Consider the following 72,089-nt stretch of genomic DNA (forward strand, 5'->3'; position numbering starts at 1 on the left):
TCTTGTTCACTGCTGTCCATAGTGTCACAGTGTACTCATTTGAACTCCAATGTTCCCTTCTTTCCTCTGTCAATATTTATTTCAGCAGTGTGCCTATCTTCACTTTCTTGTTCACTGCTGTCCATAGTGTCACAGTGTGCCCATTTGAACTCCAATGTTCCCTTCTTTCCTCTGTCAATGTTTATTTCAGCAGTGTGCCTATCTTCACTTTCTTGTTCACTGCTGTCCATAGTGTCACAGTGTGCCCATTTGAACTCCAATGTTCCCTTCTTTCCTCTGTCAATGTTTATTTCAGCAGTGTGCCTATCTTCACTTTCTTGTTCACTGCTGTCCATAGTGTCACAGTGTGCCCATTTGAACTCCAATGTTCCCTTCTTTCCTCTGTCAATGTTTATTTCAGCAGTGTGCCTATCTGCACTTTCATGTTCACTGCTGTCCATAGTATACCTATATGCACTCCTGTGTTCACTTCTCTCCGCTACCATTTCTTGTTCCTGCAGTGTGTCTATCTGAACTCTCATGTTCATTGCTGTCTATAGTATACCTATCTCCACTCCTTTGTTTTCGTCTCTCAAGTACCAATGTTCATTTCCACAGTGTGTTCATTTCCCTCCTCTCTATCAATGTTTGTTTCCACTTAGTTCCTATCTAGACTCTCGTGTTTACTGCTGTCCATAGTGTGCCTGTCTGCACAACTGTGATCATTTGTCTCCTCTATCCTTGTTCGTTTCCACTGTGTGCCTATCTGTACTCCCATGTTGAATTCTCTCCTGTAATAATGTTAAGTTCATCAGTGTGCCTATCTGCACTCCTGTGTTCACTTGTCTCCTGTACCAGTATTCGTTTCCGCAATGTGCCTATCTGCACTTTCTTGTTCACTGCTGTCCAAAGTGTACCTATCTGCACTCTCGGGTTCACTTCTCTCCACCATCAATGTTAGCTTCTGCAGTGTACCTATTGCACTGTTGTGTTCACTTTTTTCCCTTACCAATGTTCGTTTCCACAGTGTGCATATCTGCTCTCTCGTTTTCACTGCTGTCCATAGTGTACCTATCTGCACTCCGGTGTTCACGTGTCTCCTCTGCCAATGTTAATTTTCATAGTGTCCCTACCTGCACTACCATATTCACCTCTGTCCTGTACCAATGTCCATTTTCACAGTGTGTCTATCTGAACTCCTAGGATCACTGCTGTCCATAGTGCACCTATCTACATTCCGTGTTCACTTCTCTCCACTGTCCATGTTAATTTCCAGTGTTCATATCTGCACTCCTGTGTTTACTAGTCTCCTGTACCAATGTTCATTTCCATAGTGTTCCTAGCTGCACTCTCTTGTTCACTGCTGTCCATAGTGTCCAATGTTCCTTTCTATAGTGTACTTAAGGTCACTCCTGTCTTGTACACTTGGACCCCCCCCCCCCCCCCCCCCTCCCCCCTGCTGTGCTCCCCAGCTCTCATCCGTCCTGTTCCATGTTGGCGCTGATGAAATGGAGGAGGAGGCGAGGCTGAAGGAACACCCCATCCCTCTCTCCCGCTCAGGCTTTCATTTGTTTTAACAAATGAAAAATTCGCTGCTGCCTCGCCATTTGTTAAAGTGATGCAGAGAAAGCGGCGCCGGCCAGCGAATGCTTCATCAGGAACCCTCATCCCGAGTGATGAATGTGGCGAACCACACATTTGTTCGTAAAACTTGCAGAGTGGATGAGCATCATTAGGTGTGAAGAATCGACGCTGCATGCTGAGAGGCGAGCCCGCAAACAGATGTTGTGAGTTTGTGCCGGCAGCCCTGTCCATCATTAATATCTCGGAAGGTGATCCTCTCTTGCGGTATCTAATAGGCTCCTGAATGAAGCGCGCGCCAACGGAGGATGCTGAGTGGGCACTTTTCAGGAAGGGCGTTGGCCGTAGGTGGGGCTTCCGGATGTGACGTTCCAAAACTTACTCAATGATAGGGCAGCCTGGCATTTACTTAAAAGGTGTAGCCAAAGTGATTTATATTGAACGTTTCAGGTAACATTTTTATTCTGTTCATGAGGTAGACTGAAGTAACCGAAAGTAGACATAAAACTTAACACCCAATAAATAAATAAATGGGGGGGGGGGGTTATTACCACTCAAGTCAGTTTTCAGTTTTTACTCATTTTAGCGAATTGTAAAACATGGAAGGCTGACGCGGACTCCAACCAATCGCACTGCCCTGAGATTGAACCCTGTGGCCTCTGAACACACATCCTGCCCACTGAGCTATTTTACCAGCTGGCCCATTCTCTTCTCTTCTGCTCTTGTGTTTTCTTGATAATAGTTATGATAACTATTGATCGTTGCATTTCAGAAGCTTTTTAATACTCGAGCAGTTTTTTTATGAATGGTGAAATAATAAAAAAGGGAAGAAAAAGAGACCTGTCAGGATTACCACATCATCAAAGTTAGAATCTCTTTGGATATGTAGCATCCAACAGCAAAATGAAGTCTGTAGACTGGAACTTTTATGTAGGTAGGGTAATCCTTGCTAGCATTTCCCAGAAGTAAGTTTATTGTTGAAGCAACAAGTTCCTCACTCATACCTAACCAGGAGCAAATGTTGTCCCTTGCTTAGCCCAGCAAAGTCTTGTGGGCGTACTGACCATGGTGAGATTCTACCTTCCCATTTTCCAGCAGTGGCATCACACGCATTCCAGTGGCTATGCATACCATGGGCAGGAGTACCCCAGAACACAGGGCAGGGCACAACTGGTACTTTAAACACTTTACGGCCCCAAGACTTGTGAATGGAAAACACATGATGGGTGATCAGAGGAACGGTAGCGGCCCTACTATGATGGAAGCAACGTGGGATTTACTTTGTCACTCTCAGCATCTCCATCATAGGAGGGTCACCTTGACTTTAACGCCTTCGCTGCTGATGACGAGCTCAGCTCGTCATCAGCCACGGGTGGCGTGTGCTGATGACGAGCTGAGCTCGTCCTGTAACGCGGTATTTTTAAAAATGCCGCACAGCGCAAAAATCACCGCAGCAGCGATGCGGTTAAGAATAGCTCTGTATAGTCTTGACAGAAAAAGCATCATGAGGAAAGATGGCGCAGAAAATTGTGAAATTTCAACAGTACAAGACCGACAGTCCGACATTGTTGTTACTCAGATATCTTATTTCACCCCATAATTGGCTTCAGATGGAAGAGGCCTAAGGGAGTTTTGCTTCAGTGACTTGAAGCAATAACTCAAGGGGCAGGAGGGGCACCCTAATTAGGACAAAAGCACTTTTAGAAATGATAAAGATGGTCATGTAATGCTAAACAACCTGAAGGGAAAATATTATTGTATGTTCTAAAGCAGTGGTGTAACACAAAATGATGGGGCCCCCTGCAAAATGTGAAGAGGTCCATCTGATATTCTGATATCTTACAGATATTCATTGGCCTTGGGCTGAATGCGACCTCATTCAATATTGGGCGGATCCTGAAAGGTTGGGGGCCCCACTGCGCGGCAGGGGCTGCAGAGCCTGTTTTACACCCCTGCGCTACAGTATTGTTTTGGGACAATATATACAGAAGTTAATAATAATGGATGAAAACTCCATTGGGATTCAGAAGAAATCCATAACATCACCGGAGAAGCAAATTGTGGTAACATTGAAAAAGCTTCAAGCATGATCAGTGATTGTGGAAAAAAGTAAGAAACGCTGACATTTCAGTTGTGTATCTACGGTTGGGCCTTTTAGGAAGACTAAAATAAATGTTTCCAAATGGAGGGCTTTTCATCATTTTTTGAAGCTATTAATGGAATTATTATATTTAAATGATGGAACCGGATTCCTGGGGTTTGCTAAAGAGACCCAGATATCTGTGACACACAAAAAGTGTACATTTTCCAGGGAGCCCATCAAGTTGGCAAGTCATTTCAAAAAGTGTAGAAGAAACTGAAAGAGAATTGACTAACTTAATCTTTTTGGTTGTCACCAAATGGTCTCCTAATATAATGATTCTGTTGACGTGTTAAACTAGCAAGACTTTGAGGGTACACCAGAGAAACTTGGAGGATTGGAGACTGGTAGTGAAATCCCTCAATAAAAGATATTGTAAGAGAAAAGTTTTACTGATAGAAATCGTTGCTTCTTGCAAAGGTCAGCAAGTGGAAGCTCAGTGTAGGCAGAGTTCATGCAGATTACTAGTGGTGTAACCATGTTATTCACACACAATCTGCCAATGTTTTGTCAATCTACATTAATGGAAACATTTGATAAATGTACCAGGAGGAAGCATGTTATTTGGGGAGAGTTACTGTTTTAACATCCTCTGTGCACCTTCAGTGTGGAGTATAGCAGTAAAGGATGGGATGAAGCTGCTGACCTTTTAAATATGGAGGGAGGGCGGTCCTGCGAGTGGAAGGCTAAGTACCTTCATTCAGTCCCATTGTAACCCTTCTTCATTCAGATTTGCATGGTTTTGAAAATAATCAGATGACTCCAGATCATCCAAAATCATGCATCCCCGAAGTTGCCAGAATAAAAGACATCTCTCCTACGAGGCTGTTGCTTTGAGTAGCCATTGAAGATAGAATTTAAAGATACTATCCCAATACACAAAATTATCCATAAGAAAAGTAAAAACCTTAAAGATACAGGGGCAGACTTACAATAACTGGCGCATCCCTGCGTATCAGCAGGGATGCGCCAATTATTGTGCGCCCCATATCCGTCACCCTGGATGCGCCACATTTAAAATGTGGCGCACCAGGGGGTTAAAGACGGTACAGATGCGTCACACATCTATGCCATAAAATCGTCGCATTGCTGGAGTTGCGTCGCAAGCGCGACGCAGCTCCAGCAATGCTCTGGGGGGCTCTATCTCCACAATGCTGCGTCAATCCTTACGCCTGCTTTACAAGAAGGCGCAGGGTTTTGACGCAGCATGGGCCCAAAAGTGACTGAGTGAAATCTTGTAGATTTCACTCAACCACTTTTGGGAGGCGTTCCTGCACCGGAACGTCCCCCCCCTGTGATGGAACGCCTCCTTCTGGCGCAGGGCTTTACAACGTGACGCATCTGGGAGATGCGCCACGTTGTAAATACCCCGCACCATGGCTCATCTTTTGAGCCGCCGCTGCGTCACAAAAGTGACGCAACAGCGCCGTAAAAGAGGGGCAAGGGGCTTCTAAATCTGCCCCACAGAGTTTATCAGCTTGGCCTAGCTCTCAGATATGCATAGATCACTGATGCACAGGGCTCTAGAATTTGAAGTGCTCTGCCTATCAAATTTTGGGGGACAATGTATGTCGCTCTTTTTGAAGCGATTTATTTCATGTCTTTTTTTGAGTTAGTTAGCCCCTCAGATATCTACTTTTTAAGCATGTGGATAATGAAACTGTCCACTAAGACAGCATGGGCATCTTTTTCGTGTGCTGGTCAAGAAGAGGCAGATATGCAAAGGGAAGTCCACATCATATATAAAAGGGAATGTGGTGCTGCGAGGAAACAGTAGAGGATTAAAAAGCATCAGGCAGCGGGGCAGAAGCTCATAAGAGAAAAAACAGGGGGCGCTCATGCCGAACAAAGCACAAAAAAACTGAGGGGGTCGCAAGGGCCATTGAGAGAGTCATGCAACCGATTGAACACTGGAAACGGGAAATATGACCTTTTCTATCCCCAACTTTTGTAATACAACGTTATTCTTCTCTAATAGAATCCACATATTGGTGATGGAACCTCATGGCACATACAACTTACAGCTTCCTTTGTGCTTGGATGGCTGCTCCTGATTCCTAAATCAGCAGATTTTTCTTTGGCTCTTTTCACTGAGAGCTGATGGTTGTGGGCAGCGCAGATCCACCAGGGCAGCGTCTGATGCCACCTTATTGGCTGTAAAGCTTCAAACGACAGAATTGCAGCTGCAGAGCTGTCTCCCTAAAGAGCAGCGAAGGTAGCAATATGGCAGCTGGTGGACGCAAGTGGTGTCGAGGGCCCCTGCTATGTATATGAGAGGTGGGTGGGACAGGTCTTGTGTGCTGACCTCTCATTGGTATCTGAGGCACTACTTGCGATGGTTGGCATGTGCTGGCTAAACTGGGGCAAGTGTAGGTCTTTGCAGGCTAGTTGTACCCAGGGGCTGGACCAGGATGTCCGTCACAAGACTCAGCCAGAAAGAAGCACAGCAATTAGTGCTCCCAGGGAGACCAGGCTACAGTGTGAAGGTCTAAAACACTGTCAGATACAATTCTGAGACAATATAATAAGGACTTTTACAACAGCACCTGGGAAAAAGGCCTGAAGAACAGGACGATAAAGTGTGGGCAGAGCTGACAACACTTGTGAAGGTATGAGGCCAAAAATTCAATCAATGGAGTTCAGTTAGCTCAGGTGGGAAAGAGCAATAGGGTCCCAGACAGACTTCCAGGGTAGGGTGTCATGGACAGCACTGTTGTTGGATAGCAAGAATGAAGCACTAGAGTACATTAAGTCCGTTGTGCACATCAGGTGCTGGAGATCCCCAACACATCTACTGGTGTTTCCATGATGTAGGTAATTGAATTCATTTTCTCTGAGCCGCTTACAACCCCTTGACATTCTGAAGGTCATTTAGGGAAGCAGTGGCGCAGAATGCCTTTCAGGTCCCAATATGGTGGTGGTACCCTCTTGGTGTTCTTCAAGGACACATAGTTAATTCAGCCCATTCTGAAGAAGGGATCAGCGCCGAAACATGACCTGCAGATGAGCACCAGGAGATGCTCTTGTTCCCGGATCTCAGCTCGGTGACTCGAGTGAAGAGGGTGGAGCTCCAGGCAATACAGACTGAGCTGACAAAACCTCAGGATTACTGCGCCCTTGAAAGGTCCATGCCAGTGATTAGACATGAGTTGTCCAATCACTCGTGGAGGATGTCCAGAAGGCTACCGGGCGAATGACAACAAAAATGCCGTTAGTGGAAGTTTTTTACGTACTTTAACTGCTCAAAAATTCATGTAGACATATGAAGCCTTGATGGGGATTCAGAGGACTTGTATCTGAGAATTGAAAGTGACTTTAGCATACACTTGGTTGTCCAGGACATTGCTACCCCCATTCCCCCAGTTGACAGAACACTTTTCTGACGCCTTCTTTAATAAGTGGCCCTTTCCGTCCCGTTCCTGTTCTTTGACCTGCCAGTTTTTATCTTTGTTTGTGTATGGAGGAGTGCAAGAACAGCTGTTTGGGAAATAAGTAACGTATCATACTGGCTCCATGGTTAGCTACATTTTACAACATTCATTTGAGGTCCTTGACTGATTTGTGGTGATATTTGTCGAACTAATTGTCTGGCGCTTGGTCTGGTTTGGGGAAATCGAGGTTTGCCTGGTGTATTCGGGCTGACCCGAGGTTGGTGTTCACCAGGATGCTGATTTTCCCAACAATTGGAAATAGTCAGTCAGTGCACACAAAAGACCACATGAAAATTGTAGAAATACACTTTTATTTTACTATAATTAACTAATCTGTTACTGAAATTAGCCTAGGATCCGATGTTCTGATTACACAATTTTTGAAACAAAGTTTAAAATAATTGAAATTACATAAATACGTACTGTGCACTGAGAAGAAAAAGCAGTAAATATAGTATTCCATAATATATGGGATTCTGTAATCCCTGTGTAAACTCTCTAGTTACTTTATAATCGGAGACTTGTGACGCACCCAGTCGCTGTGAGAACTCGACTAATATAAATTATTACAGTCCATGAGATCACAATGTCTGCTGCCAGAGCAAGTAGCTGAGGTGAAAAGCAGGTTAGGTCAAGGAGCAGCTGTTTAAAGCAATGAAAATGAAATGTTGCTTTTCTTTTTTCTGCTCTGTTTTAATACCCTATATTGACAAGCAGAGAGGGCATGTGTTTTTGTTGCTCTTCTTAACCCCTTCTGTGCTGCGCGGATTTTCCCCCGGTGCTGAACGTTCCATTGGGTATATGGAACCATGACGGAACGGTTCCGTCATAAGCACAGGCCACCTTATGCTCATGACGGAACCGTTCCGTCATGAGCATGGAAGGGATTAAATAAAGTAAAGATAGAATCTTTCCAAATGTTGCCACACATTCTAGTGTACTGTATTTTTGTATTGTTCTTTTAGACTGACTTGTATTAAACTGTTCATAATATCTATTTGCAACAAATATCTAAATGGTTTTTGATGTGCTTAATTTTTTAGTTGAAGTTTTATTTTTATTCTTCATGTTTTCAAACATGCTCGCTCTTTCATGTGAAAGAGCTACAAACCAAGGTATTAAGTTGTTTGTGGAAAAGGTGATGGTGTGACCATGTATTATATGGGATAAAGTACCCCCTGGCATACATGATAAGGATATTGCAAGTCACCACAAAGTTCCATAGCCTTATAAAGGCACTCTGCCTTCAACCTCGTTCCTCTATATGGATATGGAACTCCTCTGTGACTTGCAATATCATTATGAAGTATGGCAGAGGGGGCTTTATCCATTATATAAAATAAAAGTGTAAGACTAAGAATAGGACTATGAACAAGTTGATTATAGTTTAAAGCTTAGTTTACAGAATTGGTTTAGTAAATGTGTTGAGTTTTAAACAGCAACTCTTGAACTTTGGCTCTCCAAATGCCTCATAGTTATATATGGGATTTACTCCTAAAATGTAAGGGTATCTGTAATCAATTTGAGCTGTCAGCTGTTATATTCTAGACTTTGATTAAACAAAAATGACAGAGAGAAGCCAGTTTGATTAGGCTATCTTTTGAGTCCCATGTTAGTGTATCCTACCTAGACTCACTGACAGCTATACATCTCGTCCATGATAGGGGTCATGGCCTGTTGCTGGGGGCACAAAACCGCTTACTGGAGTGCCAAGTTGCTTTTTATGGTTAACCAATTGGTGGGTTTAGTACTTTCAGGTCCAGGAGGTAAAAGTATCCAAAAAAACTTTAACAAATTTCCACTGACGATATCAGATTAAAAACAGTAGCAGAGAAAAATGCAGTAAAGAGTGGTATCTCCACAGTCCCAATTTGATCTCCTAATTATTTCTGCTCAGAATAGTGCTTAGAGTACACATTTAAATCATCAATCTTCCACCCAGGAGCTACCTATTCTTCAAAGAGAGTTCTGCTGTTTCTTTCCTCAGCCTTTTCTAGAGTAAGGTATTAAATTATTCTGTTGTGTGAGGGAGTTCTGTTGTAGGCAAAAGTTCCTATTGAGGATCGTAATTCTTTTTTTGTGCGGCAGAGATTTGGAGCATGAAAAGAATGGAGGTGCATCAGAGTCAATTAAATAGTTGCCTTTGGTCCCACTATTTCTGTGCTTTAACATTCCTTTTGCACAGGAACCAACTAAGCATGGGCGAATTTTGCGAATCTCGCGTTCGCGAATTTTGCGGATTTGCGAACTCGCAATCCGCAAAATCCGCGAATTCTCGCGAATTTGCGGATTTTTTTTTTGTGTTTGCGCGGGTTTCTGCTAGTTCGCGAGGGTTTTGTACAATGTCGCAAATTGCGAACTTACCTGTCGGGTCGCAAGTTTCGCGAACTTGCTGTTTCTACGTGTCCAGCCTGTTTGGGACACTCTTCTTCATCACTGCCACTCTCTGTCACCACTGCCACTCTCTGACTACTCATGCCACCCTCTGGCCCACCCATGCCACCCTCTGTTTCATCACAGCACCCTCTGGTTGTCCAGTCAGTGTACATTATTGTGGCAACGCAAGCACACCTTCCCTGCCTCAAGTGACCTGAATTAATTTGGGGCTGATTAATGTGTCACAGAATATTTTTTTAGCTGGCACCTGCTTCCTTAGTGCTTCCTGATTAGTGATCTTTTGCACTTGCTAAGTGCTTTCATTGTTGCAAAATTAGTTACAACACCTGCCCTGCCCCAACTGACAATAATGAATTAGGGGCTGATTAATGGATTTGAACTTCCAGCCTGGCTCCTGCTTGTCTCCCTTAGCTGTAATTCAGGACCTTTGTGGCATATGTGTAACTATTCTGAGGTTCAGAGCAGGGTCACATAATAGTTGCAACTGGCAACTGAACTCTGGAGGGGCCCCTCAGGAAGCACTACAGGAAATGGCTACTAATGATGAGCCTGAACTTTTGAACCTGGTAAGTAGTTTCAGTTTTGCTCGTATTTCTGCAATTTTGCACTTATTCGCGGGGCGCGAAGTTGTACTGGGAAGCCGCGAACTCACGCGAACAGTGCGAGCAAAATCCGCTGCTCGCGGATTTGCGGATTTTGCGGGAGATTCGCAAATCTCGCGGATTGCGAATTTACCGAAAATCCGCAAAATCCGCGAGCGAAACGGATTTTCCGCCCATGCTTAGAACCAACCCCTTGAATGGGTTAGACATTTAGCAACTCTGGTTCAACATAAAAGTATATGCTGGCTTGCCATTGTATGCTGAGAGCATGAAAATGAATTTTAGTCTATTTTGAACTCCACCTCCCACACTCCCTTTATGCAAAATGGATGGTAACCTTTTCAAGCTAACTTCTGCATGGGCTTTCTTGTCACCTTGTTTAATTTGTATTTTGAGAGGCGGCTTCTAAAAATTCACAATGCCTATTCATTTTATTTGGGATAATCTTAATTTTGTAATGCGCTTTACTGCATAGTTTTTCACTTCTAACACTCTATTGGCAGAAATTAATATCTCAGGATATTACCATGAAACGAAGGCCTATGACCTTTTTTAATGGGAGTTGGCGAATAATATCACATTAATATAGAGCGAGTTAAGACTTTTATATACCTGGGGGTCACGTTGACTGAGCACTTTGCATGGGACCACCAAGTTTCTAAATCTTCCCTGAGACTTGCGCAGATTATGGGAGGCATAGGCAGATTTCACAGAGCCTCAACTTTTAAACCAGTTACCCCTGCCCTTGAGATATATAAAACACAGGTCAGGTCTGCAGCTATGTACGCTGCAGAACTTTGGGGACACACGAACGTATGCAACTTACTGTAGGTTTCAACATGCCTTCATTCGGCATATGGTTGCCCTCCCCCAAAGCACGCCCCTCATACCACTACGCTTGGATCTGGGCCTGGAACCCATTAATGAATTGGCAGCTGCACGACCTCTGCTCTACTGGAGAAGGCTCTGGTCTGTGCCGGAGCTCGTATCCTTTAGAGAAGAGTTCATTGCAATTTGGGGGCAGCTAAAGAACAAGAACATACCCTGGTTGGCTCATGTAAAGGCTCTCCTCTACCAAATTGGTCTCTATGGGACACACCAGAGGACAGCTGCACGAGGATGCAAAGGTCTGTATTAGTGGCGGCTGTAAGGTCATATAACCTCAAAATACTATATTGCTCGACTTCCTTGGGCAGGCTGTCTACTGAGTTCCTACTGATGAAAGCCAAATCCAGGACGGAGGTGTTCTTGGACTTAGTGCAGCCTCCACTTGCAAGAAAACTATACATCCAACTGAGGCATGGCTCTATACCGATTGGTGCATTGACATCCAGATGGGCAAAATCGATGGAGGCCAACTGCCCTGCCTGTAATTACTGTAGGGAAGACATTGTACATATCTTCTTTTTCTGCCCGGCATACAGCGAAATTCGGAAATGCTGGATTATGCCATTGTGTAAAAACCTGGGTTTCAGACAATGTGTACAAGCTTGCAGAGTTTTGACCTACGATACCGCCCCTCCCATTGTTTTTGCTGTCTCCCGATTTTTACATGGCATGTGGCGGAGAAGAACTGTTTTTATTAACAAGAAATAATGGTCCATTGCTTTTCATTTTATCTCATCTTTGATAACTAACGTTTAATAACTATTTAAATTCTCTGTATTTATGGTTTTATTTCTGTGCCTGTACATATCTTATTGCACTTTCATGGTCATTGACCGAAATAAAGTTATCAAATGAAAAATATTGGGCTATTATGACAATGAACCTTGTAGGTACTTATTAGCTCATTTGGATCCTACACACACTGAGTTTTTTAGTAGAAAAGAGATTTCACCTCTTCGGACATTTGGTCAAAAAGTCCTGAAGCTTTGTTATGTTATGTTATGTTACAGTGCATTTTTATAGCGCACGGCTACTCTAAAAGAGTGTCCCGGCGCTTTCCACAGGCAACTTACAGTGTCAAATCAACATAACAAGTGAGACAGAACCCCAAAAAAAAGAGAAAGAAAGAAAAACCCACCTAACCAGAATGATTAAAAAGCCAAGTCTTCAAATTCTTCCTGAATTGGAGCAGGTTGGGAGTGCTGCGGAGTGCCAATGGAAGCGCATTCCACAGCTGGGAAGCCTTGAGGCTAAAAGAACGCCCCCCAATACGGGCCTTCCTCACGCGTGGGACCACCGCAGTGAACAGGGATTCTGAACGCAATGAGCGAGCTGGGCGATAAAAAGCTAGTCTTTTCTTCAGGTATCCTGCGCCTGAGCCAAACAGAGCCTTGTGCACCAGCGTCAAGGATTTAAAGACAATCCGTTTCCGGATAGGAAGCCAATGGAGCGACTGCAGCAACACCGAAGCTCGTGCTCGTCTATGCAGCCCAAAGATTGCCCGGGCTGCCGAGTTCTGTGCCACCTGCAGACGCTGAACCAAGTAATCCGGGAGGCCTAAGAAAAGGGCGTTAGCGTAATCTAGCCTGGATCCGATGAGCGCCTGCACCGTAATCCGTCTGTGCTCCGCAGACAAAAGAGGTAGAAACTTGCGGAGCATTCTGAGGATGCCGAAACAGGTGCCGGACAGGCCAAGGATGTACGTTTTCAGAGAGAGTTTATTGTCAAGCTTAACACCCAAGTTCTTGGCAACCAAGGATGATTGTGCCGGAGGACACATGGCGGCCGGCCACCACTGCCGCCACTCGGGATCTAAGGCACAGCCGAAGAAAAGAACCTCCGACTTGCTGGAATTGGCCTTCAGACAGTTTTGCTGGAACCAGCTGAAGACCCTGCCCAGGCAGTCCCGGATTCTCTCCCCGTCAAATGTCTGATCTTTTTCACATGTGAAGAGGAGTTGTGTGTCATCGGCGTAGGACACGATCTGGGCTCCGTAAGCCTCAACCTCAGCCGCCAGAGGGGACATAAAGATGTTAAATAATGTCGGGCTCAAGACCGAGCCCTGTGGAACCCCAACACCCAATGGCGGCATCTCGGCGGAGCTCTGGGAAACCCAGACCGTCTGGCGGCGGCCCTCCAGGAAAGATGTAAACCATCTGAGCACCGTCCCCCTTAGGCCGAAGTCATAGAGCCTGGCAAGCAACGCCTTGTGGGGAACGGTGTCGAAAGCCGCCGACAGGTCCAACATGAATAGCATGGCCTTGCCACCCCCATCCAAGGTCTCCCTGATGATCTCAGAGACCTCCACCAACGCTGTTTCCGTGCTAAAGTTCGGACGGAAACCGGATTGGGATGGATGGAGCAGATTGTTAGCCTCCAGGAAGTTCGACAAGACGCCATGAACATGTTTTTCGGTGATCTTGGCCAAGGCCGGGAGAAGAGAAATTGGCCTATAATTGGCCAGAGCCTCGGCATCAAGACCAGGCTTTTTCAGGAGGGGGATCACCATCGCCCTTTTCCAGGCGCGTGGGACACTCCCCGCACTCAAGGAAGCATTGAGGATCGGGTTGACCAGGGGATTCACCACTGCCGCCATCCCAGCCAAAAATTTGGCGGGGCAGGGGTCAAGTGGGGAGCCAGATTTAAGACTGGCCAACAAGGTCCGGGACATGTCACTGTAGACAGGTGGAAAATCCTCCAGGATAGCCATAGGCATGGCCGATGTCCCAAGTCCTACCCCAAGATCACAACAACCCTCCTCCGTGCTTTCCGAGAAGGAGGCCTGAATAGCCTTAATCTTGTCGGTAAAGAAAGTGGCAAGATCCCGCGCCCACACATCAGGTAATACAGGCGGAGGTGAATAGGACGTAGGAGACGTAAACTCCTTCACGATCGTGAAGATCTCCTTACAAGAGTTTGCCGATGCCTCGATCCTCCTGGCAAGGTATTCCCGCTTGGCACCAAGAACATCACGGTGATAGGCCTTCACCGCCGCCCTATAGGCGAGTTTGGCCTCCCCATCATATTGATGGCGCCAGGCCCGCTCAGCGACCTTACATTGGCTACGAGCCACATGTAGCGCCTCTGTAAACCAAGGCGCAGATTGCCGTTTCGCCGAGGACCGGGGGGTTACCTTGGGGGCAAGGTCGTCTAACCTCTCAGTCAGCCATAGCTGCAGGGCCTCCGTGTCTCGTTCCGGATCCCCCGAGAGAGAGCAGGGATGTTCCGTGAGCGCCTGCTCAAGCATAGCAGGCGTCACCCTATGTAACGCTCTCGAGGCCAATCTGGGTACCATGGGGGCGCAGGTGTCGAACCGCCCATTCTCTAACACATAGAACCCGATCAGCCTATGATCAGACCAGAGCACAGGCCACGTTTCAATGTCGACAATGGGGACAGAGGAAAACACTTGATCAAGGGTATGCCCTTTCTCATGTGTAGGCCCCGACACAAACGGTGTCAGGCCAAGCGGAGATGTAATATCCAGCAATCTTGCCCCATCCGGATCGTCCGTGACATCAAGATGAAAATTGAAGTCGCCTGCCAGCAAACAGTGCTGTGCAGACAGCGCCAGCTCCGAAATGGCTGTCTGTAGGTCATCCCAAAAGGAGCCCACCGGGCCAGGAGGCCTGTAAACCGACAGACCCTTGAGCGCTTGGCCTGGAGACAGTCTTAGCGTGAAAGCAAGGGATTCAGAGCCCCCAATGGGGTTCACGGGAAGAACTGAACAAGAAATGTCCTTCCTAACCACCACCGCGACACCGCCCCCCCTGCCCTTAGCTCTGTCTTGGCGAAAGATGTTATAAGTAGGTGGAATTGCAGAAAAGATATCCGGATTGGACGCCTCTCCCAACCAAGTTTCGGTCAGGAGTAGACAAAGAGGATTATCCCTGGCCAATAGATCGTAGATGTGCAGCGCATGTCTTCCTACCGACCTTGTATTAAGCAGCAGACAGAGATGCTTCACAGGCACCTCGGTGGCCCTAGGGGCGCTACATAGCGACCACGTGGGCGACCAACCGCAGGCCGGACAGCGTCGTTTACCCTTGTATCGTCCGGGGAAAACTGAGCGGCACTGACAAGAAATAGTGCGCAAGGCGCGGAGCATCGCCGAAGTATAGTGGAGCATCTTCGCCCACGCCTGGCCCAGAGTCCTACGCCGCCCTGCCGCCTCCGGGACGCTGACGGGCGCAGACGGGCAGGACTCCGGCACGACTCAGGCTAAGCGAAAGGCGTCCACCTGCGCGTCCCGCTGCGCGTGGGGAGCGACAATAAATAGGCTCTCCAATGAGCCCTTGGCGCGCGCGACCGGTCCAAAATGGCTGCCGTCGCCGAACAACAATCCCCAAGCCAAGATGGCGCCTAAAAAGGAACCCAGGAACCCGGACCCACCAAAGTGGTGGTGATTTGAGGCACCGAGGTGCACTTTTTAAATGCGGTGAGGGGAGCGGGGCGCTAGCTAGAAGCAGCAGAGTCTAAAACCAGGGGTAAATAAAGCAAACAGTAACAGAAATAAAAAACGAGGACAGCTTAAAATAACCCAGCGCTAATGCAGCGCAGTCGCAGCAGAGTGGTAGATGGTGAAGAATGCTACCTCACGAAGAACCGCCTTAAATAGGCTCTCCAATGAGCCCTTGGCGCGCGCGACCGGTCCAAAATGGCTGCCGTCGCCGAACAACAATCCCCAAGCCAAGATGGCGCCTAAAAAGGAACCCGGGAACCCGGACCCACCAAAGTGGTGGTGATTTGAGGCACCGAGGTGCACTTTTTAAATGCGGTGAGGGGAGCGGGGCGCTAGCTAGAAGCAGCAGAGTCTAAAACCAGGGGTAAATAAAGCAAACAGTAACAGAAATAAAAAACGAGGACAGCTTAAAATAACCCAGCGCTAATGCAGCGCAGTCGCAGCAGAGTGGTAGATGGTGAAGAATGCTACCTCACGAAGAACCGCCTTAAATAGGCTCTCCAATGAGCCCTTGGCGCGCGCGACCGGTCCAAAATGGCTGCCGTCGCCGAACAACAATCCCCAAGCCAAGATGGCGCCTAAAAAGGAACCCAGGAACCCGGACCCACCAAAGTGGTGGTGATTTGAGGCACCGAGGTGCACTTTTTAAATGCGGTGAGGGGAGCGGGGCGCTAGCTAGAAGCAGCAGAGTCTAAAACCAGGGGTAAATAAAGCAAACAGTAACAGAAATAAAAAACGAGGACAGCTTAAAATAACCCAGCGCTAATGCAGCGCAGTCGCAGCAGAGTGGTAGATGGTGAAGAATGCTACCTCACGAAGAACCGCCTTAAATAGGCTCTCCAATGAGCCCTTGGCGCGCGCGACCGGTCCAAAATGGCTGCCGTCGCCGAACAACAATCCCCAAGCCAAGATGGCGCCTAAAAAGGAACCCAGGAACCCGGACCCACCAAAGTGGTGGTGATTTGAGGCACCGAGGTGCACTTTTTAAATGCGGTGAGGGGAGCGGGGCGCTAGCTAGAAGCAGCAGAGTCTAAAACCAGGGGCAAATAAAGCAAACAGTAACAGAAATAAAAAACGAGGACAGCTTAAAATAACCCAGCGCTAATGCAGCGCAGTCGCAGCAGAGTGGTAGATGGTGAAGAATGCTACCTCACGAAGAACCGCCTTAAATAGGCTCTCCAATGAGCCCTTGGCGCGCGCGACCGGTCCAAAATGGCTGCCGTCGCCGAACAACAATCCCCAAGCCAAGATGGCGCCTAAAAAGGAACCCAGGAACCCGGACCCACACTACCAATCAGGACCCAGTTACCGGAATAGTTCATGCAGATACATGATCCTTCGGCAAGGACCTCCTGCAAACATACAAGCAGCTCTGCAAGGATGAATCCTGTTTCCGTGGTGCAGTCACATGGCATTTTAACAAGATGGAACCTCTGGGTCGTACTTCTCAAGGTGGGAGCTTCGATGTACTAAGGAATGTCCTGTTCATTGTTGCATACTTTTACCATTAGATTTACTCGTCCTCACACCTTTACATGGTAGAGAGCTGCTGCATGGCCTTGAGATTGAGATAACATGTTCTTCGCACAGTGGCACAGCCCTTCTTATGTGCCTTCCATTGTACACCGTGGCCTGAGCTAGAAAATTCCAGCTTGGGCAGGTCTCTAGAGTTGCTGGAATTGTATAACTGATTTGACCATGTGGAGGGAGACCAGACCCCTTGGCAGTCCTCTTAGAAGACTGGTCAGATTGGGCTCCGCTGCAAGGTATTTACAATAAACTAACTGCTTTGTATTCTCTACTGTCTGACCGACTCTTCATTATTTGGGAAGGCATATAGGTGGTTGTGAGTGACCCGGGTGACCCTTTTTGGGTCACTTCCTTCAAAATCACACTGAGAAGAACAGCAGGAAAAGCTAAGGACATGATAAATACAAGCCAGGTGTGCTAGAACAATAACAGTTATACATAAAAGAATATAAAAAGTGAGCCATTTTGCCAGTGAGTGCATAATTTAGAATCTTGGCTTACCCAACTCAGCCGTTCATCCTTCCAAAGTCAACAAGCATTTACAATGCAATGGTCTCGGCAATATTATATGTAGTGCTTTTGGTATTGCTCTTTATTTTTTTTTTTTTGTATCCCTAAATAAATGGCATTGGCATTTCTATCGGCATTAGCTTTTTTTGCATATGTGATACCTATTGCATTAGCAGAGAGAGAGTGAGGTAGTGAAAGAGAGAGAGTGAGGTATTGAAATAGAGAGAGAGTGAGATAGTGTGAGAGAGTGAGGTATATAGGAGAGTGAGGTAGTGAAAGAGTGAGGGAGGGAGAGGGATGTTGTGAGGTAATGATCTAAGCATAGAGTGATGTAGTGAGAGAGAGAGGTAGTGAAAGAGAGTGAAAGTGAGTTATGTTATTCGAAACTTTTTAAGCGCATAGACACCCAGGCTTTTTATGGCGAGTTAGTGAGATAGAAAGAGTGAGGTAGTGAGATAGAGAGTGATTGAGGTAGTGAGTTAGAGAGAGAGAGTGAAGTTGTGAGCTAGAGGGTGAGGTAGTAAGAGAGTGAGGTAGTAAGAGAGTGAGATAGTGATGTTTCGAGAGAGAGAAGTTGTGAGATAGAGTGGTGTGTATTAGTGTGATACAAATCGAGATATTGAGGTAGTGAGTGAAGTAGATAGAGTGAGGTAGAGAGTGATGTAGTCAATAAGTGCGTTTGTGAGGTGTAGAGAGAGTGATGTAGTGAAAGAGGTAGCGAAAGTGAATTAGTGAGATATAGAGTGAGTGAAGTAGTGAGAGAGATAATTGGCGAGGTAGTGAGATAGAGAGAGTTAATTTGTGATGTTGTGATATAGCTATTAGGTGTACTAAAGAGCAGGTTGAGTTACAGTTGTTTACCTCTGCTCACCTATATGTAATCTTTGTAGATTGTAGCATAAATCAGAATCTCACCGATCCCAACGTAAAAACTTCCTTTTTTGTTTTAATATGAAGCCTCATTTTTGGTTTAAGTGTTCACATACTACAAGACGTCCCATGCACATGCTGCTGTATCCACCTGAATGGACCCGTGGTGTCAGATTTGCAGGAAGTAGGCGTGGTAAGTAATGTGTACCTTTATGAATCTTGTAATCAAAGAGACACAGCTCACAGTACAGACTTCATTTTCTCTCCCCTCCTCCGATTGTTAGGCACCATTAATGTGAGAAGACATCAGAAAATGATGCAATTATAACAGACCCTGTTCAAATAGCGCACAGCTGAAAATTTTTTAACATACTGATCCAATTGATGGTGGAAGGAGTACACTAATTGTTGAATTTTTTACATCCCTGTTCACTTTTTATTAGCTGTTTACTGTACAGAATATAGTCACAGTGGGCTGTAGAGGCAGCCAAACTTATTTGACTGAAGCATCATGAGGCAGTGAGATTCACTAGCAACTTCTTCCTATTTGTTTTGCTGAGCTTTTAATTTTTCTAGGTCCTCATTTCATCAGCACATAGATCCTAGTTTTTTTGCTTTCCATTTTTTTTATTATATCAATCTAGGACTACAAGGCCCAAAATGCAAAGTAAAAGTGTAGCCTAGGTGAGGTACTTGCATATTAGCCTAGAAACTTTGGAGGCATGAATTTTATGCTGTTCATTTCAGGTTGTAGCAAACGTTTTGTAAGTGCAGTACGTTTTGCCCTGTGTTAATACTGTAATGTCATTAAAAAAATGAACACTTGTGTCGGCACTATGGCCATGAGCACATTAGATGCCTTACTCATAACACACATTTGTAGTTATATAACCCCTCCCTATGTGCACACATCAAACTTTATGACAATCCGTGGGCGTCCATCACCCCCCCCCAAAACCCCATATGGGATACTTATTGCATTAGTAGAGAGCGAGTTAGGTAGCAAGATAGAGTGTGATATTGAAATATTGAGTTAGGTAGTGAGAGCGAGTGATGTAGTGAGATAGAGTGTGAGGTAGTAAAGAGTGATGTAGTTAGAGAGTGGGATGTTGTGATGTAGTGAGATAGGGAGGTAGTGATAGAGAGATTGAAAGTGAGTTACTGTCATAGAAAGAGTGATGTTGTGAGATAGTGATTGATGTAGTGAGTTATAGTGAGAGAGTGAAGTAGTGAGAGAGTGAAGTTGTTATATTTTTATAGAGAGAAGTTGTGAGATAGTGAAGTACTGAGATAAGTATAGTGTAGTAGACTGAGTTATTTAGTGAGGTAGACAGAGAGTGAAATAGTGAGATAAGGAAAAAGTGAGTCCGTGAAAGAGTTCTGTATTGAGTTAGTGGAGTCTTTAACGGTAGTGAGATGTAAACAGTGAGTGAGTTTGTGTGTTAGTGAGATATAGAGTGATGTAGTTAAATAGAGTGAAAGTGTCTTAGTGTGATACAAATAGAGATAGTGAGGTTGTGAGAGTGAGGTAGATAGAGTGAGGTAGTGAGTGACTGAGAGAGTGAAGTAGTTAAAGAGTGAGTTTGTGCGGTGTAGTGTTGTTATATGTAGTGAGATTGAAACACACCATAGACTTATTTTTCCCTTCCCTCCTCCGACTGTTAGGCACCATTAATGTGTGAAGACATCATAAAATGATGTCAGTTTAACAGACCTTGTCCAAATAGCGCACAGCTGAAAAGTTGGCAACATACTGATCCAATTGATGGTGGAAGGAGTACAGTAATAGTTGAATATTTTATATCACTGGTCATTTTTTTGTAGCTGTTTCCTGTACAGAATATAGTCACAGTGGGCTGTAAAGGCAGCCAAACTTATTTGACTGAAGCATCATGAGGCAGTGACATTCCCTAGCAACTTCTTTCTATATTTTTTGCAGAATTTTCAATTTTTTCTGTCTACATATGTGCTGCACATAGATCGTATTTTTTTTGCTTTCCCCTGATTTTTATAATAGAAAACTAGGACTACAAGACCCAGAATGAAAATTAAAAGACTAGCCTAGGTGATCTACTTGCATATTAGCCTCGAAACTTTGGAGGCATGAATTTTATGATGTTCATTTCAGGTTGTAGCAAACGTTTTCTTAGTGCAGCACGTTCTGCCCTGTGTTAATACTGTACTGCCATTAAAACAATGAACCCTTGTGTTGGCACTATGGCCATCAGCACATTAGATGCCTTAGTTATAATACACATTTGCAGTTATATAATCCCTCCCCATGTGCACACATCAAAGTTTCTGACAATCCGTGGGCGTCCATTCCCCCCCCCCCTCTCAATCAAAATATGGGATACTTATTGCATTAGCAGAGAGAGAGTGAGGTAGCAAGATAGAGTGAGATATTGAAATAGAGAGTGAGGTAGTGAGAGAGAGTGAGGTAGATAGAGTGTGATGTAGTGAGATAGAGTGAGTTAGTAAAGAGTGAGGTAGTTAGAGAGAGGGATGTTGTGATTTAGTGAGATAGGGAGGTAGTGATAGAGAGAGTAGAAGTGAGTTACTGTGATAGAAAGAGTGAGGTAGTGAGATAGAGTTATTGATGTAGTGAGTTATAGTGAGAGAGTGAAGTAGTGAGAGAGTGAATTTGTTATATTTTTTGAGAGAGAAGTTGTGAGGTAGTGAAGTACTGAGATAAATATAGTGTAGTAGACAGATTTATGTAGTGATAAAGATGTAGATGGAGAGTGAGGTAGTGAGAGAAGGAAAAAGTCAGTTTGTGCAAGATTTTGGTATTGAGGTAGTGGAATCTTTTATAGTAGTGAGATGTAAACAGTGAGTGAGTTTGTGTGGTAGTGAGCTATAGAGTAATGTATTGAAACAGTGAAAATGTCTTTGTGTGATACAAATGGAGATAGTGAGGTAGTGAGAGTGAGGTAGATAGAGTGAGGTAGTGTGTGAGAGAGAATGAGGTAGTTAAAGAGTGAGTTTGTGAGGTGTAGTGTTGTTATATGTAGTGAGATTGAAACAGAGAGTGACGTTGTGAGGTAGTGAGCTTGAGAGAGAGTGATGTAGTGAAAGATGTTTTGAAAGTGAATTAGTGAGATATAGAGTGAGTGAAGTAGTGAGTTAGAGAGAGAGAGTGTATTTGTGAGGTAGTGAGATAGATATTGTGTTAGTGAGTGAGGTATTGAGTCTTTGATTGTGTGAGTAGTGAGTTAGTGATATATATTTAGTGGATTAGTGATGTTGAAAGAGTGAGTTAGTGATATTGATAGAGTGAGATTAGAGAGAGTGAGTGACGTTGTGATGGGAAGAGAATGAGGCAGTGAAAGTGAGAGTTTGAGATAGAGTGAGGATATACATAGCTACTGACTTACACATACAGAGGTAATCCTAGACTATTTGTAAATATGCATTGATAGTTCAGAAGATCAAATACATTGTTGTTGTTTGTAAATAATTAGTACTGAAAAGTGTTTAAAAATTTTTATTAATTAGAATTTATATAGAGTTTGATTTACATTTCTTAAAGTTTGCATTAGTGTTCACTTTAAATTACATTTTAGTAATTTTATTCGATTATTTCAATAATGGAGCCATTTTTAAATATAACATTGACATTTTTTGGTAATTTTAGCATGAGAGCTTCACTAAAGTCTTCTACGTCTGTAGGTATATCGAAGTAGTCCATTATAATAGTATTTTCGATGTCCATTGATTTTAAAAGTTCAGTGTCTTGAATGTGTACCGTTAGTGTACATTTTTCTTGCGTCGTATTTTCAATCCCATATATTGTAATATTTATTTTTTCCAAAGGTGGTTCTATTACCTGCAAAGTAAAAAAAAATTGTTAATAGAGGCATATAGTGTGCATTGTGATTATTCTGTTATTGTAGTAGTCCAGATGGTAAGTTAAATAGAAACTGATAGTTTTAAAGATAGAGAGTGAGGTAGTGAGAGCGAGAGAGAGTGATGTACTTATTTAGTGGGAGATTGTGTAGTTGTGATATTTTGCGAGATAGATGTTGTAGGATAGTGAGGTAGTGAGATAAATTGAGTGGAGTTTTGAGTTATATTTATTGATGTAGTGAGAGAGCGAGAGTGATTTGAAGAGACTGAGCGAGATGTATTTTGAGTGAGGTGTTGAAAGTGATGTAGTGAGATAGAAAGTAATATAAAGATGTAGTGATATAGAGATAAAGTGATGTAGTGAGATAGAGTGAATTTGTGATGTAGTAAGATAGAGAGTGATGTAGTGATATTGAGAGTGATGTAGTGAGAGAGTGATGTGATAGATAGTGCTGTAAGATACAGATCTACAGTTAAAGAGTGAGTGTGGTATATTGCGAGTTATGTAGTGAAAGTGATGGAGTGAGATAGAGAGTAAGAGAAAGTGAGGTAGTGAGATAGATAGAGAGTGAATTTGTGATGTAGTAAGATAGAGAGTGATGTAGTGAGTTAGAGAGTGAGGTAGTGAGAGAGTTCGGTAGTGATAGATAGTGCTGTAAGATATAGATTTAGGTAAAATACATATTGAGGCATCTACATAGACATAGAGAGTTAATTATACTCATATAGCGCCACTTAAAGAAACACACATAGACACCTACCCACTTATTGAGCTTTGCATACATACAGGTAAACGCACTCAAATCTACATATACACAGAGCACGGGGGCAGAGAGTGCGGGGGGCAGAGAGTGCGGGGGCAGAGAGCGCGGGGGGCAGAGAGCGTGGGGGCAGAGAGCGTGGGGGCCAGAGAGCGTGGGGGGCATAGAGCGTGGGGGGCAGTGAGTGCGGGGGGCAGTGAGCGCGGGGGGCAGAGAGCGTGTGTGCAGAGAGCGTGGGGGCAGAGAGTGTGGGGGCAGAGAGCGTTGAGGAGAGCTGTTGGGGCAGAGAGCGTGGTGCAGAGAGCGTGGGGGCAGAGAGCGCGGGGGCAGAGAGTGCGGGGTGTAGAGAGCGCGGGGGGCAGAGAGGGTGGTGGCAGAGAGCGTGGGGGCAGAGAGCGTGGGGGCAGAGAGCGTGGGGGCAGAGAGCGTGGGGGCAGAGAGCGTGGGGGCAGAGAGCCGTGGGGGCAGAGAGCGTGGGGGCAGAAAGCGTGGGGGCAGATAGCGTGGGGGCAGATAGCGTGGGGGCAGAGAGCGTGGGGGCAGAGAGCGTGGGGGCAGAGAGCGTGGGGGCAGAGTGCGTGGGGGCAGAGAGCATGTGGGCAGAGAGTGTGGGGCAGAGCGTGTGGGTAGTACTTACCTCTATATGTGTATTCCGCGTAGTATTTAACATTTTCTCATTGTTAAACTCGTGGACAGTTAAGTGTGTCATTTTGACATACGTTCCAAGTGTTATTGGGAATTCTGTTGCATTTCTCCATAATGTTATTTTGACAGAGTCTGTTGTGTCTATAACTGTAATAGATTTTAATTTTGTTTCTTGTCCTGACACAAAAATGTTTTTAGTTTCTTCTTCCTGTAAAAGATAAAGTAAATATTAGTTTTTATTAGTGATGTAAGTGGCGACAGAGTGCGGTGCAGACAGAGTGCGGTGCAGACAGAGTGCGGTGCAGACAGAGTGCGGTGCAGACATATTTTTGTGAAGAGAGTGTGTTGAAGAGAAAGCGTGGGGGCAGAGAGCGTGGTGTCAGAGAGCGCGGGGGCAGAGAGCGCGGGGGCAGAGAGCGCGGGGGCAGAGAGCGGGGGGGCAGAGAGCGGGGGGGCAGAGAGCGGGGGGGCAGAGAGCGCGGGGGCAGAGAGCGCGGGGGCAGAGAGCGCGGGGGCAGAGAGCGCGGGGGGGCAGAGAGCGCGGGGGGGCAGAGAGCGCGGGGGGGCAGAGAGCGCGGGGGGGCAGAGAGCGCGGGGGGGCAGAGAGCGCGGGGGGGCAGAGAGCGCGGGGGCAGAGAGCGGGGGGGCAGAGAGCGCGGGGGCAGAGAGCGCGGGGGCAGAGAGTGCGGGGGCAGAGAGCGCGGGGGGGCAGAGAGCGCGGGGGGGCAGAGAGCGCGGGGGGGCAGAGAGCGCGGGGGGGCAGAGAGCGCGGGGGGGCAGAGAGCGCGGGGGGGCAGAGAGCGCGGGGGCAGAGAGCGCGGGGGCAGAGAGCGCGGGGGCAGAGAGCGCGGGGGCAGAGAGCGCGGGGGCAGAGAGCGCGGGGGCAGAGAGCGCGGGGGCAGAGAGCGCGTGGGCAGAGAGCGCGGGGGCAGAGAGCGCGGGGGCAGAGAGCGCGGGGGCAGAGAGCGGGGGGGCAGAGAGCGCGGGGGGCAGAGAGCGCGGGGGGGCAGAGAGCGCGGGGGGGCAGAGAGCGCGGGGGCAGAGAGCGCGGGGGCAGAGAGCGCGGGGGCAGAGAGCGCGGGGGCAGAGAGCGCGGGGGCAGAGAGCGCGGGGGCAGAGAGCGCGGGGGCAGAGAGCGCGGGGACAGAGAGCGCGTGGGCATAGAGCGCGGGGGCAGAGAGCGCGGGGGCAGAGAGCGTGGGGCAGAGAGCGTGAGCGTGGGGGCAGAGAGCGTGGGGCAGAGAGCGTGGGGGCAGATCGTGTGGGGCAGAGAGCATGTTTGAATAGAGTTGGTGTTGTACTTCTTAACATACCTCGGATATTGTCCCTGTTATGCTCATCAATGTCCTTAATTTTGCTTGTCTTATTGTTTTAATCGGTGATACTGGTGGAGCTGGTGGTTCTAGTATATTTTTAGCTTCGTCCAGAATCTCACTAGTAAGCGTTAAAGGTATCATCCTCGATATTTTAGTATTTTTCGTTAAAAGTACAACATTGTTCTTTGCTAGAAAATTTCTTATAATAATTCCATGTCCTTGTTTTGTTTGATTGTAAAAATCGTCATTATAGCATGTTGCTTTTATTGTACCACTTTCATCTGCTAGGGCAAGGTGGTATAAGATTTTGTTTTCTTTCTTAGCATTTTGGTAGTTTGTTTTTTGAGAACATGTTACAATGTTTGCTTTTATAGCCTTTTGATAAGGTTTGCTCTCATCTTGTTTGCCCATCTTAATTTCTTGTATAGAAATCATCTGAAATGAGAATAAATTGTGAGTATACATTTTGAATATAACTGTTGAATACATTGTACTTTATCTTGAAGTAACATAAAGTAACCTATGAAATTATATAACTGGCTTATTAAATAGAGAGAGTTATGTAGTGAGAGAGAGTTAGGTAGATAGAGAGTGAGGTAGTGAGAGACAGAGTGAAGTATTGAAAGAGTTAGGTAGTGATGCTTAGGAATGTAGAGATATAAACAGAGAGTGATGTTGTGAGTTAGTGATATAAGAGTGCGTTAGTGATAGAGAGTGGGAGTTATTTAGTGTGATAAAGAGATTGGGAATCTGATGAAGTGAGATTGAGAGAGAGTGATGTAGTGAGGTAAAGAGATAGAATTTGTGTGTTAGTGAGATAGTGATTATGTTAGTGAGTTATTGACTGACTGAACTTTAGAGAGAGCGAGGCGTGATATAGTGATGTAGTGAGAGTGAAATTGAGAGAGAGTGATGTAGTGAGAGACAGTGATGTAGTGAGGTAGAGAGTGAAGTTGTGAGATAGTGTGTTAGAGAGTGATGTAGCAAGAGAGTGATGTATGTAGCAACAGTTATTTAATGAGCTATTGAGTGAGAGTTAGTGAAGTAGTGTTATTGTGTTGCTGTTATTTAGATAGAGTTGAGTAGTGAGATAGAGAGTGAGTTAGAGAGAGTGAATGAGTTAGTTAGCGAGTCAAGTAGTGTGTGAGATAGAGTGAGTGATGTAGTGAGAGAGAGTTAGTGAGAGAAAGTGATAGGGAGAGAGAGAGTGAGGTATATATAGAGAGAGAGTCTACCACACACAGATAAAGTGTATCACTCAGACATACATATAGAGCACTACATATTGATACATCCATAAACTTCCATATTCTGAGACAGCCATACACACAGAGAGCTATCAACACATATACAGAGCTACATATATACCCATAGAAAGCCACTGAGTTAGTACTTAACATAAATATTGCTTTAGCCACATAAAGATAGCGAACTATTTATACACCCATATATATACACCATGCTTACTAAATTGCAACCCATAAAGCTTTGTGATCACTATAATATGACTCTAATATACCATAGTGACTTAAGTTTACATTACTATAGATATGATCTAAAGTCGATTTGTAGTCAGTTGTATATTCTGTTACTTTCTGTTCACATTTGAATTCGTTTACCATATATTGTCGCAGTATGTCAGCATTTTGTGATGTTTGTGTTAAATCTATGTTGAAGTCACCCATTATGCAGTAATTATAATTAGGGTAAAAGTTCAATATCGTACTTAAAACTTGTAATAGTATTTGTATGTGTACATGTGGTGGTTTGTATAGTATAACAAATAAGTAGTTGCAATTATTAAGCTGCAGAGTAAAATGTAGAATGTCAATTTCGTGTTGTGTTTCATATATAGGAATTAAAAAAATATTTTTCCTGTAGTAAATTGCTATGCCATGGTTTGTTACTTGATGGTGGAATTTGTCAAATATTAATAGATGGTACTGTTCTATTAAGAAAGTATTGCTATCAGCTGGTCTAGTAGTGTTTATTTCAGTGAAGCATAGAATATCTGCATTCATTAGATTTGTGTCTGCTTTTATAGCTGTGTAATTCTTTTGCAGTGAACGTATATTTTGCACTATCAAATTACACATTTGGCTGTAGTTACATAATTGTGGTACAGATATTTGCAATAGCATATCTGTTCGAAGTCTTGTCATTTCGTCATGTACTTTATCATGGACAGCTATTTTGTCAGGGTTAAAGTTTTTAATATATATGTTAGCTAATGATTTTGCTCTGCTTAAAGCCACATAATGCATATGATGTACTTTGCTATTGTTAAAGTGTATGTAAAGTGGTTCAATAGTAGCTCCTTGTGTTCTATGTATAGTACGTGCAGATGATTGTCGTAGGGGAAATTGTTTGCGTATAATGGTGATAAATTTTTTGGTAAATTGGAAATGGCGCGATATAGCATGTATTGGTGTCCAAGTAGGCAAAATGTTAGTGTTATATATGTGTTTATTTTCCTGCCTTGTATATTTACCAACATTTTCATCATCAAAATGAATCCATATAACATTAGGGGTGTTATTTATTGTTTCTACAAATTCAACTATGCCTGTAGCACCATTAGTTAATCCATCATTAACATTAATATTGCTAGTTAGATCATATCTTAATTTCAAGGCAATATGGACAACGAATGGCAGGCCCATTGTTTTTGTTGAGTCTGTAGGCAATTGACTAAGAATTTTCTTTTTAACAATTTCAGTTAAGTCAGATGCAACTGTATCTACTGCTGTTGCTGTGTAAACTGGGTAATGTTGTATATGTTGCAATAAAACTGCACTATTAATGCTATTAACTTCATTGTTAGTTCCCATTATGTAAGGTATAGTTTTGATAATGTTTTCTGGTGGTTCTAATTCTCGTGTTTGTATCTGTATTATATCTTCAGTAGTTTGTTTTCCTTCTCGTAATCTGTTTAGTAGTTCAGCAAATGGTAAGTCATTGAGCTGTCTCATTATTTTAGTTAACTCAAATAACTTAAAATGTTCTTGCCATAGATTAGTACTTAATGGTCTGTATGAATATTTAGAAGTTTCAAAAATGTATGGGTCAAATACTGGCTTTAATTGATAAAAATCTCCAATTGCTAAAATTGATACACCACCAAAAGGGAGGTTAGACATTTTTATTTCTTGTAGTCTATTATGTATGAAATTGAATATATTTGCTCCTACCATTGAGATTTCATCAATTATTACTATTTTTAGATGCATTAATTGGTTTTGTAGTGTGCTCCTGTTCTCATGAGTTAGTGGTTTGTGATCTAGTGTTTGCGAAACAGGTATTTTAAAAGTACTATGTAGTGTTTTACCATGAATGTTATGTGCTGCTTTGCCCGTTGGAGCTGTAAGCAATACATATATGTTGTCTGGATTTTCTCCTGCTTTAGTATTGTAGTATCGTAGTAATGTTTGGTAAAGCGCAGTAATAAGGAAGCTTTTACCAACTCCTGCACCACCTGTACAAAATGTGTAGCAGGGTGTATCTTTTGTTTTGATCCAATGTAAGTGATGGTATATAAAGTTAAGTTGTTCATTGGTAAGATTTTGCATTATCCTGTTATATTGCTCATTTGGTATTAAATTATTTGTTAAATCTTCTTCAATAGTTGTACTTCTAATTCCTAAATCGAATGATAAGTCATAGATTATTTGTTCATTAGCTTGTATTTCTGGACATATGTTGTCATCATTTTCTATTTCTGTGGGAGGTATAAGTAATGGATCTAATGTACTATTTTCATTGTCGTTTGTTGTTAATGTTTTATTATATTTATTATGATAATAGTCAATTGTGCTTTGAATTTCTAGATAGCGTTCATAATATGTTTCTTTCTGACCAATTATTTGATGTTCAACTCTCCATGGGTAATAAAGCATTATCAATTCTCTATAATAATTTTCGGAGTCATTGTTTTTGTTAAATCTAAAATATCGAATTATTTTTTGTTTTTTGCGTTTTGCGTAGTCTACTTCTATTTCTTCATTTTGCAGATTAATCTCAAGTTCTTCCTCATCTGAGCTATAAAAGTTATTTTCTGCAAGAAAATTTTCATGGTCGGTTTCTTTATTCTTTTTTTTTTTTTTTTTTTTAACATCATACATAGATGCATAGTCAGCTAATGTACATGTTTCTAATATTTCAGGGCGTTTGCTGTACTTTACTATAATATTTTCATATTGAATGTTATTAGAAGTATCTGGCAATAAATTTATAGCCTCAATGTCTTTTAATAGGTATGTCCTCTTTTCTTGTGGGCTTGTATTAATGAATACAAAAGATCTCGAACTTTTTCGTAAAGGGATTTGAAGTATGAGATAGGCAGCTTCTTGTGCACTTATCTCGGTACAGTTTAAGAATTTGTTACCTATATGCTTGAGTTGTTCTTTTATACTTGGATTGTGATATACTTCTTTTGCAGCTTGTGCAATTATTTTGCTCATTCCACGTTGAGATTTACTAATATATGAAACAATATATACAGCACAGGCATATGCATCTAAGATGTATTGTATATCTATGTTTGCTTATAATTTTTAACAAAGGAGGGATGGAGAGGGAAAAGTGGATTCTGTCTCCCCTGGCAACTATCATAAACAAAAGGAATCCACTAGGTGGACGGCGGTTGTTACCACAATGGTGGGGAGCAACCAGTGTTGTTAAAATACCCCTCACACACCAACAGGCCCCTTGGTGTCATGCTTCATCATCGGGGTCTTCGCAAACCTCTACGGAATGCGGCGTGCTACGACTTCACGACTACGCAGGAGCACTTTATGAGTGAACTATGTGTTTGGTGTGTGAAGGTACCAATAATGTGAGTGGTGAGGTGAAAAGTGAGGAATTAAAAAATACCTGGCACGTGAGTGCTGAAAAAAATTTTTATTTAGTCTCCGGCTGGTATTATTAAAAAAAGTGCTAGAGTGGTTGTGGTTTACTAATTAGGGTAACCCAACCAAATTAGTGCGCACTAATTTGGTTGGGTTACCCTAATTAGTAAACCACAACCACTCTAGCACTTTTTTTAATAATACCAGCCGGAGACTAAATAAAAATTTTTTTCAGCACTCACGTGCCAGGTATTTTTTAATTCCTCACTTTTCACCTCACCACTCACATTATTGGTACCTTCACACACCAAACACATAGTTCACTCATAAAGTGCTCCTGCGTAGTCGTGAAGTCGTAGCACGCCGCATTCCGTAGAGGTTTGCGAAGACCCCGATGATGAAGCATGACACCAAGGGGCCTGTTGGTGTGTGAGGGGTATTTTAACAACACTGGTTGCTCCCCACCATTGTGGTAACAACCGCCGTCCACCTAGTGGATTCCTTTTGTTTATGATATCTATGTTTGCTTGCCATGCTTGTAAAATTGTAGGATTGTAGTTATTAATAAAGCATTCAGCAGGTGTTCTTTGTAGAAAAATAGTTTTCTTTTCAATAATTGATTGTATACATTTAAGATACTGTTTTATATCTAGTTGCATTGAATCTAAAAACTGACTAAAAGTGTAATTTTGAAATTCTTGTGAGTTCATCGTTAGATGTATTAGTTCAATTTGCTGAAGGAGTTCTTGATCTGTTTTGTCTAGCTCTAATTGTTCTAATATATACGTTTCTGGCATTGGATATTTTGGGTACTGATATTTGCATGTTCTTTTATGTTTAATACGACAATTCTTTGTATGGCCGTGCTTTTGGAGCGGTAATAAAGACTCTATATTTGGATCTTGAGTTTTTGCACATGTTACATACTTATTGATAAAAGTAATAACTTTATTGAGTTCAGAAGTTTCATATTGTGGGGCATTCTCGATCCATATTATGGCATGTATATGTGGGGATCCTCGTTGTTGGAATTCTACTCTATAAAAGTAATCTATTATTTTGCCGATTGGATTACTTTCATGTAATAGTATACAATTAAATAGTTTTCTAACTTGGAAGTCAAAATGTCTTGCACAAGTTATAGGATTTTGTTGTATTAATGCACATTTTGTTTCCCATGACATATTTTGAAATTCTTCTTTTGTACATTCCTTTTGGTTTTCACTACGCAATAAGATGTTAATTAAATGATACCATTTTGTTTCAGCAGCTGATAAAGTCAGAAAGAAAGTTGGTATCCCTAATTGTCTGATCATAGCAAATAAATCTTTTTTGCATTGCTCCCAATATGGTGGTGAACTACGTACAGTTTTAAGTATTTTGTACCCCTCATTAAATTGTAGAATTTTGTCTAATTTTTGTTTGATGTCTTTTGCAGTTATAACATGGCCATTATTAAAGTATTTCCTAAGGGAGATATATATTTTGCTATGTATTTGCTTTATGCGCAACTTAGTCAATTTAAAGAAAACATTAGTTATAGACTTTGCTACTCTTTTATCATTACTCCTTAATTCCCATTGACAAATTGTGCTGTAATGTACTGGTACATGCCTTTCTTTATTTGTTAGCCTTCGCTTGCCACAAAATATTGTAGGGAAAGCTAAATATTCAGAATCTATGTCTTCATATAGACCTCTTGGTGTGTTATGTTCTGCAGGTGCTAAATTTAAAATATTAGTATTTTCTGTAGTTATAGTTTCATTCGTTAACATAGTATCTAAATTCCCTGCTGCTATGTTGTCTTCAGAATCTGATGTATCGTTAGTATCAGAAGTGTCATTACAAGGTGTTATATTTGCTGGTGTATATTGCCAATCTGGATTAATGGTGACTCCATATTCTTTGAACATATTGCTAGTACTTGCTAAATATATTGCAGCGTTTTTAACTTTATTAGGTCTCACATTCTCAAAATGTGTATAAGATTTGTAACTTAATTTTCTTTTTAATTTAATGGGAATCGTCATGTTATCATTAACTTGCCTAGGTAAAACAGTAACAGTTGTCATAACATCTGCAGGTACATTAACTACTGCACCTGATAGAGATTTTTGGGACCCACGTGGTAGTGCTCTAATTTGTAAAAAAGGTATTCTTGGTGATACTAATCTTTCTTCTAAATTATGCAACTGTAAAGCTGCTGGAATATTAGGAAAAGTCATACCATTATAAAAAGAACAAGGGGGTATTTTGTTGCTATTGATATACGTGTAACATGTTTTACATATCTCATCAGTTTTGAATTTGCTAATGTTACACTCTAAGAATTTTGCTTTCTTTGTAATACTGTGTGTTTTGACTAAATTCTGTTTATGCCATAATTGATTGCAAATAGTGCAAGCATACTCCGGACCATATCTTATTTGGGCATGGAATCTACTTATTATTTCAGTTGTTGTTTCTAACCTTATATTAGTATCAGTGTAATCTGAATTTTCTGCTTCTTGTATATGCTTTCTTTTCCTGTTACTTTTTTGCGCCTGTACCCTACTAGTTTGTGTTTGTAATTGATCACTATGTGTAAATGATACAGTTATGACATTGTCATTGCTATTAGTTATGTCGGCAGTGACATTACTGTGTGTTGTTAAAAGCTCTTCATTTGCTTGACAATTGCTGTTTACTGTGTTTGTACTTGTATTTCTGACTTGTATGTTTGTAGTTGTAATATGTGTTAATGCATTTACCAATACTTGTGTAGTATGGACATATATGTTTTTTTTAGACTTCATTTTATTATCGCTATTGTTTTTTAGTGTTGCGTTAAGGGATTTTCGGCTAATTGTTATAATTTTTACAGGAGTTAATTGTAAACTAATACTTTGTGAATGTGTTAGTCTTCCTTTATTAGGTAACTTTATGATGTATTGGATAAGTTGATTAATAGATTCTATTTCTATAGCAATACATGTTCCATTAGGATGTGGTATTGCTTTTTCATCTTGGCTATGTGAATCAAATATAAAGTAAGAATGGTTATTTTTAAATACAGAAATTGCATTATTTTCTATACTGATTAAAACACCATTTTCTAAATTAATTGTTGAAGTTAATGCTGACATTAATTTAGCATTTTTACTTTTGTTTTCTTCATTTATCTCACCTTGAAAGTTTTTTTTCAGCTTAGTAGAATATATTATGTTATTGTGAACTATGTAATTAGGTAAATTATGTAGTAGTTCACAATTATCGTTATTAAGAGAGTGCATTTCAGTATATAAAGCATCTCCAAGATCCATTATACAATTAACATCTAAAGTGTCCCAAGTAGATGCTGGTTTACAGTAGTTGTGTAGTATAGCAAATAGACTCATTGTTAGAGATTGTGAATATTGAGATGTGTTTTCAATGGTGTTTTGTTTATGCTCCTGTGTTGTATTAACCGTATCTATATTTTGTGGAGTTTGTGCCAAATTAGCATTATTTCGGTCTCTATTTGTGTCTGTTAGACTTTTAGTCAATATGCTATTGGCCCTATTTTCAGGAATTATTATTGTATTACTTACAGGAATACGTTTATAAACATGATCATTACTATCTGTATATGTGTTGGCATGTAAATTACCTTGTGATGTTTGTTTTTCTAAATGTTTGTTTATGCTATTTTGGTGAAGTGTTTTTCTAACTATACTAGCATATGTGTTAGTTGTAGTATTATTCTGTGGTGTAGTAGTATATTGTGGTGGATCTATGTGATGGCTGTTAGTCGTAGTTAGTTCTGTACGTGTTGTAGGAGTTAAAAATGCATTTGGATCTGATCTTGTACTAAGAGTATTAGCTAATGATGTTGATGGCTGTTCTACATTAGTAAAGGTTCTGAATTTTGCTTCACGTATGATATTTTTTGCTCTTTCTATACGTGTCTGAAAGGCGTGTGTAAAAAAATTAGAACATGCTTCAGTAGAATGCACATATATATATTTTCTTGGTATAGAATTTCTATTTTGTTCATTATTGACTATTGCTTTTTGAAGCGTATCTTTTTTAATAGTAGTTATATTTATAGGAGTTAATTCATATGGCACGCAATTATCATTTGGACCTTTAATGCTATGTGCAAGCTTAGTTATGTAGTCTAGAAGATTTTCAAATGGTATTTGTATAGTAATACATGTTCCATTTGGGTGAGGCATTCCTGTGTTATCGCGGCTATGTGAATCAAATACAAAGTATGAATTGTTATTGTTTATAATAGAAATAACATACTTTTCCATGCAAAGTAAAACACCTGAGTTGCAATCTAGTGCAGCTTTTAATGTTGTTATTAATGTTGGTGTTGATGGGTCAAAATGTTTCAATATGTCTCCATATGATGGTTCTTTAAGCTTAAGTGCATAGATAGTGTTATTGTGTTGTATAAAATTAGGCAATTCGTCTGGATGCATAAGTATTTGACTATTAATTGAATGCATATCTGTGTATAAAGCTTCACCTAAGTCCATAATGTGATGTAAATCTTCTTTAGTCCATGTATTTGCAACTTTGCTATAGTTGTGTATAATAGCAAATGTGCTATTTGGTAAACATTGTCTCCCTCTTGAATTACTTGAAAATCTTAAATGCCCCTGATGATAATCTGCTTGCAGTATTTGGATCATATTTATTGCTACACTGATTTTGTTTTCTTAAACTCTTGTCTAAAGAGTATATTGACTATGTTCTATTTGTATATAGTTACAGTTTACTGGCAAATTGCTATATTTATATTATAGTTATTAATGAGATTTATTTTTATAGCTTTTAATTTCTAGCCTATTTTTTTCCTTGTAATCTTGTAAGTATTAGTTTTATAATATTTAGGTCTTTTATTTATACTAGAGTATTTTTATTTTTACTTTAAGTAGGCTATTCTATAAACATATATATATATATAAATATATCTATATACATGCACACACACACATATATATCTATATATATATATATATTTATATATGTATATATAGAGAGTAAATGAGTTATGTTATCTTGTTTATAGATCTATACTATTTGATGTTGTTAAAAGTCTTTTTACTGTTACAAGTGGATAGAGAAACAAAAACAGTTATGTACTTTTACCTCGATGTTGTTTGGACACGCAATTAGCAACTTGTGATCTTGTAAGGAATAATTGGCAACCTATGAAAAATGAGAAAAATGCATTAGTTACTACTTTTAATAATAGTATTTATTAATGTATTGTATTACAAGAAAGAAGGTAAGGTAATGAAAGTGTTTAGTAAAGTGTATTTGTATTTTTGAGCAAGTCATAAATAATAGTGAGTTGCATTTGTACTATAGTGTTTTTCGATAAGCATGTACTTAATATTGTGTAGTTTATTGTCGTAAATAGTGTTGTGTAGATTTTGTGCGTTTAAAGCGTGTTAGACTGTGTGTGTGTGTATAGAGAGTGTGAGAGCATAATACTGAGAGAGTAATATAGGAAGTGTGTACAGAGAGTATGTAAAGAGATTGTGTGTTAGAGAGAGTGTGGTACAGAGAGTATGGTACAGAGAGTGTGGTTAAGAGTGTGGTTAAGAGTGTATGTAAAGAGTGTATGTAGTACAGAGGGTGTATGTAGTACAGAGGGTGTATGTAGTACAGAGGGTGTATGTAGTACAGAGGGTGTATGTAGTACAGAGGGTGTATGTAGTACAGAGGGTGTATGTAGTACAGAGGGTGTATGTAGAACAGAGGGTGTATGTAGAACAGAGGGTGTATGTAGTACAGAGGGTGAGCCTAAGAGACAGAGCGCCAGACAGAGAGTGCCAAACAGAGAGCGCCAGACAGAGAGCGCCAGACAGAGAGCGCCAGACAGAGAGCGCCAGACAGAGAATGTATAGAAAGTGAAAAGATGTGAAAAAGTTGGCAATGCCTCACGTAAGCAACCCAATTGGAGTTTGCAGATTGGTTCTCACCTGCACTCACTTTATCATCATCAGCGATTGCCAACTTATAGTGCACCATACTCTCTGCATTATACTTTTTGCATCATGCTCTCTGCACCAGACTCTCTGCACCACGCTTTCTGCACCACGCTTTATGCACCACGCTTTATGCACCACGCTTCCTGCACCACGCTTTCTGTACCATGTTCTTTGCAACACACTCTCTGAACTACTCTTACAATGTAGTACAGAGAATGTGGTACAGAGAGTGTAATACAGAGAGCGTAATGCAGAGAGCGTAATGCACAGAGCGTAATGCACAGAGCGTAATGCACAGAGCGTAATGCACAGAGCGTAATGCACAGAGCGTAATACACAGAGCATAATACACAGAGCATAATACACAGAGAGTAAGAAAAAGAGAGTAAGAAACAGAGAGTAAGAAACAGAGAGTAAGAAACAGAGTAAGAAACAGAGTAAGAAACAGAGTATGAAACAGAGTAAGAAACACAGTAAGAAACACAGTAAGAAACAGAGAGTAAGAAACAGAGCGTAAGAAACTGAGAGTAAGAAACAGAGTAAGAAACAGAGTAAGAAACAGAGTAAGAAACAGAGTAAGAAACAGAGTAAGAAACAGAGCGTAAGAAAAGGGCGTAAGGAACAGAGTGTAAGAAACAAAGAGCGCTAGATAGAGACCATAACACAGAGAGCGTAACACAGAAAGCATAATACATAAAGCATAGATAACAGAGCGTGATATATATATAATGTGTAACAGAGTATATGTTAGAGAGCGTGTATAAACAGTGTGCTAAACAGAGAGCGTAAGACAGAGCAGAACACATAGAGCATAACACAGAGAGTATAATACAGAGAGCATAGATAACAGAGCGTAATACATATCATGTGTATCAGAGTGTGTTTTAGAGATCGTGTATGAAGATTGTATGTACAGAGAGTGTATGTAGTATAGAGGGTGTATGTAGTATAGAGTGTGTATGTAGTATAGAGGGTGTATGTACTACAGCGGGTCTATGTACAGATAGCATTGTACAGATAGCATTGTACAGAGAGCGTAGTCCAGAGAGCGTAGTCCAGAGAGCATTGTACAGAGAGTGTGGTACAGAGAGTTTAATACAGAGAGCATAATACAGAGATCATAATAGAGAGTGTATTTGGGGGCCTTTAAGTTTTGCTGTTCTTTAGACAGTGAGTGTCGTTATGTGTTGCTCAGAACAACCAAAGCACAGACCCAGCACATACCGAACTCTGAAAATAGCTGTAGATATGTAAAGGCCATTTTGCTCTGACCCTCTCTGAAAGAAGTTGCTCAGTACTCCTTTGAACGGTACGTATGTTTTTTTTTGTTTACTAATTTTGTGGAAAAGGTATATTTTCGTATTTCTAGTTCCAACATCGCCCGTGCATCTCACTGCAGCGATGTGCACCACTATTCACTGAGTTGTTCAGATCCGCGGCTCTTTTGCAGTTTGAGGTAAGCTATCTTTTCTTTTGCAATAATCTTATTTTTTTTTTGTCTTTTTGTAGATCCAACATGGCCCGTGGCGTCTCCCTGCAGCCGTGTGCACCACTGTGCACGAAGCTGTTGAGACGGGTATGTATGTTGTTGTTTTCGTTCAGAGGTAAGCCATGTTTGTTTTTTTAGGCTAATCTTATGTTTGTTATCTTTTTTGTAGGTCCAACATGGCCCGTGGTGTCTTCCTGCAGCGATATGCACTACTGTGCATGAAGTTGTTTCGATATGCTGTTTTTGTACAGTTTGTGAAAAGTTATCTTTTCAATTTGGCTAATGTTATGTTTATTCTCTCTAGATCTCTGTACAACGCTCTCTGCACTATGCTTTTTGCCTTATGCTCTGAGCACCACAGTGGAGGGATGATGCAGTGAGAAGTTGATGAGAGTGCAGCAGTGAAGGGACAATGCAATGGGTAGCTGAGCAGAGAGTGCATTAGTGAATGTACGGTGCAGGGAGAAGGTGAGTAGAGAGTGCATTATTGAAAGGACGGTGCAAAGAGAAGCAGAGGAGCGATTGCAGCATTGAAGGCACGGTGGAAGGAGAGGTTGAGGATGTCAAGCATACTCTACAACAAAGTATTGAAATGTGCTAGAAAGTGTGTAATAAATTAAAGAGAGCATAATGCTGAGCGAGTAATATAGGAAGTGTGTACAGAGAGTATGTAAAGAGATTGTGTGTTACAGAGAGTGTGGTACAGAGAGTATGGTACAGAGAGTGTGTTAAAGAGTGTATGTACAGAGTGTATGTACAGAGTGTATGTACAGAGTGTATGTACAGAGTGTTATGTAGTACAGAGGGTGTATGTAGTACAGAGGGTGTATGTAGTACAGAGGGTGTATGTAGTACAGAGGGTGTATGTAGTACAGAGGGTGTATGTAGTACAGAGGGTGTATGTAGTACAGAGGGTGAGCGTAAGAGACAGAGCGCCAGACAGAGAGTGCCAAACAGAGAGCGCCAGACAGAGAGCGCCAGACAGAGCGCCAGACAGAGAGTGCCAGATAGAGAGCGCCAGACAGAGAGCGCCAGACAGAATGTATAGAAAGTGAAAAGATGTGAAAAAGTTGGCAATGCCTCACGTAAGCAACCTAATTGGAGTTTGCAGATTGGTTCTCACCTGCACTCACTTTATCATCATCAGCGATTGCCAACTTATAGTGCACCATACTCTCTGCATTATACTTTTTGCATCATGCTCTCTGCACCAGTCCTCTGCACCACGCTTTCTGCACCACGCTTTATGCACCACGCTTTATGCACCACGCTTCCTGCACCACGCTTTCTGTACCATGTTCTTTGCAACACACTCTCTGAACTACTCTTACAATGTAGTACAGAGAATGTGGTACAGAGAGCGTAATACAGAGAGCGTAATGCAGAGAGCGTAATGCACAGAGCGTAATGCACAGAGCGTAATGCACAGAGCGTAATGCACAGAGCGTAATACACAGAGCATAATACACAGAGCATAATACACAGAGCATAATACACAGAGAGTAAGAAACAGAGAGTAAGAAACAGAGAGTAAGAAACAGAGAGTAAGAAACAGAGAGTAAGAAACAGAGAGTAAGAAACAGAGCGTAAGAAACTGAGAGTAAGAAACTGAGAGTAAGAAACTGAGAGTAAGAAACAGAGTAAGAAACAGAGTAAGAAACAGAGTAAGAAACAGAGTAAGAAACCGAGTAAGAAACAGAGCGTAAGAAAAGGTCGTAAGGAACAGAGTTTAAGAAACAAAGAGCGCAAGATAGAGACCATAACACAGAGAGCTTAACACAGAAAGCATAATACATAAAGCATAGATAACAGAGCGTGATATATATATAATGTGTAACAGAGTATATGTTAGAGAGCGTGTATAAACAGTGTGCTAAACAGAGTGTAAGAAACAGAGAGCGTAAGACAGAGCATAACACATAGAGCATAACACAGAGAGTATAATACAGAGAGCATAGATAACAGAGCGTAATACATATCATGTGTATCAGAGTGTGTTTTAGAGATCGTGTATGAAGATTGTATGTACAGAGAGTGTATGTAGTATAGAGGGTGTATGTAGTATAGAGTGTGTATGTAGTATAGAGGGTGTATGTACTACAGCGGGTCTATGTACAGATAGCATTGTACAGATAGCATTGTACAGAGAGCGTAGTCAAGAGAGCGTAGTCCAGAGAGCGTAGTCCAGAGAGCGTAGTCTCGAGAGCATTGTACAGAGAGTGTGGTACAGAGCGTTTAATACAGAGAGCATAATACAGAGATCATAATAGAGAGTGTATTTGGGGGCCTTTAAGTTTTGCTGTTCTTTAGACAGTGAGTGTCGTTATGTGTTGCTCAGAACAACAAAAGCACAGACCCAGCACATACCGAACTCTGAAAATGGCTGTAGATATGTAAAGGCCATTTTGCTCTGACCCTCTCTGAAAGAAGTTGCTTAGTACTCCTTTGAACGGTATGTATGTTTTTTGTTTCTTTTCAAATTTATTTGGAAAAGGTATATTTTCGTTTTTCTAGGTCCAACATCGCCCGTGCATCTCCCTGCAGCGATGTGCACCACTATTCACTGAGTTGTTCTGATCCGCGGCTCTTTTGCAGATTGAGGTGAGCTATCTTTTCAATTTTAATAATCTTATGTTTCTTATCTTTTTTGTAGGTCCAACATGGCCCGTGGCGTCTTCCTGCAGCGATGTGCACCGCTGTGCACGGATTGCTTCAGACGGGTATGTATGTTGCTGTTGTTTCCGTGTAAAAGTAAGCCATTTTTTTTTTTTAGGCTAATCTTATGTTTTTTATCTCATTTGTAGGTCCAACATGGCCCGTGGTGTCTTCCTGCAGCGATATGCACTACTGTGCATGAAGTTGTTTCGATATGCTGTTTTTGTACAGTTTGTGAAAAGTTATCTTTTCAATTTGGCTAATGTTATCTTTATTCTCTCTAGATCTCTGTACAACGCTCTCTGCACTATGCTCTTTGCCTTATGCTCTGAGCACCACAGTGGAGGGATGATGCAGTGAGAAGTTGATGAGAGTGCAGCAGTGAAGGGACAATGCAATGGGTAGCTGAGCAGAGAGTGCATTAGTGAATGGACGGTGCAGGGAGAAGGTGAGTAGAGAGTGCATTATTGAAAGGACGGTGCAAAGAGAAGCAGAGGAGCGATTGCAGCATTGAAGGGACGGTGGAAGGAGAGGTTGAGGATGTCAAACGTACTCTACAACAAAGTATTGAAATGTGCTAGAAAGTGTGTAATAAATTAAAGAGAGCATAATGCTGAGCGAGTAATATAGGAAGTGTGTATAGAGAGTATGTAAAGAGATTGTGTATTACAGAGAGTGTGGTACAGAGAGTATGGTACAGAGAGTGTGTTAAAGAGTGTATGTACAGAGTGTATGTACAGAGTGTATGTACAGAGTGTATGTACAGAGTGTTATGTAGTACAGAGGGTGTATGTAGTAGAGGGTGTATGTAGTACAGAGGGTGTATGTAGTACAGAGGGTGTATGTAGTACAGAGGGTGTATGTAGTACAGAGGGTGTATGTAGTACAGAGGGTGAGCGTAAGAGACAGAGCGCCAGACAGAGAGCGCCAAAGAGAGAGCGCCAGACAGAGAGCGCCAGACAGAGAGCGCCAGACAGAGAGCGCCAGACAGAGAGCGCCAGACAGAATGTATAGAAAGTGAAAAGATGTGAAAAAGTTGGCAATGCCTCAGGTAAGCAACCCAATTGGAGTTTGCAGATTGGTTCTCACCTGCACTCACTTTATCATCATCAGCGATTGCCAACTTATAGTGCACCATACTCTCTGCATTATACTTTTTGCATCATGCTCCCTGCACCAGACTCTCTGCACCACGCTTTATGCACCACGCTTTATGCACCACGCTTTATGCACCACGCTTCCTGCACCACGCTTTCTGTACCATGTTCTTTGCAACACACTCTCTGAACTACTCTTACAATGTAGTACAGAGAATGTGGTACAGAGAGCGTAATACAGAGAGTGTCATGCAGAGAGCGTAATGCACAGAGCGTAATGCACAGAGCGTAATGCACAGAGCGTAATGCACAGAGCGTAATGCACAGAGCGTAATACACAGAGCGTAATACACAGAGCGTAATACACAGAGAGTAAGAAACAGAGAGTAAGAAACAGAGAGTAAGAAACAGAGAGTAAGAAACAGAGAGTAAGAAACAGAGCGTAAGAAACAGAGCGTAAGAAACAGAGAAAGAAACAGAGTAAGAAACAGAGTAAGAAACAGAGTAAGAAACAGAGCGTACGAAAAGGGCGTAAGGAACAGAGTGTAAGAACCAAAGAGCGCAAGATAGAGACCATAACACAGAGAGCCTAACACAGAAAGCATAATACATAAAGCATAGATAACAGAGCGTGATATATATATAATGTGTAACAGAGTATATGTTAGAGAGCGTGTATAAACAGTGTGCTAAACAGAGTGTAAGAAACAGAGAGCGTAAAACAGAGAGCGTAAGACAGAGCATAACACATAGAGCATAACACAGAGAGTATAATACAGAGAGCATAGATAACAGAGCGTAATACATATCATGTGTATCAGAGTGTGTTTTAGAGATCGTGTATGAAGATTGTATGTACAGAGAGTGTATGTAGTATAGAGGGTGTATGTAGTATAGAGTGTGTATGTAGTATAGAGGGTGTATATAGTATAGAGGGTGTATGTAGTACAGAGGGTGTATGTACAGATAGCATTCTACAGAGAGCGTAGTCCAGAGAGCGTAGTCCAGAGAGTGTGGTATAGAGAGCATTGTACAGAGAGTGTTGTACAGAGAGTTTAATACAGAGAGCATAATATAGAGAGTGCTGCAGTAAAGGTATGGTCCATTGAGATGTTGAGGAGAGAGTGCAGCAGTGAGTGATGGTGCAGTGGATGAGTCATGGGTGCAGCCTTGATGAGGGGGTCTGAGCAGAGAGGGCTTCAGTGAAGGGACCGTGCAGGGAGAGGCTGAGGAGAGAGTGCAACAGTGAGTGATGGTGCAGTGGATGAGTCAGACGTGCTGGCTGGATGCGGGAGTCTGAGCAGAGAGGGCAGCAGTGAAAGGACCGTGCAGGGAGAGGCTGAGTAGAGAGTGCAACAGTGAAGGGACCGTGCAGGGAGAGGCTGAGGAGAGAGTGCAACAGTGAGTGATGGTGCAGTGGATGAGTCATGGGTGCAGCCTTGATGAGGGGGTCTGAGCAGAGAGGGCTTCAGTGAAGGGACCGTGCAGGGAGAGGCTGAGGAGAGAGTGCAACAGTGAGTGATGGTGCAGTGGATGAGTCAGACGTGCTGGCTGGATGCGGGAGTCTGAGCAGAGAGGGCAGCAGTGAAAGGACCGTGCAGGGAGAGGCTGAGGAGAGAGTGCAACAGTGAAGGGACCGTGCAGGGAGAGGCTGAGGAGAGAGTGCAACAGTGAGTGATGGTGCAGTGGATGAGTCATGGGTGCAGCCTTGATGAGGGGGTCTGAGCAGAGAGGGCTTCAGTGAAGGGACCGTGCAGGGAGAGGCTGAGGAGAGAGTGCAACAGTGAGTGATGGTGCAGTGGATGAGTCAGACGTGCTGGCTGGATGCGGGAGTCTGAGCAGAGAGGGCAGCAGTGAAAGGACCGTGCAGGGAGAGGCTGAGGAGAGAGTGCAACAGTGAAGGGACCGTGCAGGGAGAGGCTGAGGAGAGAGTGCAACAGTGAGTGATGGTGCAGTGGATGAGTCATGGGTGCAGCTTTGATGAGGGGGTCTGAGCAGAGAGGGCTTCAGTGAAGGGACCGTGCAGGGAGAGGCTGAGGAGAGAGTGCAACAGTGAAGGGACCGTGCAGGAAGAAGCTGAGGAGAGAATGAAGAGATGTTGCAGTAAGAGGCAGAAGAGAGAGTGCAGCATTGAAGGGATGATCCAGTGAGACGTTGAGGAGAGTATGCATGGAGAGGCTGAGGAGCGATTGCAGCAGTGAAGGGACGGTGGAGGGAGAGGTTGAGGATGTCAAATGTACTAAACAAAGTATTGAAATGTGCTCGAGCGTGCGTGGTCCGTCACAAACGAGACACGATTTGGTGTGCAATCTGTTGACAAACGGATGGATTGTAATAATGCGCTATTACTTTACTAATATTATTACTTTCGGCTCATTTCCAAAAGTTTACCCAGCATGTCACAGAGTTAGACTACTGAATACAAATGGGCATTTTTACAGGAAGAGCAGTTGTTTCGCACAAGAGAATGTCATCTGTTTGTTAAAGTAAAAGTTACCCCATGACACTGATGATGACAGACGGCACACGAGGAGACGGGTGCTTTACGTAGAGTCCGGGGTTACAGCATGCCCCCTCCCGCTCTCCCCAGCTACGCGACAGGGCTCTTTCCCGCATGGCTATTTACTGTTAATGCTTTTACAAACACTGGTAGTACTCTTTATGGAGTTACTACAAATAAGATCTTTTAAATACACTCATTTCTTACACTGCAGCTACTAAAGAACATGAGATATGGCAAAAGTTGCATCACTTTTCCGTTCATTCAGATAACATTTGTATACGTTGAGGAGAGTATGCATGGAGAGGCTGAGGAGCGATTGCAGCAGTGAAGGGACGGTGGAGGGAGAGGTTGAGGATGTCAAACGTAGTAAACAAAGTATTGAAATGTGCTCGAAAGTGTGTAATAAATTAAAAGGTGCACGTATATTTTGCAATTAAAATGTAAAGGTATAACATTGTTACATATATCGTAAGTCAAAATATAAGTAAAGTTAAAAAGGTAAACCCTTAAAAGTCAAGCATTGTCTTATTTTTTATGTATAAAATTACTTACAGTTCTGCAACAGAGATATATCAGCTCTCGAAATATACTGCCTGGTTACCACTCGAGAAAAGGTCGCTCGAATGCTTGAAATACAAGGAAATAAAAAATAATGTCAGTTACTTGAATAAAATAATTCAAGAAGTGTGGCATTGGGCAGACAGCGCACGAGGAGACGGATGCTTTACGTAAGGAGTCTGTAGCTACCGCATCCTCCGCCCTCTTCCCCCAACCCCCCCCCCCCCCCCCCCGCCCCCCCTCTACTGACAGCAAAGCTACAGGCTGTTTTTGCGAACACTAGTGCTGCTATTTAAAGAGTTTATACGAGGGATAAGGTCTTTGAAATACAGTCCGTCTAAACACTGCAGCTACCAAAGAGCATTCGATACGGCAACAGTTTCATTATAATGAACGCTTTTTACAACAAATTAACGAAATGTGCTAGACAGAGTTTTACAAATTACAGAGTGCATCAGTGAAGGGACGGGGCAGGGAGACTCTGAGGAGAGAGTGCAACAGTGAAGGGACCGTGCAGGGAGAGGCTGAGGAGAGAGTGCAACAGTGAGTAATGGTGCAGTGGATGAGTCATGGGTGCAGCCTGGATGAGGGGGGTCTGAGGAAAGAGTGCAACAGTGAAGGGACCGTGCAGGGAGAGGCTGAGGAGAGAGTGCAACAGTGAGTGAAGGTGCAGTGGATGAGTCATGGGTGCAGCCTGGATGAGGGGGTCTGAGCAGAGAGGGCAGCAGTGAAGGGACCGTGCAGGGAGAGGCCGAGTAGAGAGTGCAACAGTAAAGGGACCGTGCAGGGAGAGGCTGAGGAGAGAGTGCAACAGTGAGTGATGGTGCAGTGGATGAGTCATGGGTGCAGCCTGGATGCGGGAGTCTGAGCAGAGAGGGCAACATTGAAGGGACCGTGCAGGGAGAGGCTGAGGAGAGAATGAAGGGATGTTACACCTAGACTGAGGAGAGAGTGCAGCAGTGAGTGATAGTGCAGAGAGGCTGAAGAGAGTGCAGCAGTGAGTGATGGTGCAATGGACAAATTATCTAAAAGTACAAGATAGTGTTTTAAAAATTTCAGAGTGCGCGTAAATTTGACAAATAAAAGCTAAAGGTATGACAGCGTTACATTCCTCGTAAACAAATGTAAGTGAAGTTAAAAAGGCCCAAAATGCAAAACAAAGCATTACTGTCTTTCCATTGTATGAAGTTACTTACAGTTCTGTAAAATTGAGAGATGAGCTCTTGAAGTATACGGCCTAGCCTTTTTTTATAAAATATTCAGAATGTTCGCTCGTGTGCTTCAAATACTGCGAAAGGAAGAAATAATGTCAGTTACTTTAATTAATCCAAAAAAAGATGAGCACGTGTAATGTACAAAAACAGCATGTATGTGCCCTGTGCCTCTGAGACGCGCTGGAGAGGGGCGCTATGGAGGTGGTCAGCCCCGGAGACAGTCCCGAAGCAGATAGGGGATGCGCGAGCAAGGTAAGGTAGCATGAGCGTTCGTGGCCCCTCACAAACGAGACACGATTTGGTGTGCAATCTGTTAACAAACGGATGGTTTGTAATAATGCGCTATTACTTTACCAATATTATTACTTTCGGCTTATTTCCAAAAGTTTACCCAGCATGTCATTGAGTTATACTACTGAATACAAATGGGCATTTTTACAGGAAGAGCAGTTGTTTCGCACAAGAGAATGTCATCTGTTTGTTAAGGTAAAAGTTAGCCCAGGACACTGATGATGACAGACGGCACACGAGGAGACGGGTGCTTTACGTAGAGTCCGGGGTTACAGCATGCCCCCTCCCGCTCTCCACAGCTACGCGACAGGGCTCTTTCCCGCATGGCTATTTACTGTTAATGCTTTTACAAACAAAGTAAAAGTTACCCCAGGACACTGATGATGACAGACGGCACACGAGGAGACGGGTGCTTTACGTAGAGTCCGGGGTTACAGCATGCCCCCTCCCGCTCTCCACAGCTACGCGACAGGGCTCTTTCCCGCATGGCTATTTACTGTTAATGCTTTTACAAACACTGATAGTACTCTTTATGGAGTTGCTACAAATGATAAGATCTTTTAAATACACTCATTTCTTACACTGCAGCTACTAAAGAACATGAGATATGGCAAAAGTTGCATGATGTTGAAAGTTTCCCGACAAAAAATATTCTAAAATGCTTTAAAGTGTTTATTAAAAAGCCATGTGCACGTAAATTTTAGAAGTAAAAGTTATAAAATTTATACAAATATACTAATTGAATTATTTTTTGTAAATAAATTTAAAACGTTAAAAGTAAAGCATTCTCTTATTCTTAATGAAAGCAGTTACTTACAGTTTTTAGTTAGAGATCGATCAGCTCTCGAAGTATACCGTCGGGCTTTTTCCCAAGAACTGTCCCGAAAGTCCGCTCGTCTGTTTTAAATAGTGCGAAAGCTAAAAAAAGTGTTGTTGCTTGAATTAAATAACAAAAGAAACCACATGTAGTGTTGAAAAACAGCAAATAGGTAAGATGTTGCCCTGTAGCCGTATGTTAATGTTTGGGTGCGGTGCTTCCTTCGAGCAAACAAAGGACTGTCTGGCAAGAAGTGTATTCCATTGTGAGTGCAGAGGTGCGAATTCTGTGTTAAGTATACGCGAAGGCCTGTCAGTTGCTTGAATTAAATACCAAAAGAAGACCACATGTAGTGTTGACGTTGCCCTGTAGCCGTATGTTAATGTTTGGGTGCGGTGCTTCCTTCTAGCAAACAAAGGACAGTCTGGAAAGAAGTGTATCTTATTGCGAGTCAAGATGTGGCAATTACATGTGAATTGAGTGTGAACGCGCGCGGATGCAAGAGACAGGTCCCACCCTCCCAAAAGAATTAAAGTGGCACCAAGTAGTCTGGGCAGTTACTACAAAGTCGTGCGTGCATTAAAACCAATACGCAAGTGCAGTGTAAAATTTAATAAAATAAAAACGCAGTTGCATGCAAGCGTGTTAACAAAACGTTAACGTAAACTTGCAAGCATAACAGTAGGCATATAATTTGAAACAGTAGCTCACAAATTAATGATACTACAAATTGTGGCAAAATATTTTTCTTTTATATTACTAATATGGCGCTCTGCACCTAACCTGTCAATCGTAGCAGTAAATTCAGTGAACTGTAGAAATTAGACAATCGTTACACAAATAAAACATGAACAGTGCATAAATGTATTAAAATATATCACTTACCTGTCGATCGTAGCAGCACAGTCAGTGGGGTGTATAAATCAGACAAACACAAACAGAACATGGACAGTGCATACATATACATTTTTAAAAACAAGAGGTAAAGATCAGAAAACATCAGCTACTTAAGGCAAAACTAGTACAGGACCCGAATACCAGGACGACATCGCGCAAACATCAGTGAAGATATCGGGAAATTACGTTAACGTGAAAAAGGGAGACGCCACGAGCCATGTTGGACCTAGAAAAAAAAAAGTTAAAAACAAGAGGCAAAGATCAGAAAACATCAGATACTTAAGGCAAAACTAGAGTACAGGACCCGAATACCAGGACGACACCTGCGCAAACTTCAGTGAAGATATCGGGAAATTACATACATACCTGTCTGCAGGGACACGCCACGGACCATGTGGAACCTACAAAAGACAGAAAAAAAATAAGATTACTACAATAGAAAAGATAGCTGACCTCAAACTGCAAATAAGCCTCGAATAGGAACTAGTACGTGCACAGCGGTGCACATCGCTGCAGGGTGACGTCACGGGCCATGTTGGACCTCGAAAAAAGATAAAATAATATTAGCCTACAAACAAAGTAAACCTTGTTTACCTGTAAAGGAAAACAGTACATCTAACTAAAAATATTTAAAACATTACATCAACAGACAAAAGTTGCTCTCTTAGTCTCGACGGAAACATAAGATGAACCGTAAAAAACAAACAAACCTGGCTTACCTGTAAATGAAAACCGTAGATGTAACACAAAATAATTAATACATTACATCAACAGACTAAAGTTGCTCGCTTACCTGTAGAACTTTCCAGACGAGATCGGGAAATGACGTTAACGTGAATAAACGTGCCCCGCCCATGCCGTATTAAAATCAAGTACTCCCCCTATTCAATTTTTAATAGCACTTTCGTCAAACAAATAAAAAATGTAAATATCGCAAACATTTTTTTTACAAATTAAATGACAGCTATTAGGCAATACAATAAATAACAATATCATAAAAAAAGGGAGATAAAAATATTTTTAAAGAAATAACTTACTTTTCTGTCGCAGGAGCCGCGGGTCGGAACCACTCCGTGCACAGCGGTGCACATCGCTGCAGGAAGACGCCACGGGCCATGTTGGACCTACAAAAAAGATAAGAAACATAACATTAGGCAAAATAAACAAAATGGCTTACTTTTACACGGAAACAACAGCAACATACATACCCGTCTGAACAGCTTCGTCCACAGTGGTGCAATCGGCTGCAGGGAAACGCCACGGGCCTTGTTGGACCTACAAAAAAGATAAGAAACATAAGATTATTAAAATTGAAAAGATAGCTCACCTCAATCTGCAAAAGAGCCGCGGGTCGGAACCACTCCGTGCACAGCGGTGCACATCGCTGCAGGAAGACGCCACGGGCCATGTTGGACCTACAAAAAAGATAAGAAACATAAGATTATTAAAATTGAATAGATAGCTCACCTCAATCTGCAAAAGAGCCGCGGGTCGGAACCACTCCGTGCACAGCGGTGCACATCGCTGCAGGAAGACGCCACGGGCCATGTTGGACCTACAAAAAAGATAAGAAACATAAGATTATTAAAATTGAAAAGATAGCTCACCTCAATCTGCAAAAGAGCCGCGGGTCGGAACCACTCCGTGCACAGCGGTGCACATCGCTGCAGGAAGACGCCACGGGCCATGTTGGACCTACAAAAAAGATAAGAAACATAACTTTAGCCTAAATAAACAAAATGGCTTACATTAAGACGCCCATGTTGGACCTACAAAAAAGATAAGAAACATAACATTAGCCTAACTAAACAAAATGGCTTACTTTTACACGGAAACAACAGCAACATACATACCCGTCTGAACAGCTTCGTCCACAGTGGTGCAATCGGCTGCAGGGAAACGCCACGGGCCTTGTTGGACCTACAAAAAAGATAAGAAACATAAGATTATTAAAATTGAAAAGATAGCTCACCTCAATCTGCAAAAGAGCCGTGGGTCGGAACCACTCCGTGCACAGCGGTGCACATCGCTGCAGGAAGACGCCACGGGCCATGTTGGACCTACAAAAAAGATAAGAAACATGACTTTAGCCTAAATAAACAAAATGGCTTACTTTTACACGAAAACAACAGCAACATACATACCCGTCTGAACAGCTTCGTCCACAGTGGTGCAATCGGCTGCAGGGAAACGCCACGGGCCTTGTTGGACCTACAAAAAAGATAAGAAACATAAGATTATTAAAATTGAAAAGATAGCTCACCTCAATCTGCAAACGAGCCGCGGGTCGGAACCACTCCGTGCACAGCGGTGCACATCGCTGCAGGAAGACGCCACGGGCCATGTTGGACCTACAAAAAAGATAAAAAACATAAGATTTGCCTAAAACAAAATGGCTTACTTTTACACGGAAACAACAGCATTTTATGTCGCAGGAGCCTCGGATCGAAACCGCTCCATGCACAGTGGTGCACATTGCTGCAGGGCGACGCCACCGGCCATGTTAGACCTAGAAAAAAGAAAAGAAACATAACATTAGCCTAAAAAAACAAACCTGGCTTACTTGTAAAGGAAAACAACAACAACATACATTGACCATGTTAGACCTAAACATAAGAGAAAAAACATAACATTAGCTACAATACAAAGATGCCTTACTTGGATCCTAAAAAAAACAAAAACATACATACCTGTCTGCAGGGAGACGCCACGGACCATGTGGAACCTACAAAAGACAGAAACAAACATAAGATTATTGCAATAGAAAAGATAGCTGACCTCAAACTGCAAAAGAGCCTCGGATCGGAACAACTCCGTGCACAGCGGTGCACATCCCTGCAGGGTGACGTCACGGGCCATGTAGGACCTAGAAAAAAGAAAAAAAACATAAAATTAGCCTAAAAATCTAAACCTGGGTTACCTGTAAAGGAAAACAGTACATCTAACTAAAAATATGTTAAACATGACATCAGACAAAAGTTGCTCTCTTACCTGTAGGACTTTCGAGAAGATATCAGGAAATGACGTTAACGCAACGTGCCACGCCCATGCCGTATTAAAATCAAGTACTCCCCGTATTCATTTATTAATCGCACTTTCGTCAAACAAATAAAGTAGAAATATCGCAAAAACATTTTTACAAAATGAAATAACAGTTATCATTTAATACAATAAATAACACACAATATAATGAAAAGGTAGATACAAATATTTCTAAAGAAATAACGTACCTGTAATAACGTACCTGTATGTCGCAGGAGCCTCGGATCGGAATTACTCCGTGCTTACCGGTGCACATGGCTGCAGGAAGAATCCAGGGACCATGTTAAACATAGAAAAAAGAAAAGAAACATAAGATTAGCCTAAGAAACAAAAACTGGTTTACCTGTAAAGGAAAACAACAATAACATACATCAACCATGTTATACCTAAACATAAGAGAAAAAACATAACATTAGCTACTATAAAAAGATGCCTTACTTGGATCCTAAACAAAAAAAAACATACATACCTGTCTGAAAAACTGCGTGCGGCTGCAGGGAGTCTCGACGGACCATGTTGGAGCTAGAAAAAAGATAAGAAACATAAGATGAGCCTAAAAAAAAAAAAACATGGCTTACCTGTAAATGGAAACGGTAGATGTAACAATAAATAATTAATACATTACATCAACAGACAAAAGTTGCTCGCTTAGTCTCGACGGAAACATAAGATGAACCGTAAAAAACAAACAAACCTGGCTTACCTGTAAATGAAAACCGTAGATGTAACAATAAATAATTAATACATTACATCAACAGACAAAAGTTGCTCGCTTACCTGTAGAACTTTCCAGACGAGATCGGGAAATGACGTTAACGTGAATAAACGTGCCCCGCCCATGCCGTATTAAAATCAAGTACTCCCCCTATTCAATTATTAATAGCACTTTCGTCAAACAAATAAAAAATGTAAATATCGCAAACATTTTTTTTAACAAATTAAATGACAGGTATTAGGCAATACAATAAATAACAATATCATAAAAAAAGGGAGATAAAAATATTATTAAAGAAATAACGTACTTTTCTGTCGCAGGAGCCGCGGGTCGGAACCACTCCGTGCACAGCGGTGCACATCGCTGCAGGAAGACGCCACGGGCCATGTTGGACCTACAAAAAAGATAAAAAACATAAGATTAGCCTAAAAAAAAAAAATGGCTTACTTTTACACGGAAACAACAGCATTTTATGTCACAGGAGCCTCGGATCGAAACCGCTCCATGCACAGCGGTGCACATTGCTGCAGGGCGACGCCACCGGCCATGTTAGACCTAGAAAAAAGAAAAGAAACATAACATTAGCCTAAAAAAACAAACCTGGCTTACTTGTAAAGGAAAACAACAACAACATACATTGACCATGTTAGACCTAAACATAAGAGAAAAAACATAACATTAGCTACAATACAAAGATGCCTTACTTGGATGCTAAAAAAACCAAAAACATACATACCTGTCTGCAGGGAGACGCCACGGACCATGTGGAACCTACAAAAGACAGAAACAAACATAAGATTATTGCAATAGAAAAGATAGCTGACCTCAAACTGCAAAAGGGCCTCGGATTGGAACAACTCCGTGCACAGCGGTGCACATCCCTGCAGGGTGACGTCACGGGCCATGTAGGACCTAGAAAAAATAAAAAAATAAAAAAATTAGCCTAAAAAACTAAACCTGGCTTACCTGTAAAGGAAAACAGTACATCTAACTAAAAATATGTTAAACATGACATCAGACAAAAGTTGCTCTCTTACCTGTAGAACTTTCGAGAAGATATCAGGAAATGACGTTAACGCAACGTGCCCCGCCCATGCCGTATTAAAATCAAGTACTCCCCGTATTCATTTATTAATCGCACTTTCGTCAAACAAATAAAGTAGAAATATCGCAAAAACATTTTTACCAAATGAAATAACAGTTATCATTTAATACAATAAATAACACACAATATAATGAAAAGGTAGATACAAATATTTCTAAAGAAATAACGTACCTGTAATAACGTACCTGTATGTCGCAGGAGCCTCGGATCGGAATTACTCCGTGCTTACCGGTGCACATGGCTGCAGGAAGAATCCAGGGACCATGTTAAACATAGAAAAAAGAAAAGAAACATAAGATTAGCCTAAGAAACAAAAACTGGTTTACCTGTAAAGGAAAACAACAATAACATACATCAACCATGTTATACCTAAACATAAGAGAAAAAACATAACATTAGCTACTATAAAAAGATGCCTTACTTGGATCCTAAACAAAAAAAAACATACATACCTGTCTGAAAAACTGCGTGCGGCTGCAGGGAGTCTCGACGGACCATGTTGGAGCTAGAAAAAAGATAAAAACATAAGATGAGCCTAAAAAAAAAAAAAACATGGCTTACCTGTAAATGGAAACGGTAGATGTAACAATAAATAATTAATACATTACATCAACAGACAAAAGTATCTCGCTTAGTCTCGACGGAAACATAAGATGAACCGTAAAAAACAAACAAACCTGGCTTACCTGTAAATGAAAACCGTAGATGTAACAATAAATAATTAATACATTACATCAACAGACAAAAGTTGCTCGCTTACCTGTCGAACTTTCCAGACGAGATCGGGAAATGACGTTAACGTGAATAAACGTGCCCCGCCCATGCCGTATTAAAATCAAGTACTCCCCCTATTCAATTATTAATAGCACTTTCGTCAAAGAAATAAAAAATGTAAATATCGCAAACATTTTTTTTACAAATTAAATGACAGCTATTAGGCAATACAATAAATAACAATATCATAAAAAAAGGGAGATAAAAATATTTTAAAAGAAATAACTTACTTTTCTGTCGCAGGAGCCGCGGGTCGGAACCACTCCGTGCACAGCGGTGCACATCGCTGCAGGAAGACGCCACGGGCCATGTTGGACCTACAAATAAGATAAAAAACATAAGATTAGCCTAAAAAAAAAAATGGCTTACTTTTACACGGAAACAACAGCAACATACATACCCGTCTGAAGCGCTCCGTGCACAGCGGTGCACATCGCTGCAGGAAGACGCCACAGGCCATGTTGGACCTACAAAAAAGATAAGAAACATAAGATTATTAAAATTGAAAAGATAGCTCACCTCAATCTGCAAAACAGCCGCGGGTCGGAACCACTCCGTGCACAGCGGTGCACATCGCTGCAGGAAGACGCCACGGGCCATGTTGGACCTACAAAAAAGATAAGAAACATAAGATTATTAAAATTGAAAAGATAGCTCACCTCAATCTGCAAAAGAGCCGCGGGTCGGAACCACTCCGTGCACAGCGGTGCACATAGCTGCAGGAAGACGCCACGGGCCATGTTGGACCTACAAAAAAGATAAGAAACATAACATTATTAAAATTGAAAAGATAGCTCACCTCAATCTGCAAAAGAGCCGCGGGTCGGAAGCACTCCGTGCACAGCGGTGCACATAGCTGCAGGAAGATGCCACGGGCCATGTTGGACCTACAAATGAGATAAAAAACATAAGATTAGCCTAAAAAAACAAAATGGCTTACTTTTACACGGAAAACAGCAACATACATACCCGTCTGAAGCGCTCCGTGCACAGCGGTGCACATCGCTGCAGGAAGACGCCACGGGCCATGTTGGACCTACAAATGAGATAAAAAACATAAGATTAGCCTAAAAAAACAAAATGGCTTACTTTTACACGGAAAAAACAGCAACATACATACCCGTCTGAAGCGCTCCGTGCACAGCGGTGCACATCGCTGCAGGAAGACGCCACGGGCCATGTTGGACCTACAAAAGAGATAAGAAACATAAGATTAGCCTAAAAAAAGAAAATGGCTTACTTTTACACGGAAACAACAGCAACATACATACCCGTCTGAAGCGCTCCGTCCACAGCGGTGCACATCGCTGCAGGAAGACGCCACGGGCCATGTTGGACCTACAAAAAAGATAAGAAACATAAGATTAGCCTAAAAAAACAAAATGGCTTACTTTTACACGAAAACAACAGCAACATACATACCCGTCTGAAGCGCTCCGTCCACAGCGGTGCACATCGCTGCAGGAAGACGCCACGGGCCATGTTGGACCTACAAAAAAGATAAGAAACATAAGATTATTAACATTGAAAAGATAGCTCACCTCAATCTGCAAAAGAGCCGCGGGTCGGAACCACTCCGTGCACAGCGGTGCACATCGCTGCAGGAAGACACCACGGGCCATGTTGGACCTACAAAAAAGATAAGAAACATAAGATTAGCCTAAAAAAACAAAATGGCTTACTTTTACACGGAAAAAAAAGCAACATACATACCCGTCTGAAGCGCTCCGTGCACAGCGGTGCACATCGCTGCAGGAAGACGCCACGGGCCATGTTGGACCTACAAAAAAGATAAGAAACATAACATTATTAAAATTGAAAAGATCGCTCACCTCAATCTGCAAAAGAGCCGCGGGTCGGAAGCACTCCGTGCACAGCGGTGCACATAGCTGCAGGAAGATGCCACGGGCCATGTTGGACCTACAAATGAGATAAAAAACATAAGATTAGCCTAAAAAAACAAAATGGCTTACTTTTACACGAAAACAACAGCAACATACATACCCGTCTGAAGCGCTCCGTCCACAGCGGTGCACATCGCTGCAGGAAGACGCCACGGGCCATGTTGGACCTACAAAAAAGATAAGAAACATAAGATTATTAACATTGAAAAGATAGCTCACCTCAATCTGCAAAAGAGCCGCGGGTCGGAACCACTCCGTGCACAGCGGTGCACATCGCTGCAGGAAGACACCACGGGCCATGTTGGACCTACAAAAAAGATAAGAAACATAAGATTAGCCTAAAAAAACAAAATGGCTTACTTTTACACGGAAAAAAAAGCAGCATACATACCCGTCTGAAGCGCTCCGTGCACAGCGGTGCACATCGCTGCAGGAAGACGCCACGGGCCATGTTGGACCTACAAACAAGATAAGAAACATAACATTATTAAAATTGAAAAGATAGCTCACCTCAATCTGCAAAAGAGCCGCGGGTCGGAAGCACTCCGTGCACAGCGGTGCACATAGCTGCAGGAAGATGCCACGGGCCATGTTGGACCTACAAATGAGATAAAAAACATAAGATTAGCCTAAAAAAACAAAATGGCTTACTTTTACACGGAAAACAGCAACATACATACCCGTCTGAAGCGCTCCGTGCACAGCGGTGCACATCGCTGCAGGAAGACGCCACGGGCCATGTTGGACCTACAAATGAGATAAAAAACATAAGATTAGCCTAAAAAAACAAAATGGCTTACTTTTACACGGAAAAAACAGCAACATACATACCCGTCTGAAGCGCTCCGTGCACAGCGGTGCACATCGCTGCAGGAAGACGCCACGGGCCATGTTGGACCTACAAAAGAGATAAGAAACATAAGATTAGCCTAAAAAAAGAAAATGGCTTACTTTTACACGGAAACAACAGCAACATACATACCCGTCTGAAGCGCTCCGTCCACAGCGGTGCACATCGCTGCAGGAAGACGCCACGGGCCATGTTGGACCTACAAAAAAGATAAGAAACATAAGATTAGCCTAAAAAAACAAAATGGCTTACTTTTACACGAAAACAACAGCAACATACATACCCGTCTGAAGCGCTCCGTCCACAGCGGTGCACATCGCTGCAGGAAGACGCCACGGGCCATGTTGGACCTACAAAAAACATAAGAAACATAAGATTAGCCTAAAAAAACAAAATGGCTAACTTTTACACGAAAACAACAGCAACATACATACCCGTCTGAAGCGCTCCGTGCACAGCGGTGCACATCGCTGCAGGAAGACGCCACGGGCCATGTTGGACCTACAAATGAAATAAAAAACATAAGATTAGCCTAAAAAAACAAAATGGGATAAAAAACAAAAGACTCACCCGTTCAAAGAGCTTTGTAACAGCGACTTCTCGCAGAGACGATCAAGGGAAAATGGCATTTAGGATCCTTCGGCAAATTTCGGACTTGGGGGCGTGTTTTTGATGTTCTGAGTGACAGGCAACGTCACTGTCTAAAGAACATCAAAAATTACGCCCCCAAATCCGAAAAGGACGGAGCTTGTTTGGAGTGACGCATCTCTCCTCCAATGGCTGGCCTCCGTTTAGGAAGCCAGCCAATGAAGGAGAGAGGGGGCACGGAGGCGGGACATTCGCCGCTACTCAGACTCATTAAATCTCCGGCCTAAGACTGCGCAAGCGCAGCCTTTTAGGCCTTCGACCTAAAAAGGATAGACTAATTATTACTGATAAGTATAGATGTGTGATATAAGATGCTTTGGGGTTTTCTAATAATCATCTTGTTTTAGATTGTAGCTGCCGAGATAATTATTTTTATCATTCTGATACACAAAGTTTGTGCTCTGATTCTCCACAATAAATAATCAAATCACTATAAACATAAATTGGTGTGCGTGTCTACTGCTTTCTGGAAACAGGGTGATGTCTGTGCAACTATAATTAACCTCCTCAGATAGGAGTCTCTCTGACAGAGTTGTCTGACTTACAACACTCTATATCTAGATGAGCCTATCTTCTTATAGAGAAGAGTAAAAGGCACCGCCTGTTATCCTTTTTTCCGGATTAGGGGTCAATAAGAAAATTCTCTTTGGGGCTCAAATCTATCCAGGTGTTCCCCTCTTTGTGAGGGGCTGGGGGTACTTAACAACAATGTTCCATGAACCTCGCCCCAATTTAAGGAATATCTGTGTGCAATGCATATATATTTGGCAGCTAATGGTGTATGTGGGTGGTAAGAGAGAACAACAAATATTATTTGAGATTTAACCCCTTCGCTGCGGCGGCTATTCCACCACAGCGCTAAGGGGGCTGGGGGGCCGCAAGGCGCGCCCATGCTGGTGACAGAACTGCTCCGTCATCAGCCGCGGTCGCGCTGTGCTCATGACGGAGCGGTTCCGTCACGGCCCCGCCCGCTCAATGGAACGCTCAGCGCAGGCGCTGAATCCGCGCAGGCGTGCCGAGCTGGCCGTGACAGAACCGCTCCGTCATCAGCACAGCGCGACCGCGGCTGATGACGGAGTGGTACCGTCACCAGCAGGGGAGGGGTTAATAAATCATAAGGACAATGTCATGTTGATGTGGGAACATGAGCAGTTTTGAGTCCATTACACTACCTCTTTTGCAGAATGCTTGGCAACTTCTTCAGACTGCACATAAACAAGGGAAGTGTGCTATCTTGAAAGATGCTTTTTGTGGACTCCTGCATTGAGCAATATGTGCAGCCCTCATTTTTCTGTTGGGAAGGCTTTTTTTTAGTTTCGTTATTAGAAACATAACCAGTTATATTTATTTGCTCCTATAGGCAAAATCCAGTCTCACACTTTTTTCAAAGTCTCGCAGAAGTCTGCCATAGTTCTCATGTCCTCTGACAAAGGCTAATCACACATTAACCCGAAATAATATTTCCTTGTTTTTCCCCTTCAGATGGTGTGTTGTAATGCATTTGACTCTCAGAGTTTGTTTTGCATCTGCCACTGACCTTCATCTTCAGGCTACCATCACACATGTTAAACTCAGATTAGACATGATGAAACAAGCCATGATATAAATTCTCTCCCACTTCAGGTAGGCACCACAAGAAGAGTCAGAAATGGGTGTGTAGCGTACCTTTTAAACTGTCTACTAGTCTACCTGAGCTGATACTCCTCCATACTTATAGACGGACACTCACCCCAGCTGGCACACATCTAATGTAAAACACAATTATTTATTAGAAGGACGTGCATGCCAATGCACGGCCGTGGTGTTGCTTGGGAGAGGCATACCCTAGTAATGATTCCCAAGATTACAACTTCTTACAGGATTCAAATAGTAAATTTTGGTTTCCTAAACCCCCTCAACTTTTTCACCCAACATTATTTTCACTGAAAGAGGACAGGGGATAGGTAGGAGTGAGGCAGAATGTCATTTAAATTGGGGCCCTTGATATAGAGTACATCAGAATTATTGAGCTTCCAATTAACAACAAAATAAAGTTAATTTGCAGTATGATGTTTCACTCATAAGCTGTAGATCATTGGCCTGAAACTCCGATGTGGCTCCTAATGCTGTTATGAACCCCATGAAATAGAAAGGTTATCCCTACACTGATGATCAAGACCTACAACCATAGAATGCTACTGCTTGAGCTGGTTCTGGCCACTCTGTTGGCCCGATTCACAAAGGGTCTCCGCACTCGTAGTGAGACCTCCACATTGCAGTTTCTCATTGCAGAGGTCCCACCATGAGTGCGGGACACCCACCACTTGTGCGGAGACCCTTTGTGAATCTGACCATATGTGGGCAGTCTATGGATAAATGTCCTTTTGTCGACATAGACTTCTGCAACTGTTTGCCTGTAAAGCGGAGCTGCTACTTTATTTAAAGATTCTATGTAGTTCTGCAGCACCCTAGCAGCATTAGTGTGCATTACAAAGAAGATGGTGTTGATTGGTATAGAGAAGATTGAATAGCATTGTTAATTAAGGAGCACTGTGCAATACTAAAGTTCCCGTCGAGCGGATTAACAAGATTATTCCAGAGGAACCTGGAAAGGCGAGTCTTCAAATGCTTCCTGAAGGTGCAGAGAGAGGGCTGGGACCTTTAGTCAGGAGGCAAAGAGTTCCCTGCAGAAGTGGACCAATATGCAGCACACAGACTGCACAACCCCTTTCAGTAGGAGCCACGTCAGAGAGGGTGGCACTGCACACAGGATGGTTTCAGGCTTTTTATCTGAGAACTTTTAGATTGTAGTTTTATGGAAGGAGTTGCAAGAGATTGGTGTTAATAGGGGCATAAGCTCAACTCTGACAGTTTCATAATGAGTTGGAAGATTGTTCAAGTACAAGCCTAAGAGGATGACTTTCTTTTCCATGCACTGTCTCCTGCTGTGGTTTACCTATTATAATGTTGTTCTATCAGAGTTAGTTCGTTGTTTTCAGTCTAGATGTTGACTAATCAGGAAGGTTCTGAATCTCTGTTGGTTGTGTTCCGCCGTGTAAAGGGCGGGAATTCTGCCTCCTTATTTCACTGCCTCGGCGCACCATTTTAAAAACATTCAGCGACTTCGATTCGTTGTGTTAATCCCTCATTTGAATTTAGGGCCTGATTACGATCTTGGCGAATGGTATACTCCGTCACAAACGTGATAGATATCCTGTCCGCCATATTACAAGTTCCATAGGATATAATAGAATTGTAATTTGGCAGACGGAATATCCGTTTGTGACGGCGTAGCCCTATTTGCCAAGATCGTAATCAGGCCCTTAGTCTAGCTCGCATGGTTTTTTTTAAAATCATTTGATCACTTTTTGTTTATTTGCTCGTTTTTTCTGTACCAAAATGTGAATCCATATTTATTTAACAAATTAATTTTGATGGTACAATCTAATTGATTCACATTTAAATGTAATGAAATATGAAGTCCCCTCTTCTTTTAAGAACAGTCCTGGGTTACATGTTGGCACATAAAAACATCCATCTCACTGGAAGCCAAATATTGTGATTTGTTTTTACTTGTTATTTTGTTACAAACTTGTATTTTCTTTGCTGAAAGTGCGACTTAAAACAATGTTGCTTTCATTTATTTTACTCACGTACTTTTGGTTACATTAGGCACTGTTTCTAATTCTAAAAGCACACACTTTTTAAATGACTGAATGGGACTGAATAACAATAGACTTTTATTCAGTTGTGCTACCTTGATGCACTGATGAAAGGTGCCCTGGTCAGTCTGCTGTCACTAATCATCGAAGCGGCATTAGTCAACTGTGTCAACTTACATACACTCCCAGAGTCCTCAGGGAACTACGTTCAGGATTAGCAACACTACGAGACGACATCCTGACAATATCACTAGAGACAGGTGATGGGTCGGGGGCTGGAGAACGACTGGTGTGGGGCAACAGGCAGCCCTGGAAAGTGCCCCCCTGCTGGCGTGGCTTGACTGACCGGCAAATCATGAACGGCTCTGATGATGTGCTCTCTTTTCCTTTTTTGCATTTTGGACTCAGCTGAGCTTCTTCTTACTATTTCACAGCTGTACCTCCCAACCCTTCCTTACCCTGTCTCGGGTGCTCTTTCCATATCGTTCTAATTTAGACCGTTGACAGCGCTCCTGCAAGAAGGTCTCATTCTCCTCGGTTGATGGCGCTATCCAAGAGCTTGAATCTGTGTAGTGTGGGAGATGCTTTCCTCAAGAACTGGACGTTTGTGATTATAATGAATGATTCCACGTTTGCAAAGCGCAAACATATCAACCCTAAGGGTATAAAGGAGGTGGGGGCCATGGGGGCGATTAAGTGAGCTATTGCCCAGAGTCACATGATGCTGAACTGGGCTGCTGCCGGTGCAGGGAAATGAACCGTGAGCAACGCGCTTCTGAGTCAGCCGCATTGGCCTCTGCGCCACATCTCTCCCTATGAACTGAGTCAGAGCGGAAACCATGTGGGAGCAATTGTACGAAGGCAGACCTTGTAAGAAATAAACAAGAAAATAGTTTGTGCCAAACTAACATCATTTCCTTGTAGATAATGAGGCCTACATTGACTTTAGTATACACATGCCAAGTCAACATGTAGATTGCTATACATTGTTTTTATTTTGTAAGCTTTTTCATGGATCAAGACTTGGTTAGGTTAATTAAGTGTGTGGCGAGGTGGAAATGAGACTGGAGCACATTCTCAAAGGAGCACTGCATCTGTTCATGCTATGCCATCAAGAAATATAAGAAATGGAAGAGCATGTGGAACACTTAGGTGGGTGAGCCATGGGAATACCACAGACTTTGTAGGTCTCGACTCCCATTCCTACCATATCACGGCCAGGCTCCAGGAAGAGCATCAGACCGGTATGCACAACACAATCTTTTTTTTTTAATTACAGGCCCTGGCATGTGTGACTGTACTCTTGCCAAGACACTGCCCCAACATGACTAAGAAGATTATGATGTTAACCCACTCCGGGGCCCCCACAGACCCCTGCCCCCACCACATCTACCACAGAGCAGCTGACATAATCGTCCCAGAGCTTCGACGAATCATCAACCACTCATTCAAGACCACCTCCTTCACCGACGATTGGAAACAACAGGTAAAGATGATACCGGCTGCTCCGCCCAGAATCAACAATAGCTTCCATCCCCAGGTGGACAGGAGCCCCCAGAAGCACCCTGACAGTGACCAGGACCCATTATCATCATGCATTTCAGAGGCAATGCGGTGCAATTTTTGAATAGCCAGATGGACAGAGGGAGCGGAGTCTGGAATATACACGCAGCAAGAGCTGCCAATCACGCAGCATGCTTCACCTCGATCAGCTAAGATGACGTCTATAACCATACGGTTTTGGAGCACAACGAGCCTCGTCGCCTGAAGCTCAACAGTTAAGTTGGCTAAGATGTCAGTTGTTATTTTGAATACATTTTCCACTATCCTGGACAACCTCCTAATTTCTCTGCTATTGAATATGGGTCCCCAAAACGGCACTAAATCTTTGCTAAAGTCTGTGAATTGTTGTAAGGAGGTGTCGGTCTGATCAACTTCGATCTTGATAAGCTGCCTACGTTGTCTAATACGCACCGCAGTGGGTGCTGTGCGTACAGGGTGTAGCTGATGCGTCTTGTGATAATCAGATGGAGCTAGGTATACAGGGGGGTATAGGAAGGACAAGTAACAGTGCCCGGCCCAATTGCGTGGTAACCAAGTATATGCATTTTCTCCACAAACGAAATACACATTGGGTGGTGTAACTAATGCAGGGCTAATGCGTATATTCATACGAAAGGTATAATTGCAGATACTGTCCCCAACCCGTACACGGCCTATTCCTTGCACACAAAATTCAGAGGAAACATTCAAAATAGGAATGGGTACAATACGATCACCTGTAACATTTCGTGCAACAAAAAGCTGGAAATATTGAGTGGCATTGAAATTGCTAAAATCCTTAAGTTCTTCCTGCAACCAAGTATTATTCCTAACCACATGTATCTGTTCATGCATGCCTGTGGGTCTATCGTCCCCCGTCCCCCATTCCCCGACTGATTAAAACCCGCATGTTCGTCAATAAAAGACATAACCACATTATATTCTTTCACCTCCGAGTCCCTGCGACTATTACCCCAGTGACGATATATGGCTGAAAACAGTCTGAACCAAGCCTCACAGCTTCCTATATAGGACAAGAGAGAAATAGATCGTGGTTGTGCACCACGGATGGCAGGAGCCCACAAACCCAGCAATCAGTAACGTTGATAACACTGTGCGTCTGATGAAGTAGTTCAACAAATACATTCTTGGCATAAGTCTGGCGATGTCGTTCTTTGTGAGGTGCTAAAGTGTACAGCAAATGCTCAGATGGGACAGCAGTGGTCGGTAAGAAATCTTGCAAAGGGTATTTATGTTCTAAGTATACAAATAAGCCCATAAACACAGCTATAATGACAGCTAAAACCACTACAAATTCTACTTTGACCCTTGTGGTCCATGTGGAAAACATTGGCTCATAAAACGGTATGTGACGTGGTGCAATTGGAAATTCTTCTTCTAAGACAATACGGCCAAAAGGGTACATTTCTAGCTAAAAGTCCAAAAATAAACTCGGGCCTAGCAGTCCGTCCTGCCAGAGGATTCTTCTCCCTGTGTCCGTCAGAGTCTCACAGGCAGACTCCTATCGTTCATCCCAAGAGAACCGAAGTTTGGTGGTCAGAATTATTCTGTTGTACAACCTGGCCTTTTGCTGAAGTTAGTCTTTCTTTCTGAACAGAGCACAGTGATCAAAGTACCAGCTCTCAACAAGTTCAGTCCAGTGTCTCGCTCAGCACCTCAGACCAACAAGCTAGCAAGCCCTTTCTATGAAATCGAGTCTTTCCTTATCTCCTAATGTTGGGGTCTGAGGCACCGTTTTTCTGGTTTCTTGGCCGCAGGTTGTATCGCACATTACCCGGCACTTCCTGATCAGGGAATAGTACACCAGGTACTTCTTGCACATGAGAACTTTCGCTTCCGGGGTACTGAGAACAGGATTCAAAGCGCTTGCAGATTCAGTAGAGACCAAGTTCTCTGATCTCGTCACTTCCTCCTCTAGCCTTGTTTTGATCTCACAGGCGTCAGAAAAGGGTACAAATGCAGCAGCTCTCTCAGTTTCCTGCGTCAGAATTCCCCCTGGGCGTTGATGATCATAGGGAAGTGGAAACGGCAGCCTCTTCAGATGGGAGACATGGATCCAGTGTTTTCTCCCATCCACTTTAACTGCCGTCCGGGTGGCCAGGAGAATCTGCCGGGGCTCGGACCACCTTGGAGCCAAGCTGGTGTCTCGCTCAAATTTCTTCACCAGTACCCACTGGCCGGGTTGTAGTCGATGTCCGGGGCCCTCTCGTAGCGGCTGCAGTACGGAGGCTACCTGCTGATGAACAGAACGAAGGTCTTTATTTAAAGCATAGAGGTAATCGATCAACATAGGATATTTAATATCAGAAAAGGATCGTGGCCGGGGTACTCCCCACACATTAGTGGGCCTGCCGAAGATAATCTCATATGGAGAGAGGCCAGATCGGGAATGTGGGGTAACACGCAGTGACATAAGGGCTAGAGGCAAGGTGTCAGGCCATTTCAATCCTGTGCTCTCCTGTATTTTGGCCATTTTGAGTTTGAGAATACCGTTCTATTTTTCCACGAGCCCTGCTGATTGTGGATGCCGGGCAGCGTGGAACTTTTGCTTAATCTGTAGGCCCTCGCAGATATGCTTAACGAGGGCCCCATGGAAGTGCCCCCCCGTTGTCCAACCAGATCAAGCGGGGCAAACCGAAGCGGGGCACAAACTCTTTGAGAAGGGCCTTAGCTGTGGCCATGGCAGTATTTTCCTTAGTGGGGTAGGCCTCAACCCATTTGCTAAAAGCACACACTAACACCAGGACGTATTTAAAATTATTAACACGCTCCATATGAATGTAGTCCATTTAGAGTACTTCAAAAGCCAGCGTCGGAGGTGCAAAATTCCCACTCAGAACATTCTCTCCCTTCCCCGGATTGTGTTGTAAACAAACCATGCAGTATTGGACCAACCGGACAGCCGTCCTTTGGATATTAGGGTTGTTCCAAACTGGATCCAGAAGCCCACAGATACCTTTCGCTCCTATGTGTGTAGGGCCGTGCGCCATAGTCACAACGGCCTGTACTAGTGCATTGGGAAGTAACCATCTTTGTTTCTCTGTCAGATCAACCCAACAATTATTTTCATCCAATCTTCCTACCTCCTTTTCCCATCTCTCTAATTCTGCGGGTGTAGCCTCCTTCTGTAATACTCCCACGCTTTCCATGGTGTTATCGAACAATTCAGATTCCTCCACCCATCTTGCGGAAGAGTTCACAAACATTGTTGACATTGGGGACTGTGCTGTCTGTTTGGCCACCTGATCTGCGAAGGCATTTCCTTCCCCCACCTCATCCACTATTGCTTTGTGCGCACTGCATTTAATGATGGCTAATTTCTTGGGCAAGGTGAGGGCGTCTAACAGCTGCAAAACCAGGGGACCGTTTTGTATTTTCTGACTATGGGAAGTAAGAAAACCCCTGTCATATGGATACTTCGTTACATATATTGCGTTAAGTTAGCATGAGTGTATTACATGTTTAAACAGCCGGTTTGCCTTCGGCTTCAGTTTTGCACACGACACATACTTGTTGTTGTAGCTTTCACCCTAGAAGCGATGAGGTGGTTTATTTGAGAATAATATGTTATTTCTATGCTATCAGCTTTGCCTGGTACACTTGGTACAACTGTCTGCACACTGAGAGCTGCACACTCTAAGATTAACCTAACACAAGGTTGCTGGGAGGCCTGATCCTCGCACCACATTAGACATAACACAAATAATGTTGATGCCAACATTTTGGGCTCTACGCGGGTTTAAGATAGAGTTACACGGAATGAACGTAGACACTTGGTGCTGCGCATGAAGAGAGCTGGTAGCTGTTGATGTGAACTGCTCCTACTGACATTGAGAGGTATGGGGCCGCCCTGCTAAAGCCCGAATGAGACCTTCATATATATAAAATAATATGCTAGATAGGGTGCGCGAAATATAGGTGCTATCGAATTCTATAGAACTTGCATTATAACATGCTAGCACCTTTTGCTTACTATGGATTAGTGACTATGCTGCTGACTCTGATTTTTATAATCTGCATTTTGGTATTATACAAGATACTGCGTTTGAGAACTTTGCATTGAATAATAAATATTTCAAACTTGCACTTGTGTTCTTTGACTCTCAGTTTTGGTTTGAAATGATTATATAACGAAAGAGTGTTCATGTGTTCCACGATTCCTGAGGTATTCTAAAGATCATGTTCTGGTTTGTCTAAGACATGGATCATTCCATAATGATCCATGAGACACTGTAGCTAGCTAGGTAAGGGGATTTCTGACACTGAGATGAGTTTTGGATCATCCTAACTCACTGAGGTTCTAGATCTCTATGCACAGTTCTGTGGCTGTCTGTGTAAATGTTGACTTCAAGTCCCTCACTCAACTCACAGGCTCGCAATAAGGCCATAAGTTCAGCGGCTTGGGCTGACCGGTGAGGGACTCGGAATGTTTCGACCACTGTCTTCAAAGTCGTAATTGCATATGCAGCTGTTGTTGTTCCATCTGCTAGTTTAAAACAGGATCCATCTACATATAACTCCCCTTGGGGTTCAGCTAGAGGAGTGTCCGTGAGATTGATCCTGCCCTTAGTTTCTTCTTCAGTGCGATAAATGCAATCATGTATGTCATCAGTAAGTTCACCCGTAGGGAGTGGTAACAACGTGGCAGGATTCAGTGTTGCACATCGGGTGATTGTAATATGTGGTGCAAACAATGTTAGTTTATATCCAGTGAGGCGTGCACTTGTAAGATGCTGTGTTTTTGTTTTGTTTAGTGATGTGTCCACAGCATGTGGCACCATCACTGTTAGGTTAGAATTTAGGACGAGTCCTTCCGACTGCTGGATTGCCACTGCAACAGCTGCTGTGGCCCTCAGACAGCTAGGAAGTGCTCTTGCGACATTATCTAATGTGGCTGACAGATAAGCGCAAGGTCTTTGCTTACCACCAAAGTCCTGCGTTAACACTGAAAGTGAACAACCGTCGACCTCATGCACGTACAGTACAAAAGGTTTACGGTAGTCAGGAGTGCCCAAGACCGGAGCGGAACATAAAGCAGTTTTCAAAGAGTCAAAAGAGTGCTGGCATTCATCCGTCCATGGGAGGGGTTCATGCACGTCCTTAGTAGTCAGATGCAACAGAGGTTTAGCAAGAAGGGAAAAATTAGGTATCCATTGTCGGCAGTAAGAGGTTATGCCAAGAAAAGCGCGAACTTCGCGTTGCGTGCAAGGAACAGACATTTTAGCAATAGTAGTAATACGTTCAGGTGTTAGTCGTCTACCCTCCTCCGATAGTAGATGACCAAGGTAGGTCACCTCCTGTCGACAGTATTGAAATTTTGACAATGATACCTTGTTCCCCTTAGCAGCCAAATGGTGTAGCAATTTAACGGGGGCAGCCTTGCCACCGTCTTCTGTGTACGAGGCAATCAGCAAGTCATCCACGTATTGCAAAAGGACATTGCCCTCCGGCAAGTCCAGATCGTCTAATAAAGCCTTAAGGGCTTGGCTATATATGCTCGGGCTTTCAGTATAGCCTTGAGTTGCGCGACAGAAGCGGAAGCTGCGTCCAGATAACGAGAATCCGAAGATCTGCCTGCTATCAGGATGAATGGGGATACTGAAGAAGGCATTCTTCAGATCTATGACCGAAAAGTACTGGGCAGTCGGTGGAATCATCGTAAGGATCGTGGTGATGTCTGTCACCACGGGATACTGCGGTACCACGATTTTATTGACGGCTCTATGGTCAATCACAAAACGATAAGCAGCGTCCTGACCCGGTTCACCAGAATCAGAACTTCTTTTCAAAACCGGAAGAATCTGGCTGTTGCAAATATTAGCAGCCGTTTCCTCCACTACTCCCTTGTCGATTAGGTCTTGAATAATCGACAGCAAAGCCCGATCCCCTGCAGGTGCTATTTTGTACTGCGGGATGCGTAGCATTTTCGCACCTTGTTTCAGCGTAATGTGAACCGGGGGAATATCCAGCTTACCCACATCGGCATCACCCGTTGCCCAAAGCGTGACTGGGATGCCATCAAACTCCGGGGGAAGAGGTTCATTTTTGGCGAAACACTGTTTCATGTGTTCAGTGCAGGGTCGAATTGTCAAATAGACCCCGTCAGCAGAACAACATATCCAAACCCAGCAAGTTCTCTCCACAATGAGAGGTCAGCAAAAGAGAAGTGGCAATAGTGGCGGACCGATCAAGAAGGGGAGAGGTTTGGAGATGGGACTGACAACTGGGACTCCCGAGAATCCCACTGAGACATTATTTTGCCCGGACAGAGCCGCCCCTGGAACCAATGATCGAGCAACAGAACTATTCATTGCTCCTGTGTCGATTAGGAAATTCTCAGAAGTCCCCAACACTTCCCCCTTTACATAAGGTCCCTTTTGATTGACCGGGATCGACACTTGGCCCCTACTCTGTCCCTGGCTGTCCTATGCTTGTACGTATGCATCCTGATCTTCGTATTCGTAATCATCATGATAGTACTGCTTGCCCTGATGGTTATCAAAATGGTTACGTTCAGACTTCAGACTTGCCTGATCCTTCTTCTCTGCGCATATCATTCTCTGCGCATATCATTCCGGTCGGGGCCTCCTCGTCCACGTCCTCGCCCTCGGACTGCTCCGTTTTGGGCAAGCAACAACGGACACTGTGCTTTCCAATGCCCCTCCTCTCTACAATAGGAACACTGGTTCAAGCCCACAGTGGGAGCCCCGCCCGTGCCTCGGCCTGTACCCGCCCCTCTGGACATGGGCCCACTAGCTCCTCTTCCCCCTCCTTGTCCCCGAACTACCTGCTGTAGCAATACTCGTGTTTTAAGGTCCTTGGCCTTCTTTTACACTTTCTCCTTACATTCATTTTCTCTATGTTCATAGTACTGGGCCATGCTTAAAATTACAGAAGGGGTAGAAGTAGTCCAAGTACTTTCTGCCGCTTGCCAACGTGCAGAAATTTCCGGAGCCAAGTTTGTAACTAATCTATTCACAAACAGCCTAATTCCACCTTCCGTAGCCAAATCCTGCCCACTGAAGTCAATGAGAACTCCTTCAAACCTAGTGAAGAAGTCTGACACACTCTCATCCTTTTTCAGCCGGCAAGCGGTCAGCTTGTCCCAGTCGACCTTACGCGGAGGTATCAACGTGTGCATAAAGGCAATAATTTTTGCAGGCAAGGATGTTATTTCATTCCTAGGCTTGTCTCCTGGTTTGCGATCTCGATCCCACCCTCGTAACTCGTCCCACGTCCCGCCCAGTTCAGCATGATCAGAGAAATGCACCTACTGCCATATATCAACGGGCACAAGCAAACCCAAAGAATAGCTCAACGTCTGCTAAGGGCATTACGGCAGAGGCCGCAGCTTCGGTCAGTTCCTTGTAATAGGCGGTAGGGTTCTTTCGGGGGTCGGGCAGTTGGGATTTCAGAGAAAGGACCTCACTTCTTTTCCATGGAGTGTACACCCATTGCTCCTGAAATCGGGCGTCTATCTGTGCTCGGGTGATCTGTTGATTATCATCGCGCAGTTCGGGAACTTCGGGATGATAAATGGGATGGACCTCTCGCATGGGGTGCTGCGAAGTCCACTGAGGTAGTGGGTGCTCTGAAGTCCACTGAGGGCTTTTTAGGAACAATCTGCCTCGATACTGGACCAAGGTGACTACGTTTTTGTACACCTCCTGTGGGGTCAGATTAAATCTATGAGTCCAGTCTCGAATCTCGTACAGTATCTGAGGAGCGCTCCTGTTATTGAAGCTGACCTCCCAAGACCAAATGAGGGAATTAGACATTTGGAATATCACATGTTGTTGCATCACCGGTTCTAAATCTTTCACCGTACTCCATATGTCTTCCACTGTATATGCATCACTCCTTATCCATTTGACGGCCTGATCTGCTAACACTTCCTTTTCACCATATGCCACAGATGATCTAGTGAACAGTCGTTTACCATCCATCCCTCCGGATGCCCCTCTCGGGGTCTGATCCGCCATACCGGGCGTGGTGCTGGCCGAATGAGAGACCCCTACGGGACTCGGGATGCTCAATTGTACGCGAGGGAAGAGTAGGGTCTGTCTAGAATCGGGGACAAGGGTAACCAGGTCCCCAGTGGAGGGGGATGGGATGCCGGCGTCCTGTCCAGAGCCGGCAGAGCCTCGTTCCTCTGGTGCGGACGCTTGGGGTGCAGCCGCCGTTTGAACAGGGACCGCAGGATATACGCGCTGCGGGGCATATGGCGGAGGAGGTCTTTTGTCTAGCAGATCCTCAATCTCATCCTCAGCTTCATTTCGCGTTACATAGCTTTTATCAACTTGTAGCCTAAATCGTCTCTCTTCTTTTTCAATATTCTTTTCTGTTCTATTCTTGTCATGCGCAATAGCTTTCTGCGTTATAGTTTGCCCTTGCTGTATCTTGAGGAGTTTCTCTGACTGAATACGCCTTCTCTTAGCCTCTTTCTGCCATTTGTTAAGAGAGTCAAACATGGCCTGTCGGCTGCGTTTAACGAAGAGGCGCTCTTGTAAATACTGAATCTTTTTCTCATCAAAAGATCCAGTTTTCGGCCACTGCAGTTCAACATTATCTTTGGTATATTTGTGCCACAAGGAATTAAAAAGAAGGGGGCCAATACCGTGCTTGCAATACATATCATGGCTAGGTGTTCCCTCCGGAGGGGCTGGCTGACTTTCGTCTAACCTCACGCTTTCACGATGGACACAACCAAAGCATAATTTGCTAAAGCAAGGCATTTCCCCTTCTCTATTCTATTTAAGCTGAAAAGGAATCGAGTGTTATTCACAAAATACAGAATCAAGTATCATTAATCACAGTTCTCTCATTCACATGGCCATGTTTCCATTCAAAGTCATACTCGCGTTGCAAAATAACCGTTCAACTTGACATAAAACGACAACACCAAGCTTTTGTATACCTCAAAACAGATAAAACAAAGAACAAAAATGCCAATGTTGCAAAAAGGTGGAGCCCGTCGACTCCCACCTACGGAGAACTCTTTCAAATATCCAAAGCTGCAAAGAACATTTTCCAACAACAGTCTTATCCTTAGACTGCCTGGAGATAGTCTACGCAGGTTTCTAAACCACAGACCAACCTACAGGCCATCCAACAGTATTCATGGTTCACCTCCCGGACTATGCTGGCTAAGCCCGCTTTTTCAAGCGCCGCTCCAGATCTGTCCGAGCGCTACCCAATCTCAACTGTCGGCGTTCCCGAGGACAATCCGGCAGAGTGAGAACCGCAGTCCTCACGAAAGGCGTATAGTCGCTATCTCCAGTGTTTCCACACAAATCAAACCAGAGGCATCTGCACCTGCAATTTCAACGTTGCCCCGTCAGACCCCCTATTCAGAGTATCTCCGTGACCACAGGTCACCAAATGCCAAGTACCAAGTCCAGAATCCAACACAAAACAGGACAAAACACTCACCTGGTGCACACAGGTCTGATTGCACGTTCTCCACTGCCAACTCCTGATAAGGCCAACGTGGGTGGTTCTCGGGTCACACCCGAAGGACTCCGGCGTGGGGCCACTAGCATCTGAGGTCCTCGCGATCGGGAGGGCAAAGCAAAACCCCAAATTCTCGTTGGTCTATTCTGCAACTCCCCCGATCTGGAGCACCCCTTTCAATGTCCCGATTGTCTTCTGAGATACAAAGGGACGACCCCAACGCGGAGTCCCGGCGGAGTCGCCAACTGAAGTACTGAAAATTATTCACCACCACCCAATTATAGTTATATTCACAACCAATCCCATTCCCATTACCAATAATCAGTCAGTTGGCAGTGTAGAAGGTCCAAGCATTTATTAGAACAAACAAAGTCTGCCAGAGGAGCTCCTTACGACCTAACCCCACGAGGTCCACCAAGAAGACTGCTGGCACACTGTCAGGACATCACATACATACAGTTGCATTTGCGAAATCATGGCCAAGCATGAAAAAGTACAAGCTGGTACATTGTGGTACAGAAAGGAAAGGCCATATATGGCACACAAAGCACTCTTAGTTTAGCTCATCCCAGATTAGCAAGGTCGAACTGGTGACTCCCTTCTGCAGCTTTTAGACAGTCCTCCCCGCACCCCTCCTGGAATGTGCTTATCGGGCCTTCTCTTGCTACCTACAACCTTGACAGGCCTAACGAGCTGAAACAGCAATTCTGCAACAGTTGGGTTATTTCTCAGGAGAACGCTTTACAGAAAAAGGATTGAATGGGGTCTGTTAATGTAAGGCTTCGAGCGAGGCCACAAAATGGCGCCGGTCAAGCCAAGAAAGTGTAAAATACAGAGTGGTGCAAGCTAGAATTCTAAAACATGATGGGCGGATTTTTGCTAATGTTTGCGTGCATAGACTAAAACATTTAGATACATCATGCTAAGTCGAAAATCAATGCCGGTTCCTCAACACGCCAAGATCAACTCTCCCCTGAAGAAACTCTCGGCGGAACCCACCGACCTCAAAAACTTCAGACCGATTTCCTTACTCCTGTACCCAGTGAAAGTCATTGAAAAAGCAGTCAATGGCCAGCTCACCTCCTTCATAGAAGAA

General features: G+C 43.2%; 1 protein-coding gene across 1 annotated transcript; it reads right to left on the minus strand.

The window, feature by feature from the left end:
* Nucleotides 1–21,861: 21,861 nt before the first annotated feature.
* On the minus strand, nucleotides 21,862–56,216 carry LOC147711375 (uncharacterized). Its single transcript, XM_086922090.1, has 8 exons — nucleotides 47,185–56,216; nucleotides 46,402–46,502; nucleotides 45,276–45,367; nucleotides 44,074–44,147; nucleotides 34,930–34,989; nucleotides 24,959–25,396; nucleotides 23,638–23,853; nucleotides 21,862–22,219 (listed from the first exon to the last, which is right to left on the minus strand). The coding sequence occupies exons 6-8, from the start codon at nucleotides 25,394–25,396 to the stop codon at nucleotides 21,962–21,964; spliced, it is 912 nt and encodes a 303-aa protein (XP_086778216.1). The 5' UTR covers nucleotides 34,930–34,989; nucleotides 44,074–44,147; nucleotides 45,276–45,367; nucleotides 46,402–46,502; nucleotides 47,185–56,216; the 3' UTR covers nucleotides 21,862–21,961.
* Between the last annotated feature and the right edge of the window lie 15,873 nt (nucleotides 56,217–72,089).

This window comes from Lissotriton vulgaris, chromosome 5 (assembly GCF_964263255.1).
Source record: "Lissotriton vulgaris chromosome 5, aLisVul1.2, whole genome shotgun sequence".
NCBI classification, from domain to species: Eukaryota; Metazoa; Chordata; class Amphibia; order Caudata; family Salamandridae; genus Lissotriton; species Lissotriton vulgaris.

What these genes read in the sequence shown, in the direction of transcription:
- LOC147711375 (XM_086922090.1), bottom strand. Translation starts at nt 25,396, where the DNA reads ATGATTTCTATACAAGAAATTAAGATGGGCAAACAAGATGAGAGCAAA. An exon ending in TAACAGGGACAATATCCGAG is followed by an intron (nt 23,854 to 24,958) that starts GTATGTTAAGAA and finishes TATCTTTTACAG; the next exon opens with GAAGAAGAAACTAAAAACAT. An exon ending in CGCGGAATACACATATAGAG is followed by an intron (nt 22,220 to 23,637) that starts GTAAGTACTACC and finishes TTTACTTTGCAG; the next exon opens with GTAATAGAACCACCTTTGGA.